The 60,948-nt window shown below is 43.1% G+C and overlaps 1 protein-coding gene across 5 annotated transcripts; it reads left to right on the forward strand.

The window, feature by feature from the left end:
- The first annotated feature begins 8,600 nt into the window (after window positions 1–8,600).
- Frrs1 (ferric-chelate reductase 1) lies at window positions 8,601–56,748 on the forward strand. 5 transcript variants are annotated; one of them, NM_001113478.1, is made up of 17 exons: window positions 8,601–8,668; window positions 15,223–15,311; window positions 27,268–27,484; window positions 29,801–29,937; window positions 30,792–30,886; window positions 32,083–32,230; window positions 34,141–34,323; window positions 39,939–40,037; window positions 40,874–41,021; window positions 44,522–44,635; window positions 45,712–45,827; window positions 48,197–48,283; window positions 49,638–49,735; window positions 49,987–50,045; window positions 51,348–51,491; window positions 51,964–52,025; window positions 52,103–52,784. In NM_001113478.1, the coding sequence occupies exons 3-17, from the start codon at window positions 27,289–27,291 to the stop codon at window positions 52,193–52,195; spliced, it is 1,779 nt and encodes a 592-aa protein (NP_001106950.1). In that variant the 5' UTR covers window positions 8,601–8,668; window positions 15,223–15,311; window positions 27,268–27,288; the 3' UTR covers window positions 52,196–52,784. The 5 variants fall into 5 exon arrangements, 4 of the variants coding, with proteins under 4 accessions (NP_001106950.1, XP_017175000.1, NP_033172.2 ...); XR_001783669.2 differs by lacking the exon at window positions 8,601–8,668 and adding an exon at window positions 10,167–10,743 and having other exon boundaries at window positions 48,197–48,254; window positions 49,695–49,735; window positions 52,103–52,827; NM_009146.3 differs by lacking the exon at window positions 8,601–8,668 and adding an exon at window positions 10,714–10,743.
- Window positions 56,749–60,948: the final 4,200 nt, after the last annotated feature.

Here is a 60,948-nt window from a genome sequence, read left to right on the forward strand (position 1 = left end):
ATGTGGTTGTCAGGAACTGAACTCAGGACCTCTGAGCCATGTCTCCAGCCCTGAAACTCTGAACTTGTAAAGAGTCTTTGGATATTTTTTTTTTTTTTTTTTGGTTTTTCGAGATAGGGTTTCTCTGTATAGCCCTGGCTGTCCTGGAACTCACTCTGTAGACCAGGCTGGCCTCAAACTCAGAAATCCGCCTGCCTCTGCCTCCCGAGTGCTGGGATTAAAGGCGTGCGCCACCACGCCCGGCGTCTTTGGATATTTTAAAGGGACCAAATTTTCAGAGTATTTAAATTTTAAAGACTGTGGAACTTAAAAGTTAGACTTTTTTTTTTTAATTAGTATTGATATTAATATGAGATCCTGGGGATAAACAAGAAAGTATATGTTCTTGCTTAATGTATTGTAATAGTGTGTCACATTTTTGTCCACTTAACACATGCCAGAGTCATCTAGGAAGAGGGAACTTGAGTTGAGAAAATGCCTCCATCAGACTCACCCATGGGCAAGACTGTGGGGGCATTTCTTGATTAATGATGGATATGGAAGGGTCTATCCCACTGTGTGCAGTGCATCACCTGGGCTGGTGGTCCTGGGTTGTACAAGAAAGCAGGCTGAGAGCCATGGAGAGCAAGCCAGTAAGCAGCATCCCTCCATGGCTTCTGCTTCAGTTCCCACTTCTGGGTTAGTGCCTCGAATTCTTGTTCTGTTCCCCAGTTTAGTCAGCTCACCACTTCTACCCCATCATTATGCCTCACCAGTGCTGTTCTTGGATGTCCTTATTCGGTTTCTCGTTTTAACCTGTGTTTCCTGGCTGGCTGTTTCGACTAAGTGCAGAATGGATTTGCTGCCCTTAGTTGGATACTATTGTCCTGTCAGGATCCTACACAGGTATCTGCCATTGGAAAGCACTTAGATACTTTTGGGGGAGAAGCTTTTTGCTGTTATAAGGACACAACATGGGAGAAGAACCTTTCTCTTGTGGTGTTAAAGAGTAGGTCTGTTCCAGGACCATTCCCACTCAAGTCGGGGAGACACATGGTCCCCCCACCCCCATGTTTTCCATCTCAGATGCCCATCTTCCTAACCACTGGGAAATTCCCTCTCAGAAAAACACACCAAACACTAGGATTTTCTTGGCTTCCACACCTTTATGTAGAAGTCCCTGTAACCAAGAAGCCATCATTTACACTGGTTAGTCCATTTTGGTCTGTTCGCTGAACTGGGGCTCCTGGGAGCCAGCAGCTTGTCTTACCTCTATGCTTTCCATCAGTCAAACATAAATTCTGTAACTTTGAAGGGTTACTTAATTGAGGAAAGAAAAAGATTACTAGGGAGGTGGCTAAATGAGCTGCCAGAGCTTTGGTTATAGATGTTGTCTTGGTTAGGTAATGTTTTGTGCTTTAAACAAATCTGTTACCTCCTGTTCTTATTCTAACAATGTGTAGTCTCTTTCCAGTACTGGAGACTACTTTACTCTTTAGCTACTAAAGACCCTCAAAGTGAGATGAGTCATCTCATAAGTAAATGACCCTTCTTGTGTTGTTGAACCCCAAAGACTATCAAGGAGCCGTTTCTGATGTGATAGCCTGGAATCCTCAGCGGGACAAGGTTTTATAGGGAATGGGAGTAAATGAGAGGGGTCCAGTCTGACAAGCATCTAACTGAATGTCCAGTGTAAGCCGGCTGGTGGGTGTTCTGAAGGAAGAGCTTATACAATCACAAAGGGTCTGAAGGTACAACTGAAACAACCAGACTAATCTTTGATTAACTGTTGCTAGGGAGTAGCTAGGGAGTAATTCTTGTCAAGGACAAGCCATGGGGTCCTCCCTGGTAAGTGGGTGCAGCTTGGGTTCTGCAGTCGGTCCAGTTCTCAGGCATTATTTTTCTCTTTAAAAATGGAGACCAGAAGCCAGGCGTGGTGGTGCACGCCTTTAATCCCAGCACTTGGGAGGCAGAGGCAGGCTGATTTCTGAGTCCGAGGCCAGCCTGTCTACAAAGTGAGTTCCAGAACAGCCAGGGCTATACAGAGAAACCCTGTCTCGAAAAACCAAAAAAAAAAAAAAAAAAAGTGGAAACCAGTTCCAAGATGGAGTAGGTTTGGCCTCTCACTCACATAGTTCAAGAACCATAAAGCAAAGTTCTGTAGTAAATCATACTATTTTTTGCATTGTTATAATTGGGCAAGTTAAAAAATGTGATTAATGCCAGATTAGATTTAATTCCAATTTCTTTTATGGCTTTTTTTTTTTTTAACATTTGCTTTAGCAGACTTAATAATAACAGGACAGACATTTTGATGTAGTGTAACCCGAGTGCACTGAAAATAGAAGAGAAAACTGACTACTATTACCAAGGTTCTACTTTGTGCCTATAGAGAATCAACAGGGACTTTATTATCTTCTTGGCTAAGCTGAATCAACGCTCCCATATCTCACTTTGATCAGCAGTGACATGCCTGCAGTGCTTCATTACAAAACGTTAATATTGTCTGCCACTAAATTAAAGCGCCAAAAGAGAAAATTACAGAATTCAAAGGGCTTGGGAAATATCTACCGTGCTTTCATTATAGTCAATAATACTCTTTGGATGAACTGAAAGTCAAAATGAGTTTGAGCAGGGGCAAAGCAAAACAAGGGGCTTCCTATCTTCCTCCTACTTAATTAAAGTAAGACCCTATATTTAACATCTGCTTTTCGTTTTTGTTCCTAGAAATGAGAATTTAAAGTAATGATATAGTACCCGATGCAGGGATTGCTTTTGGTAAGCGTCAATTTTCATCCACCGGTGTTGACTCCCAGTGACGTGTACTGAGGAGCGCTCCGAGGCTATGTTTGGTTTCAGGAGTTGAATGCAGAGTATTAGTGACTGCTTGGCGTGGGGGTGGCAGTTTACACGTGGGCATTTGCTTACTCTACTATAGTTATTAAAGACAGTGTCAGAAACCTGTTTCCAAGACCACTAGAGTTCTAATGTGATAGAATATTACATCCTGAAATAATATCCATAACCACCCTACTTATGAATTACAATTTTTCTTCCAAAAATGAAGAAAGGGAGATTAGGAGGTTAAATGGCTTGACTATCAGCCAGTTAATTATCGGCAACGCTGGGATTTCATCCCAAATGGAATGACTTCAGAAAGCATCGTTTTTTGCTCGGCAGAGAAGTCAGTTTTGTCTCTGTGTTACAGGGTCTTGCTGAATAGCCCAGGATGGCCTCATATTCACTCTTCCTTCCTTAGTGTCTTGGGATTTCTTGGATCCATGAAGGAACTACTTTTAGTTCCAGTTACCAGGAAAATTCCAGAGGGCTTTTCCCGACTTGGGTGACTATGTTATTTTACTTAGCATCATGTCCTTAGCTTAGGCTCCATCGCTGGGTAGCACATGCCATACTTTCTTCCTTTGTCAGGCTTAATAAACTAGATGTGGTGGTACCTGCATCCCCATCACTAATGTGGTAGAGGAAGGAGGACTGACACAAGCTTTAGGCTATCCTTGTCTACATAGCAAGCTCCAGACCAGAGAGGAGCAAATAACAACAATCACAAACAAATAAGAAGAAGAAATTGAGAAAGAAAAAAGGAAAACAAATGGCTAGTATTCTTCAATAGAGCACACAACATTTTATATATCTACCTGTTGATGGACATTTGAGCTGCTTCCTTGTTTATTTAGCTATTGTGAGTTATGTGGCAACAGACATGGGTGTTCAACCATTTCTTTAAGCCAGTTCTTTCAATTATTCATTGAAAACTTTTATCATCCATCAATTAATTGTGACTTGGAGGTGAAAAAAAGACCCTTAGTTATTGTCTTAGTCAGGGTTTCTATTCCTGCACAAACATCATGACCAAGAAGCAAGTTGGGGAGGAAAAGGTTTGTTCAGCTTACACTTCCATGCTGCTGTTCATCACCAAAGGAAGTCAGGACTGGAACTCAAGCAGGTCAGGAAGCAGGAGCTGATGCAGAGGCCATGGAGGGATGTTCTTTACTGGCTTGCCTCTCCTGGCCTGATCAGCCTGTTCTCTTATAGAACCAAGACTACCAGCCCAGAGATGGTCCCACCCACAAGGAGCCTTCCCCCTTGATCACTAATTGAGAAAATGCCTTACAGTTGGATCTCATGGAGGCATTTCCTCAACTGAAGCTCCTTTCTCTGTGATAACTCCAGCTGTGTCAAGTTGACACAAAACTAGCCAGTACAGCTATATTACAAGAAAGAGATAAAGAGTGGGCATCCACACTACCACTGAGTGTGAGTGTTTGTAGGGAATGGGCACAGCCAGTTGATAAACAAGGAGAAGAGCTTTCCTCAGCAAATAACTGAGACTATACTGGTGACCCAATAGAAATTAAGTTCTCACATTTTGGAGACCAGACGTCTGTCATCAGGATCATTGAGTGAATGCCAAGTTTTAGTGAGCCACATCTCTTCTTTTCTGTTCCAGTTTCTCATAGCTGCTGACAAGTCCTGGTTTGTGGTTCTTTCTCTTCCTCTGCCTGTTTCTTTTACACACTTGTATTAAAAGAAAAATACTAAATATTGTAACAGTTTGACTATAGCTCCTGTAGTGGCATTGTTTTGAGAAGTGGTAGGAACTTTAGGAGGTGGGGCCGAGCTGGAGAAGGACATGCTGGGGTGTGCCTTTGAAGGTTACAGGTTGTCCTTCCCTTTCTCCCTTTTCTATGTGCTGTTTGGATATCATAGGTATATTAATCAATGTCTTCTAAAGGAGCAGAACTGATAAAATGACTCTCTGTCTCTGTCTCTTATCACACCCCACACACACACCCACACGCCACCCCCCCCCCCACACGCACACACTCACACATAGATGGTTTATTAGAGTGGTTTACAGGCTGCGGTCTGGGCAGTCCAACAATGCTTGTCTGCCATCAGAAAGGCCAAGAATCTGGTAGTTCAGTCTACTACAAGGGACATCTCAACAGTTCCACTCTGGTGCTGGAGTCATGGAGAATTCCTAGAAAGCTGCTGGTCTTCAGTCTTTGTTGGAATCCTGACAAGGTAGCTCTAAGGCCACTGAAGGAAGGCATCAAACGAAAGACGTTGCCAGTGAGTATAAAGGCAAGCAAACAAAAAGCAAAAGCTTCCGTCTTCCACTGCTGGTTTTGTGGGCTGCCACCAGAAGGTGTGACCTAGATTTTGGGTGGGTCTTCCTACCTCAAATCATCCAACCAAGAAAATCCCTCATAGGCTTTTGCCCAGATTTTTTGGGTTTTCATTGGTTCCAGATGTAGTCAAGTTGACAACCAAGATTAGCCATCTTAGCCAGGTTTCACTGAAAGTGGCATCAAGTGTACTGGAATTTTTGCCTCTCAGCTGATGAGATACTTCAACTGGACTCCAGGCTGGGGAGCCTCTTTTTTTCCCCATCTCTGTAAATTTCTATCTTGCATCAGTTTGTCTGTTTTTCTGACTTGTTATACATTTTTTTCCACCAGAAATCTGAATTCAGAATTTGGTATTTAAAAGAAAAAAAAATCATCAACAATAACACTTAAACCATACTCGCCTGCAAGTAACCACACAACGACAACAACAACAAAAACAAGACAAAGGGAAAGGAACAAGAAACCTAAACAAATGCACAACAGCAACAGCACAGCCTCCAGAATAGTGCTGGAGGACTTCCAAGATGTGGAGTTCTGTTTGCAGGCCCCATCTTTACCCTTGAGTAAGAAAAGCACAGAGAGCAGCCAGGTGGAGCAGGGCTGGTGTTTATTTATCCCTATCCTGGACACTAGAGAGGCAGAGGCAGGCTAATCTCTAAGAGTTCAAGGCCAGCCAGCACTACATAGAGAGTTCCAGGACAGCCAGATACCACTACAAAGCAAAGAAAAGCAAAAACAAACAAAGAAAAAAAAACCCACAAACAATCAACTAAACAACAACAACAACAAGAGAAACATGGAGGATGAGAAATCTGCCAAAGATCTCATGCCCTTTTCAACTTTACTCTTTTTTGGTTTTTTTTGAGACAGGGTTTCTCTGTATAGCCCTGGCTGTCCTGGAACTCACTTTGCAGACCAGTCTGGCCTTGAACTCAGAAATCCGCCTGCCTCTGCCTCCCAAGTGTTGGGATTAAAGGCGTGCGCTACCACTGCCTGGTTTAACTTTATTCTTTTGCCTTTTTAATTGTTTTGGTGCTGGTCATGGATCCCAGCTCACTCCAAACACGCGTTCTATTGCTCAGCCACACACCCAGCTCCCCTCGGCCTTTTGCATTCATTGATGATGATGGTGGTGGTGGCGGTGGTGGTGGTGATGATGATAATGGGTTTTTTGTTTGTTTGTTTTTGAGAAGAGGTCTTTGTAGCTCTGGATATCCTGGAGCTCACCATGTAGACCAGGCTAGCCTAGAACTCACAGAGATCCACTTGCTTCTGCTGGGATTAATAAACAAAGCTTGCCTGACTCTGAAATTGAGAGTCAGTGTTAGTTCTGTGAACTAGAATGTTGCAATTTTTGTTCCTTGCCAATATTCCTTTCACTACATTTTTATTTTTGAAAAAGCCATACAAGCAACAATAAAATATTTTTAACATGTTAAACAAACAACCCCCCCCCAAACAACTAACCAGCCAAACAAAGGAATGTTGTTAGCTTGTGATATGAAACATTTCGAAGTGCATTTAACTTTGACAGAGCCTTTTTCAGCTCTTAAGTTTTAATTTTCATTTGTTTTAAGTTTTAATTACTGTGCCTAAGAGATCCATAAAACAAAAATGCCTCTAACCTAGAAACCCCTCTTGCCCAAGGACAGATAGTTCCTAAAATGCTGGAGGCACAGGAGATAACAAGGCAATGGTTTTCACTTCTCTAAGCAAGTGTGGTTAATCCAACTGCGACGGAAGTGTTTGATCACGCGAAGGAGGGAGGAATGTAGGCAGGAAGTACGTCAAGACATACTCGTCCACATTGGGTAAAGGTGGGAAGCACATTGCCTTTTTAAGCTCCTGGCCAGTGTAGCTTTGTAGCCATGATCTGGTAGGGGCTTGACCAGTGTCTTCCTGGTCAGTATTTAATTAAAACTTACTTTATATCTGACTCTAAATTGTGGTAGGGATCTTATTCTTGCCTGGTGGGTCTCCCTCTCTGTCTCTTTCTCTCTCTGTCTCTGTATTACAAGCCAAGTTCTTGAATTACATTAAACTCAGGTCAGCAGGTTAGGTGGCAGCTACCTTTTACCAACCAAGCCAGTTTGCTGGCCTGTTTCCACTTCCTATACAAAAATACTGACAGATGTTGCCCAATGAGCAGTTGTCTCTCGGAGGTTGTTACCAGATTTAGGGTCACAGGTTCTGCCTCCCCCAAGGCCAGATTTGCCTACTTATCCTCAATATGCCAATTAAAAGAGCCAAATTAATAGTGAAGAGCAGAAAGATTCCCTATGTGGCAACTTTGAGAAAAGGAGAAATGAAATCCAGCGAGTTCTCCAACGGCATCTTCAGGGTCCTGGCATGACGAATTTATAAATAATTCAGGGTTGCAAAGAAACAGACCACCGTTCCAACCGAAATGTCTTAGAGTGTGTTTGATCTTAAGAAGGAACATACTTAGACAAAAAGTACATTTGGTTTTTATTCCAAATCTTCTGGTGGCTGTGTATTTTCCTCATTGGCTGGGGCCTGACCTCACAATCTCATTCAGTTGACTAGTCTGGAAAAAAAAAATGGCACACAGGAAATGAAGGCAAAAGGGGAAGGGGGTTCACTGTTCCAAAGAGGAAAAGGTCACTTCTCCTAGGGGCTACACAGATCAGGGGACAGTTGTGCAAGCCAAGATTTTCCTGGCTGAGGGGGATTAAAATATTCGCATAAAACTCTTACAAAGTGGGAGAAATAAAAAGATTCTATCATTGTCCTAAACAAAATTTTATAGTATTTGATTAAAAAAGATATTATATATATGTATATATATATATATATATATATATATATATATATTTTTTTTCGAAACAGGATTTCTCTGTTTAGCCTTGGCTCTCCTGGAGCTCACTCTGTAGACCAAGCTGGTCTTGAACTCAGAAATCTGCCTGCCTCTGCCTCCCAAGTGCTGGGATTAAAGGCGAGCGCCACCACTGCCCGGTAATATTTGATATTTCTTATGCATGTACACACATGCATAACTAAGTAGCTCAGCCAAGGCGTGGTCCTGTTTGTCACAGTCGGGTTTCCACCCTGTCTTGCAAGGTCAGGACAAGTTGTAAATCTCTCCTGGGGACAAGTTCCTCCTCTGGCTGTCCCTACCTCTCCAGCCTTTTCTTCTCCGTGGAGGAGTTTCCTGGGAGAACTCTAATTTCTTGGATTCCTCTCTCTCCGTAGTCTGATAGCCAAAGGAAGGGACTCAAGACAAGTCAAGTGTTGTGAAGGGTCCTGAAGGTGGATTAGGAAGTGTTGATTTAGAGGGTTGTGAGTGGCTTCAATTGAGTAGCCTCCAGCATCTTAGATTTCAGGCTCCAATGGGCGTTTTAAATGAACTTGGCCTCTTTTGTGGCAACTGATAACAGGGTGTAGAGATGAGCCTGCCAGTGGGTGATAGGAAGGGATAAAGCTGTGGACTTGGAGGAAGTGATAGGTCTGGCAAGGGTGTCTTCTGAAAGGGTTAGCCTCACTTTCACCCAACAGCTTCCTAAGAGTGCTCTGAGGTAAGTTATGCAAAGTATTATTCCTTTCATAGACTTTTTAGCTTACTGTTGGTGGGCAAAGTCAGCAAGGCAGAGTCTAATTACAGTCAAAGAAAGCGAAACCACTATCTTGGAGTAACTGTCTCTCAGGCTGGGATGAATGAATATATTCTAAGGAGATATTAATACCTCTTTTTTCGGCGATCATGATATTGAAATTCTCTCCAGGAATATCCTGCAAGGAGCTGAAACGGCTGTAAGCTCTGGGGACCTCCAGAGGAGGAATTTGTCAGAACTTTTCAGATGACCTTGCAAGAGATACCTGGAGCTGAGACAGTGGTGTGTCACACCACACCCTAGCTGACTGCTTGCTTAGTTATGTTTATGTGTATTTTCTTCTATTTGAACAATAACCTTAAACTGAGAAGACAGACACGTGTGTGTGTGTGTGTGTGTGTGTGTGTGTGTGTAGTGTATGTGTGTGCGTGTGTGTAGTATGTGTGTGTCCAGACTTCATTTTTCTTCCTTCCTCATGGTAGTCAACCACATGAAATAAATCTCTCCTTTTATTTTTCTTTTTTTAGTTAGGCTTTTAAAATTGGATTATGGAGGATAGGTGGCCAACCATGGCTTATAGGGGTCCTAGTTGAACCCCAAGTCTGTGGTTTTGAGCTGAAAAAATCAGTTGACTTAGTTGAAAAGTTTTAATGCCCCAAGCTGCTTTAGGTTGGAAACAAGATTTGGGCTCTCATTACTTAAAGCCCCCCTTTTAATTTTCTGGGGCGGTGGCTGCTGCGGGGGTGGGGCGGGTGGGGTTGAGGGTGGGGCGTTTGTTAAATGTTAACAGTTCTTCCTAGGCCGTTCAGAGGTGGGTGTTCTTTCCTATCTCTTCTTTTCAAATGGATCTAAAGAATTTACTGGTGTTGCGCAATGGGTAACCACAGGTCAAAGCCTGCCTCACGATCCTTCCCCCAACCCACACGTCCTCCCAAGTTAGGACGACGTGGTTAACATTTTTCAGATATAGATTTTTTTCCCTAGCACTGAACATGTTCTTTTGCAAAATAATGCAAGGCACAGACTAAAAAGAGACAATGGGAAGCCACAGCCACACGCATTTCAAGTTGTACTTTACAAAAAGAAATCTCGAAAGAGTCCTTTCAACTTTTATAATTTGTGCACTTTGGGTGGTGGTAGTGCAGACCTTTAATCCTGGCAATGTGGAGGCAGAGGCAGGAGGATCCCTGTGAGTTTGAGACCCGACTGGTCTACACAGCTAGTTCTAGAACAGCCAAGGCTACACAGAGAAACAGTGTCTCACACCCCCCCCACCAAAAACAAAACAAAACAAAACTGTGCGCTACGATTTCTTTACAAAATTTTGTAGGTAACTAAATAGTATGTGGAGTGCTGCTAGATTTAAGAAAAAAAAAAAAAAAAAAAAAAAAAGGGTGGGGTGGGGAGAAGGACTAAAGCTGGGAGTGGTGGTCCACCCATTTAACCCAGAAGGCGGCAGAGGCACAGCTAAGGCTGCTGCACAGAGAAACCCGGTCTCAAAACAAAAACAAAGGGGGCGGAGGTGGTCCTGTAAATTCTCACGGTGAACTTCAATTCTATATTTAGCCAGTCATTAAAAAGCAAACCAAACCAAGCCATCAGCATGCCTGTGGTACTGCGTACTTCAGTACTCACACTGCTAACTGAAATTGCAGTGGAACTGGGTATCCTACTTATTTGCTGAATATGGCTACCTCGCTCAGGCAGGAGGAGCAGGTGCCTTTGTCTTTGAGTCACAGGCAACAGGTATGCATTCAAATAGGCTGGTAGAGAAAACCAAGGAAAGTGTAATTTGCTCAGTGCAACAGTAGCTAGTGAGTTAAAAACACGCAGAGCGTTTTTATTTTTTAGAAACAGAACCCTTCTAGTTTCACATGTGCAGTCCTAAAGCCCATCCCGGGCTCGGAAACCAGGTAGGGCAGCTTGGGTCGCCAGCCTTCCCTGCCGGTTTCCCAGTAAGCTGGCTCCGCCTAGTTGCAGCTCCGCGGTACCCGCCGGAGCCAAGCCGGAAGTTGCTCAGGCTGCCTCTGCTGCTCAAGGTAAGAGCCCGTTCTGTTTAGTTTTCTGTGTCAAGACTCTTGGTAAAGCTTATAAAAATCAGAGCTAGCTGGGCGACGGCGGCGAGAGCAGGCACCTTGCGTGGTCTGGCAGTCAGGAGGCTGGAGGAGGGCTGCGCTCGCCGGCAGGGTTGTCTTGATCTGTCTAGCGATTTAGTTTCCCAATATGCCTCGTGACTTTGACTAAAGAGCCCTAATCCCCAAAATGGGGTAGTTGTAAGGACAGACGAGCATGAGGGCCCGAAAAGTATTGACTTTAATTTGTGCTCCATAAGAAAAATTGAACAACGGAAACTTGACTTTTGCATTGAAACCTAATGTCATAGTTTGCCCATGTGCGAGTTACTCGTGTGTGTGTGTGTGTGTGTGTGTGTGTGTGTGTGTGTGTGTTCTTATGTCTGTGCATGTCCAGCAGCCTCTTCTCTTCTCCTTTCTTTTCTTTCCTTTCCTTTTTTTCTCTTCTCTTCTCTTCTCTTCTCTTCTCTTCTCTTCTCTTCTCTTCTCTTCTCTTCTCTTCTCTTTTCTCTTCTCTTCCTCCTCTTCTCGTCTCGTCTCGTCTCGCTCTTCTCTTCTCTTCTCTTCTCTTCTCTCCCTCTCCCTCTCCCTCTCCCTCTCCCTCTCCCTCTCCCTCTCCCTCGCTTTTCTTTCCTTTCCTTTTTTCTTTCCATAATGTCTAAGGTCAAAGGGAAAATTTCAACTAACAAATGTGCTTTCTGGAATTTCTCCTAACATAGCTAAACTTTAAACTTTCAGTTCAGCTACAGGTATGTAAGTCTGCAATGGTGGAGGAAAATGTGATACAAGTTTCTATTAGCTAATAGTACATTTCTAAGAAAAGAACACTTACTTCAGGTTGGTACAACTAGGCAAGATTCCAAGGAAAGAAGGCTATTTTATCCGGAGCCCTGGCTTAGGATCTCATTAAGTAGCCTTAGCTGTCCTGGAACTTTCTCTATAGAACAGGTTGGTCTCAAACTTACAGAGATCTGCTTGCCTCTGCCTTCTGACTACTATGATTAATAGTGTGTGCCTGGTTAGGTGTTTTATTTAATTCTTACAAAGTAGTTTTTTTTTTTTTTTTTTTTTTTTTTTTTAAACTGGTACTGCCTCCAAAAATAAGAAGCCTAAGTGAGAGTGAGAATAAATAATTTGCTCTGGGTCACAACAGTGGTCCCTGACAGGTGATAATGGGTAAATGGATCAAGGTAGGGGAGATGTTCAGAGAACCTGATGACCAGAGTGCAACCCTTAGGTTGTACATGATGGAAGGAGAGAACTGACTTCTGCTAGCTGTCCTCTGACCTCTACGGCATGCCGAGGCAAGTGCAATTTAAAAACAGAGGACCAATTCAAACACAGAAATACCGTACAGTTTAATGTCGTGGTCATAGAGGATAGTGGTTGAGGACATTTACACGGACATTGCAAATTGTAGGTGTTTTAAAACAAAAGTAAAAAAAGGGAAACATGACAGTGCTTGAAAAGAGGAGCCAAATCTAATTCTTGTGTGAGCAATTTAATGCACTTCTTTTTTTCTTTTCTTCTTTCTTTCTTTCTTTCTTTCTTTCTTTCTTTCTTTCTTTCTTTCCCTCTCTCTTTCTTCTTCCCCTCCCCTCCTCCCCTCCCTCCTTCTCTTTCTCTCTCTTTCTTTCTTTCTTTCTTTCTTTCTTTCTTTCTTTCTTTCTTTCTTTCTTTCTTTGATTAATTTATTGAGAGGTGTTGCTATGTAGCCCTGGGTGTCCTGAGCTTGCAGAGACCCATCTGTTTCTGCCTCCCAAGTGACAGGACTAAAGGTGTGCCATCAACTTAATGTATGTCTCAATCGTTATATAATTTTATAATGTATACTTGTAGTATTTTTTTTTTCTAAATTATAAATTGTCAAACCTGTGAAGAATTTAGTAAGGAATAGAGTTATCATAAATGCTGGGTGGGTCCTGAATGTAGGGCGAGACAGAGAATCTCCTTTATAGAGCCTGGACACATAATGTGTGTGGCCCTTTTAGAGGAGCAGAGGCCCTCTGCCTGGCCCAGGAGGGCACCTCTTCAGCACTGGCCATGTGGGAATATAGGCTTAGTGTTACCTGATGGCTGGATTATTTAGAAGAAGTCAGAGGTACAGATTTCTTATGAGTTTTTCTGATCTCCAGATATTCACAGCTAATTTGTTTAAAAACAAATGTTTGTCCCGTGCATGCAGTCACAAACCCTGTGAGCTTATGTGTGCAGTAGCTCTGTTATGTCTGGCAGATACTATTTTCACGAGGACTGTCCACTACCTGTGGCTCTTACAGTCTTTGTTATATTCCAGATCTTGGGGGAAAGGGGTTATGATATAGATGTCCCATTTAGTGCTGAGAATGCCACCATCTTTTACTCTCTGTAGACTAGGCAGTTGTGGGTCCTTATTAATCACCACCTACTGCAAATAGAAGCTTCTTTGATAAGGACTGAGAGATGCACTATTTTATGGGTAAAAAGGTAAGAACTTCAGAGGCAGTTTAGTACTATATCCATTTAACAGAATAATAGTATTTAAGATGGAGCTAGCCTAAATCCTAGCATGGCTCGGGAAGGATTTATGGAGTCCCATCCCATTTCTTCAGGAATGTGGTCCCTTTATATCTACTCAGGCTTCTGTAGATGGTCCTATACCCATGCCCTTATAGGCAGCTCTAAGTGGACTCAGTGGGTTTAAAAACAGCACATGACACCGGAAGGGAAAAGTTAGGTGAGACAGAGGAGGAATCGGAAGGGAGGAAATAGGGGATACATTTGATCAAAGCATTATATGCATGTATGAGATTCTCAGTAGAGAACTGTGGCTTTGGGCTATTGTTGGCTTGTTTCCTGCCAGTTTACAACCTTGGCTGAGTTTACAATCTTGACTTCTGGCAATTGGACCCAGACTGACCTACCTTCTGCACTCTCAAAGATCATTGACGCTGTCAGAGAGCTTTTGATTATGTGCGTTGTGTCTGTTCGGGTATTTGTCATGCTAGAAATTCAAACAAACTGGGTATGGTGAGTGTAATCCTAATACTTAGAAGGTGGAGGCAGGAGGATTTGAGTTCAGTTTGAGGCCAGTCTGGGCTAAATAGTAAGTTCTAGGCCAGAGTAGCTTACAGAGTGAGACTGGTTTTTTTTTTTTTTTTTTTTGTTTTTTTTTTTTTTGTTTTTTGAGACAGGGTTTTTTTTTTTTTTTTTTGAGACTCTGTTTAAAAACAAAACAAAATAAAAAACCCAAAACAAACTGAAGTTTAAAAAGTTAAGTAAGATGTTAGCATAAGTAACATTTTAATGATAAATACGAACCATACTTACCTAAAACAATAAAATAGCAGTGCTTTAGATTTTGTGTGTATGTGTGTGTGTATTCACATAGATGTGTGTGTATGCATGCTAATATGGCTGTCTTAGTTAGGGTTTCTACTGCTTCGACAGTACACCATGACCAAAATGGGGAGGAAAGGGTTTATTTGGCTTATACTTCCACAGCCCTGTTTATCTGTGAAGGAAGTCAGGACAGGAACTCTAGCAGGGCAGGAACCTGGAGATAGGAGCTGTTGCAGAAGCCATAGAGGAGAGCTACTTAGTGGGCTTGATTTACAAGGCTCGCTCAGCCTGCTTTCTTATAGAACCCAGGACCACCAGTCCAGGCATGGCAACACACAAAATACTACCCCTCCCCCCCAGCCATTGACCACTAATTGAGAAAATGACTCACAGTTAGATCACATGGTGGGATTTCTTCAACTGAGACTCCTTCCTCTCTGATGACTGTAGCTTGTGTCAAGATAACATACAAAAACAGCCAGTACAATGTCTCTAATGTCTGTCTGTCTGTCTGTCTGTCTCTGAGACAGGACATTAAAGAGAGGAAGTGTACTCAACTTCCCACTACTTTGTGTTCTAAGGATGACCCTGTTGAGGACCGTCAGAAGCATGGTGCAAAGGCTTTTTTTCCCCTTATCGTTTTCCTTTTAAGCAATGTACATTTTGTTGCTATGCAACATTTTGTACATTTCTCACTGTGGCATGAATGAATGTGCTTTCCCTCCTCCCTCCCTCCCTCCCTCCCTCCTTTTCTTTCTTTCTTTCTTTCTTTCTTTCTTTCTTTCTTTCTTTCTTTCTTTCTTTCTTTCTTTCTTTCTTTCTTTCTTTCTTTCTTTCTCTCTTTTTTTTTCCTTTGTTTTTTGAGACAGGATTTCTCTCCATAGCTCTGGCTGTCCTGAAACCCACTTTGTAGCTCAGGCTGGCCTTGAAGTCAGAGACCTGCGTGCCTCTGCCTCTTGAGTTTGCGGATTAAGGGTGTGCACCACCACCAGCTGGCTCATGCTTTTATTTGAATGTGTTTTAGGATTTCTGTGGGTTGAGTTAATCCTTGCAAAACACTTAATAATGAGTTATTGTCTTTGTCTTTGGGAATGGTTTCATCCTTTGCTTTTGCTCCTGAGACAGATCTCATGGATCACGTAGTCTAGGCTGGCTTCAGATTTGCTGTGTGGCTGAGGATGACCCTGGACCTCTGACCTTGCCACCTTCATCTGGTAAGTGTCGTCTCACAGGCCTGTGCTGTCACGACTGCCCTGTGGTCTTCCTAGGTAGATAGTATTCTATAGTTTGGTTATAGCATAGTTTACTCTTGTAAGCGGTCGAATTACCTTTAAGTTTTGCTACGATATTCCTTGAATATCTATATTTTTTTCTATAGGATGAATTTGTATAAGTGGGTGTCTTGTCAGAGGGTTAAGCATATGTTTTAGCTTAATAGGTCGAATTACCTTTAAGTTTTGCTACGATATTCCTTGAATATCTATATTTTTTTTCTATAGGATGAATTTGTATAAGTGGGTGTCTTGTCAGAGGGTTAAGCATATGTTTTAGCTTAATAGTGTACTGTGAAATTTCCTTTGAAAATGTGACAGTTTGCTTTCTACTATGCATTTAGTGCTCAGTTCTTTTGGCTGTTTGGAGATTTATCAGTCATTTGCATTTTATTACGTATTTCTTTTTGCATTTTTGTTTTCTTGAAACAGGGTTTCTCTGTGAAACCCTGGCTGTTCCAGAACTCATCTGGCCTTGAACTGAGAGATCTGCCTGCCTCTGCCTCCCTAGTTCTGGGATTAAAGGCCAGGATTTATTTTAAATGAAACAATAGTGTATGTGTATGTGTGTGTATTATATGTATATATACACATTTCAAGAACTTTTTTCTTTCTCCCACATGGGCCTCTAGTATTGAGCTTAGGTCACCAGGGTTAGTGACATGATCCTTTATCAGCTGAGTCATCTCACAGGCCTTATGTACACGTATATGCATGTTTTTATGTAGGTAGGAAAGTGAGAGGTGAGAAAATAAGAGGTCCTAGTTAGAAGGTAGAAAATTAATAGAGAAAAAAGAAAAAGAGAATGACCCTTATTTCAGATCTAGTGAATGTTCCATCCTTAGTGTAGTAGAGAGAAAAATATCCTTGAAAGTTGAGTTAGGCTAAAAGGTATGCAACATGATATGGCTAAACCTGTCACCCTTCATTGGTCATTCCTGAGTAGGTAGTGAGTGGAGGGGAGGGGGATGAAAGTTGTTCTCTAGAAAACCTTGTGGTTGGGTCAAGCAAGCTTAGGATGGAGAGTATAGAAATGGAGAGCTTCACTAACCAGGGACAAGAGGGAAGCGATTCCGAGGGAAACGGGATAGATGGATGGCAGGAGAAGATGGAAAGGTAGAAGTCTGAGTGCAAATGAATGTTACCACATTCTGAGAGTTTGAGGTTTCAAGTCTTTCTAGTTGGAACTACCTTGATAGACCAGAAGCAGGCTGGGTCAACCAGGCACGAGAATCAGACCAGAGGGAAAGATAAGCGTTTCATTTAGCAGAGAGAGCTTTACTGTCATTCAAAGAGACATTTGGTAGATGTTAGATGTGGGCTCGGAGCAGTGCGAAGATGATGAGACATACCAAGGAGCAGGGGGTGATGAGCTGGTGAGAAGACAGGAAGACAGGACCATGGTAGAAAGTCGCAGGGATGGCGGGGTGGGGGGTTGGGGTGGGATGGGGAGATGGCTCACTGGGTAAAGTACGAGCTGTTACAGTATGAGCGCCCAGATTTGGGTTCTGGACTTTCACATACATGCTGGGTGGGCTTCGTGGCCTGTCTGTAATCCCAGGGTTTAAGAGGCAGAGACGAGATCCCTCAAACAAGTTAGCTGGCCAGGCTAGCCAAATCTGTGAGCTCTGGCTCAAGTCAGAGACTCTGCCTCAAGAGATAAGGAGGATATCAATCAGGGAGACACACACATACACTGCACATACACACAGGCCTACAAACATTTAAACATACATACACCATAGCCACACACATGCACACACTCAAGAGAGGAGGAAGGTAGGGGTCATGGAAGGAGAGGGCAAGAGAAACAGAAACTCATAGGAATATCTTGGGGTAAAAGGCAGATTTCATTTGGGGGTGTTTTTTGGAAGCAAAAGCCATGTAGCAGACAGAACCTGGCTTTACAATGTAGCTGAAGATAGCCTAGAACTTCTGGTCCACCTGCCTCTATTGCTTGGATTACAGATGTACACCACCATACCTGGTTTTATGCAGTGATGTGGATGGAGCCCCAGGGCTTCCTACTTAGTAAGGAAGTACTAAGCTATCAACCAAGCTATACATGTGCCTCCCCCGCCCTGCCCATATGTTTATAATGACTATTTGTGACTTTTGAGCTTCGTTCTAGTTGGATTGTTCTTCACTTGTCCCCTGAAGTTCATTTTCACTATTTTCTTTCTTGCTGTGATTCTTTTGCGATTCTTACTCAGCCCACACTCATTTGAATCTTCTTCTTCATAAGCCTCATCTACCTAAGGGTCTGACCTCAAAGAGTAGGCCAGACCGCTTTCTCACTCTGGTGTCTTGATCAGTGCCTTACTGTATGATATCCAGTATAGCCATGTCCCCACAACCTCCTGGGATAGAGTGAAGAATGAGCACTAAGACCAGGCTGGCTTTAAACTCATGGATATCCACCTGTTTCTGCTTCCAAAGTGCTGGGATTCAAGCCATGCACCACCATGCTCTGACCCCATTGAAATTCTTACTATTTCTATGATTCTCTCCCACACTAAGTTACTATAATGAATCCAGTTTGTTCCTTTATCATCCTAGGCAGTGATTTTGAGATAGTTTCTCTCTACATGGACCTGGCTGTCCTGGATGTCACTACTTTCTTTCTTTCTTTCTTTCTTTCTTTCTTTCTTTCTTTCTTTCTTTCTTTCTTTCTTTCTTTCTTTCTTTCTTCTTTCTTTCTCTCTCTCTCTTCCTCCCTCCCTTCCTTCCTTCCTTTCTCTCTCTCTCTTTTTCTCTCTTTTCCTTCCTTCCTTCCTTCCTTCCTTCCTTCCTTCCTTCCTTCCTTCCTCCCTCCCTCCCTCCCTCCCTCCCTCCCTCCCTCCCTCCCTCCGTCTTTCTTTCTTTCTTTCTTTCTTTCTTTCTTTCTTTCTTTCTTTCTTTCTTTCTATCTTTCTTTCTCTCTCTCTTTCTTTCCTTCCTTCCTTCCTTCCTTCCTCCCTCTTTCTTTCTTTCTTTCTTTCTTTCTTTCTTTCTTTCTTTCTTTCTTTCTTTCTTTCTTTCTTCTTTCTTTCTCTCTCTCTCTTCCTCCCTCCCTTCCTTCCTTTCTTTCTCTCTCTTTTTCTCTCTTTTCCTTCCTTCCTTCCTTCCTTCCTTCCTTCCTTCCTTCCTTCCTTCCTTCCTTCCTTCCTTCCTCCCTCCCTCCGTCTTTCTTTCTTTCTATCTTTCTTTCTTTCTCTCTTTCTTTCTTTCTTTCTTTCCTTCCTTCCTTCCTTCCTTCCTTCCTTCCTTCCTCCCTCCCTCCCTCCCTCCCTCCCTCTTTCTTTCTTTCTTTCTTTCTTTCTTTCTTTCTTTCTTTCTTTCTTTCTTTCTTTTTTGGTTTTTCGAGACAGGGTTTCTCTGTGTAGCCCTGGCTGTCTTGGAACTCACTTTGTAGACCAGGCTGGCCTCGAACTCAGAAATCCCCCTGCCTCTGCCTCCCAAATGCTGGGATTAAAGGCGTGTGCCACCACTGCCCGGCTACTACTTTCTATATAGACCAAGCTAGCCTTGGAGTCATAGAAATTCACCTGCCTCTGCCTACGCACCTGCATGGGCCACCATGTCCACCAGTGTTTTATTCTAAAAGCTCTCTGAACTTCCTGTTGTGTATCGGTCAAAAGCCTTTGTATATTTCCTGTAAAGATTAGAGTCCATGCATGCACAGTGCTGAGCATGATGGGTAGGGTAGAACAGATTCTGGATACAGAGTTGCACAAGGGGATTATAGATGAGTGAGTTTTGCTTTTATTTCATCTGCTAGTTTCATGCTACTCCACTAACACCCAACTTTGCTTTGGGAAGAGGATGCTGTGTGATAGCCATTTAGAATGTTCCAGACAAAAGTCCTAAAGATATAATGAGGTATTTGGTTCCAGTCATTACTCCAGATCAGGAAGGGATCTGGGAAAACCACTTGCTGATGACTGAGCAGGGGAAAAGCAGGATTAGACCGTGGCATGCAAGCTGTGACACCCTCCCTCACTCCCACCTCCCCATGATTTTCTCAGCCTTCGTCCTCATTTTTTGTTTCTGCATGCTCTGTCATGTCTTTTCAACTGTCTTAAGTGGTTAGAGTTCACGGGTCTCAGGTTGGTATTCACTGGGCCATTTACACCTTTGGGTTTCAGAACCTTCTCTGAAAATGCCCTAATTACAGTTGTTAATTTTAAAAGGTCATTTTTTTCCTTCCTGTTTCCTCCTGTGAAAATGAACTCTGGAACTCTTTTTAAAAGCTGGGCAAGTGGAAACACGTGACCTGGTTTTTGATTTCTGTATGACTTGAGATTCAGCTATCAAAGGCAATTTAGTCCTTGGTGTGGAAGTTTTCTGGGAAAGTGCAGTTACTGGGATGAAAACGGAGTTTCTGAAATATTTTAGAAGGTTTAAGCAGATTAGTGAGCTTCCAGCTGTTAGCCACTGCAGCCTGGGAGGAATAATTAGTGTTCATTTCTGATGGGGAAGTTAAGGCTGGTGGCACACAGTGACCATGATTATCCATGCTAAAAAAAAAAAAAGAGAGAGAGAGAGACTCATTTGTTTTTTTCCAAATATGTGCGTGTTTCTGTGTCTGTGCACTTGAGTGCAGGAACTGGCAGAAGCCACACGCATCAAATCCCCCTGAACTGGAGGTACCGGCCGTTGTGAGCTGCTTCACTTGGGTTCTGGGAGTTGAACTGCTCATTTCTTAGTTTCCTCCTTAAAGATAACTGCGTGTTTATTTATTTAGTCACTTATTTATTTGTTAATTTATTGTGCGCACTTGGATGTGCTACTGCACGTTTTTGGTGGCCAGAAGACATACTGTGGAGTCGGTTCCTAACTGCCAGATTCTCACCAAGTGTTCGTTGTTCCCTTTCCTCTTCCTCTGTCTTCCGTTTCGTTCCTTTGTAGGCGAGACTGTCACCTTTCCTCTGTCCTCCTCACAGACACTTTCTGGATTGACTATGCGCTTTGTGACTAGCCTTAGCTTTTACCAGTCTTCCTGTCCTTCTACCTCCGCCTTCAAAGCTTTTCTTACCTAACTCTGCACCAGCTATTTCTGTCGTGTGTGAACTTAGTCCCTCTGGGTTTTCAGAGTTCACAGTCTACCAGGTTTGTCCCAGATCTTAGGTGAAGAAAAAAATGTTGAGTTCAGCATGGAATGGGAACTCCATTTTGTCATAGAAGTCATGTTATCAATGGTGGTTCTGTTCTTAGACTGAAAACCTAGAAGCAGAAGCTCATTCACCTAAAAACCTTAATGATGTTTTCATTCCAAAAAAGTGTCCTTTTAATTCCTGTGGTAACATCAGAGGATGAATGGGAGGCTCAGAGAGGGCTGGAGAGATGGCTCAGCTCAATGGTTAAGAGCATTGGTGGCTCTTACAGAGGATCCCGTTTTAGTCCCAGCTCCTACATGGTAGCTCACAAGTGTTTATAATTCCAGTCCCAGAGGGCTGGCACTGCATGAATATGGTGCCAAAATGAAGAAGTAGCTATTTCCATGGGAGAATATAGTTGATTGAAATCATGGAGGTTTTATCCAGGCAATGGTGACATACACCTTTAATCCCAGCACTTGGGAGGCAGAGGCCAGGATATCTCTGTGAGTGAGTTTGAGACTACCCTGGTCAGTTCCAGGACAGCCCTGAAACTGTAGCTACAGAGAAACTCTTGTCTTGAAAAACCAAACCAGGGCTGGTGAGATGGCTCAGTGGTTAAGAGCGTTGACTGCTCTTCTGAAGGTCCTGAGTTCAAATCCCAGCAACCACATGGTGGCTCACAACCATTCATAATGAAATCTGATGCCCTCTTCTGGATTGTCTGAAGACAGCTACAGTGTACTTACATACAACAAATAAATAAATCTTTAAAAAAGTTCAAAAAAATAAAAAGAAAGAAAAACCAAACCAAGCCATACAAACAAAGAAATAAACAAAAAGACGGAAGGCTTTCAAGTGCTTTAAGGATAGTAGTGGTTAAATATTATGCGTAATTCAAAGATATTTCATTGTGAGAGATAGTTATTTATTAGCATCTTTATAGTTTTTTAGGTTCATAAATGGAACACAGAGAAAATGAGCACTTTCTATTAGTTACATCCATCTTTTGTTTTTTAAAAAATCTCTTTGCATAACTTGTTTGCTTTTTCCTTTCTTATGAGAACTTTCCTTTTCCCCCAAAATACTTGATCTCAACCTTGATTCAAAACTAATTGTTTCTGTATATTGTAAAGTAGTCATTGTTCAATGGTAAGTTAAGATCCATTGCTACATTGTGAGATTGTGAAATGTAAACAGCCCCGATTTAAAAAAAAAAAAGAAGCAATAAAAAACAAAAAACAAAATACAAAAAAAAACCCAAGGTCTTTCCCAAATCATTTAAATGATTGGTTTAGGCTGTTTTTGCTTTTTTTTTTTTTAATTAAAGAGTTATCTATCTATCTATCTATCTATCTATCTATCTATCTATCTATCTTTTAATGTGGGACAGATTTTCTCTGTGCAACAGCCTTGGCTATCCTGGATCTTGCTTTGTAGACCAAGCTGACCTCAAACACTGAGGTTCACCTGCCTCTGCCTCATGAGTGCTGAAATTAAAGGTATGTACCATCATGCCTGGCCAGATTTATTTCTTTTTATTATTTTAGATTACATATAGGTTTGTGTGTGATGTGTGCACTTGAGTGCAGGTGTCCAAGGAGACCAGAGGACTCAGAGCCAGTCGGCTCCTCTGGTGCTGGAGTTACAGATAGATAGCTGTGAGTTGCGATGGCTATTCCTGGTTGTTAATTTGACTATATCTGAAATGAACTACAATCCAGAAATGGAGGGCATACCTGTGAGAGATTTTTATGCTTGGTTTGAAGTGGGTGAATCTGCTTCTAGTTCAGACCTGTGAGGTAGGAAGAGTCACGCCTTTGATCCGGTTTTTGAGGTGGGAAGGCACAGTTTTAATCAGGGCCACAGCTTCTGCTGGAAGCCTATATAAAGACATAAAAGAAGGAAGCTAGCGCTCTTTGCCTGCTTGCCCTTGCCTTAGCACATCCATTTCCCATGGTGTGGGAACTATATTACAAACTTAAAGATAAGTGCCTTTGATATCTTTATTCACCAACTGTGGGTGGCAGTAGATTTGGTGACCCCCCGTATATGAAACTTTTGACAGTTTTGGGGGGAAATACACAAAGTGCTACTGCTGATTGGTTGCTTTTAACATCTCTGGATAACCTGATAAAGGATAGGGACGATCTCTGTGAAGGACAGCCAGGAACTCAGTGATAAAACTGACCAGTTTCAGATGCAAGTGTGCCCTGGAAGAGAATTTGTCTTCAGCAGCAACAGGACTTGTGGAAAATCAAAGCCCTCATTAGAAGATTGGTTGAATTACAGTGAAAATTCAAGTCCTAGCTTCAGAGGGCGTCAGAAGTTAAAGTAAGGGCATTAATTAGTAAAGAATTAACTTGGGATAGGGATGTGTGGGAAGACCCTACTGAAGCTGAGAGCTTTGAATCCTCAGATTCTCAAGGGTTTACCTCACCCGAGGAAGTGGTTCCTTCAGCTCTGTTACCCTTTTCATCTGAGGAAATTTATCCTTCAGTGTCTGATAAACCAGTAGTGACTTTCTCTGAAGAAAATGCCAGGCAAGACAATACTGATGTCCTTCAAGGCCAAGAGTAGACAAAACAATGTTTATAATGACCTAGCCTTTAAGTTCGGCACAGGCAAGGTGAATGATATAGTAGTATGACTCTTATGGGCCTTTGGTACGGGCTGATCAATTTGGTGTTCTCAGGCATGAAATCGATAAGAAGCCTACTGAATTTTTTCTTTCTATTTTTTGTTTTTAAAGATTTATTTTATATATGTGTACACCATTGCTCTCTTCAAACACACCAGAAGAGGGCATCAGATCCCATTACAGATGGTTGTGAGCCATCATGTGGTTGCTGGGAATTGAACTTGACCTCTGGAAGAGCAGTCGGTGCTCTTAACCTCTGAGCCATCTCTCCAGCCCTGCCTAATGGGTTTTTGTTTGATCTGTATAAGTGGAAAAGTTCTTAACCAAATGAAAGAAAGGCTATTGGATCACGATAAGAGGCAATCTTGGCCAATGAATCAATTTCTAGATTTGAACCAGTTTTTAGACTCAGAACCCCTTGAATGAAGGGGTGGCCAGGTTTCCCTGAGGAAACACTTGATAAAAACATCTTGATAAAACACTAAAAGTTTTACTGTCAACCTTTCTCCACTTCTTCCCCAGAGGTACCTATGGCCTTTTACATAGATAACTGTACACTAGGGGAAAGGAGACTAGTTCTTAATTGACATTGATTCTGAGAGAACTCAAGACACAGTTAAAGTAGGAGTTTATGGAAGCCAGGTGATTAATGGAATTTTGGCTGAAGTCTGATTCACAGTAGGTCCAGTAGGTCCCCACACTCATTCTGAGGTTATTCCCCCAGTTCCAGAATGTATAATTGGGATAGATATTCTTAGACATTGGAAGAATTCTTTCATTGGTTCCCTGACCTGTGAAGTGAGGGCTATTATGGTTGGAAAGACTAAATGGAAGTCTTTGGAGTTGCCTCTGCCAAAGAACATAGTCAGTCTAAATCAGTATTACATCCCTGGAGGAACTGCAGAAATTAGTGTCACCATCATGGACTTGAAAGATGCAGAGATGGTGGTTCCACCACATCTCCATATCTCCTTTAACTCTTCTATCTGGTCAGTGCAGAAGACAGTTGACTACTGAAAACTCAATCAGGCAGTAACTCTGATTGCACCTGCTGTAATGTAGTGTCCTTACTTGAGCAAATTAACACATCTGTTGGTACATGATGTGCAGCTATTGATCTTAGCAAATGCCTTCTTCTCAGTACCTGTCTGCAAGGACCACCAGAAGCAATTTTCTTTCAGTTGGCAAGGCCAGCAGAATCCACAAAGTATCACTTTGGAGTACTATATTGGCGATATTATGCTAATTGGACCAAGTGAGCAGGAGGTAGCAACTCATTGAATTCCTTAGTCACTCATGCATATCAGGATGGAAAATAAATCCAACCAAAATTCATGGACCTTCTACATTAGTGAAATTCTTAGGAGCCCAGTGGTGTAGGGCATTCAGGGTAAGTTATGGTACCTGGACCTCTGATACCAAGAAGGAAGCACAACATAGAGTGGACCTGCTTGGGTTTTAGAGACAGCACATTCTTCACTTAGGTGTATTATGTGACATGGAAAGCTGCTAGCTTTGTGTAGGGCCTGGATTAGGAGGAGGTTGTTCTGCAGGTCCAAACTGCTGTGCCACTTGGACCATATGATCCAGCAGACCTGATGGTACCTGAGGTGCTAGTGACAGATCAGGATGCTATTTGGAGCCTTTGGTAGGCCTCATAGATAACTAGAAAGAGAGCTCTTGGCCTGCTATTGAGAAACTGAAGATTTGACAATAGGCCACCAAGTTACTGTTTGACCTGAGCTGCCCATCATGATCTGGGTGTTATTGGACCCACCAAGTTAAAAAGCAGCAGCAATCTGTTATCAAATGGAGGTGGTATACATGTGACTGGGCCTGACCAGGTCCTGAAGGCACAAGCAAGTTACATAAAGTTGCCCAAATGCCTATGGTTCCTACTCCTGTTACAATGCTGTCTCCTGACACACACACACACACACACACACACACACACACTCACTTACAATTGTTCACTGACTCATGGTCAGGGACTTGGAAAGTGCGTGATTGGAAAATGATGAGAAAGATATCTGGGGAAGAAGTATGTGGCCAAATCTCTCCAAATGGGCGAAGTATGTGAAGATTCTTCTGTCTCATGTAAATGCTTATCAAAAGGTGACTTCAGTAATCAAGTAGATAGGATGACCTGTTCTGTGGACAGTCAGCCTCTTTCCTCAGACTTTTCTGTCATTGCCCAATGGGCTCATGAGCAAAGAGGCCACGGTGACAGAGTTGGGGATTATGCATGGGCTTCACAACGTGGACTTCCACTCACCAAGGCTGACCTGGCTACAGCTGCTCCTTGAGTGCCAGAGCTGTCAACAGCAGAGACCAACACTAAGTAAGCCCCAGATATGGCACCATTCCTTGAGGTGACCAGCCATCAACCTGGTGGTAGGTTGACTATCTTGGACTACTTCTTCCAGGGAAAAGACAACACTTTGTTCTTACTGGAGTAAATACTTATTCCTTTTAAGAATTTCTCTTTTCGCCGGGCGTGGTGGCGCACGCCTTTAATCCCAGCACTTGGGAGGCAGAGGCAGGAGGATTTCTGAGTTGGAGGCCAGCCTGGTGTACAAAGTGAGTTCCAGGACAGCCAGGGTTATACAGAGAAACCCTGTCTCGAAAAACCAAAAAAAGAAAAGAAAAAAAAAAAAAAAAAAAAAAAAAGGAATTTGTCTTTTCTTTATGTAACGCTTCTGCCCAAGCCACCATCCGTGGGCTTACAGAATGCCTTACCCACCATCATGGTATTCTTTCTATACAGTATTGCTTCTGACTAAGAAACTAATTTTACAGCCAGAGAAGTGAGACAGTGGGCCCACAGTTGTGGAATCAACTGGTCTACCATCTTCCTTACCATTCTGAACTAGCTGGCCTGATGGAAAGATGGAGTGGCCCTTTGAAGACGCAGTTACAGCACCAATTAGGTGGCAGCAGCCTGGAGGGCTGGGGCAGGGCTCTCGAGAAGACTTTGAATCATGCTTTGAATCAGCAATGAATGGGATGGTTTCTCCCATAGCCAGGATCCATGGGTACAGGAATCAAGGGGTGGAAAAGGGAATAGTTCCACTTACCATTATCCCTAGTGACCCACTAGGAAAATTTTTGCTTCCTGTTTCTGTAACCCTAAGTTCTGCTAGCCTAGAAGTCTTGGTTCCAGAGGAAGGAGTGCTACTCCTAGGAGCCACAACAAACATTCTATTGAACAGGATGCTCAGACTTCCCCCTGGCCGACACCCAACAGGCTAAGCTGGGTGTGGTGGTACACACCTTTAATCAAAGTGCCCAGGAGGCAGAGGCAGGGGCAGGGGCAGGGGCAGGGGCAGGGACTACAGGTGATAATACTGTTTCTGACTGGATGGTGGTGGCACATGCCTTTGATCACAGCACTCTGGAGGCAGAGGCTGGTGGATCTCTTGAGTTTGGGGCGGGCATAGTCTAAAGAGTGAGTTCTAGGACAGCCAAGGCTACACAGTGAAATCCTGACTAAACCAACCAACCAACCAACCAACCAACCAACCAACCAACCAACCAACCAATACAAACCAAAACAGAAAATACTGTTTCTGGATATTGTTTGTCTGTTTTCCATATTACAAATAAAATGTTACACCTACCACTATTATTAGTTTAGTGAGAAGTTAGAAGAAGCCATAGTAGAAGTCTATTAAGGTAGTGGTAAATCCAGAAAAATCTATTCTTTAAGCCTTGGGGTGAGGTGGGAAGCCTTTGTTGTTATTGGACCAGCTTACTCTTCTTTTACCATACCCCCTCCCCAACCCGCCCACTCTCTCTTTAGGGACAGGATCTCACTGTGTAGCTCTGGCTGGTCTGAAATTCCCTAGGTAGACCAGGCTGGTGTCAGTCCTATAGAGATCCCGCCTGGTGTCACACCTGGCGCCATCATATTGATAAAAACACTCACTATCTACCCTTTTTGACTTTGGGTTCTATTTTCATTTTGTTAAAATAAAATGACTCATTTTTAAGGTCAGGAAATAGAACCTTGCTGAAGTCTCACAGTTGGTGTTTGGTAAACCAGCTTTAGATCAGGTACCATACCCTTTCCAGTATGTATCTTGAGACTGGTGAGCCAAGCCTTGAAAGAAAGTATTTGCATAGGATCCCTGCCTTGTGTTATGAAAACTGTCATGTTGTATTGTAATTATATCTGCAGGTGACGTGTCCTCACTTGGGAATGGCGGCTCCCCAGATCACCCTCAGTGTCCTTGTGATTGCCTTGCTCACTTGCTCTGTGACTGCTTATCCCAATGGCAAAGTACCAATGTCCTGTGGTGGGATGATCCCCCAACATAACCACAGCCCACAGTCTGAGCCTATTCACCAAATCACAGTGAGTCAGACGACGTTCAAACCTGGAGACCAGATCAAAGGTATGAGTGCTGGAGATAATGATCTGCATTTTTTTTTTTAGTTTTTTTTAAAATTAATTTGTTTTTTACTTTTTTACTTATTCACTGTTTATCCCGCTCACTGCCCCCTTCTTGATCACCTCCTCCTACAATCCTTTTTTTTCGAGACAGTGTTTCTCTGTATAGCCTTGGCTGTCCTGGAACTCACTTTGTACACCAGGCTGGCCTCGAACTCAGAAATCCGCCTGCCTCTGCCTCCCGAGTGCTGGGATTAAAGGCATGCGCCACCACACCTGGCTCCCCTACAATCCTTCTTGATCCCCTCCCCTCCTCTGAGTGTGTGGGGGCCCCCTGGGTATTCCCCCCTACCCTGGCTCTTCAAGTCTCGTCGAGGCTGGGTGCTTCCTCTCCCACTGAGGCCAGTCAAGGCAGCCCAGCTAGAAGAACATATCCCATATTCAGGAAACAGCTTTTGGGATAGATCCCATCCCAGTTGTCCGGGATCCACACGAAGACCAAGGTGCACATTTGCTACATATGTGAGGAGAGGCCTAGGTTGGTTTCTCTATGTAGTTTTGGCTGTCCTGGAACTCACTCTGTAGACTGAGCTGACCACAATCTCAGAGTGCTGGGACTAAAGGTGTGCGTCATCCCTGCTGGCATGATTTGCATTTTTGGCTAGATTCTCTCAGTATTTGTTGAGTTTTTACCATGACTGGAATTAGGCCATTTCATTTTAACCTATTCATTTGTGTTGTTACCCAGTCATCATCTATTTGCATTTTTTGTTTACTACACATGTCTGTATTATGTAAATGGCATATGTTCCTTATTAAGGGCAAGATCAAAAGTAAGGTTTTTAGAATACCAAGGTATGTATTTGTTAGTTTTATTGTATTAACATTGCATTTATTATGTATTGTATCTTGAACATTATTAAGGCAGTGGAACAGAAAACTAAATTTATTTTATGTTGTTTTGCCCTGCCCCTCTTTTAAAACTAGTACAATCTCTTCAGTTTCCCTGATTCTTCTGGCAAAATGGTGTGGTAGTGTGTGCCTTAATCCCAGCACTGTGGAGACTGAGGAAGGATCAGGGTTTCGGGCAGCTTGGACTGTATGTATAGCAAGACCCTGTCTCAGAGAAAACAAAAATACACCTGTGATAGCATTTGGAACTTTTAGAAATGCATCATGTCAATAGGAATTACTTTTTTTTAAAATAAAGATTTATTTACTATTATATGCAAGTACACTGTAGCTATCTTCAGACACACCATAAGAGGGCATCAGATCTCATTACAAATGGTTGTGAGCCACCGTGTGGTTGCTGGGATTTGAACTCAGGACCTTCAGAAGAGCAGTCAGTGCTCTTACCCTCTGAGCCATTTCATCAGCCTGTCAATAGGAATTCTTAACAAAAAGAATACCTGAAGAAATAAACCCGGAATACCATGTGTGATTTAGATGTCTCTTACTCTGTAAAATAGAGTATTAAAGATGGTCAGACTTGTGGTAGAGAAACAAGTTCTTACTTTCATCTAGAATTTTCTAAATGAATAAATTTTCCCCTATAGATTGTTGCCTAGCTGACACTCACGCTTTGGCAATGGTCATTCCACCCCTTGTGGAATGGCCATTACTATCTCATGATGGCACAGGTCTGTAATTCCAGCCACACAGTAGCCTGAGACAAGATGGCCCTAAGTTCAAGGCTAGCCTGTGTTCCACAGAATGAGTTCAAGGCTAACCTGGGTAACTTATAGAAACCATATCTCAAAATACAAAGTACAAGAGGGTGGAAGATATAGTTCCTTGGTGGAGTCGTTGACTAGCATGTGCAAGGTCCTAGGCTCAGTTCTTAGTGCTGCAGAATAAACAACTAGCCAACCACTGGCAAACAAACAAATGACCCTCTTCCCTCCCAAATGTGGCATGCATGCTCTATGGAACAGAATTCAGATATTTTTCTATAGGATAGCTTTTAATCTATGTGGTTTTATATCTATCTATCTATCTATCTATCTATCTATCTATCTATCTATCTATCTATCTATCTATCATGTATAATGTTCTGCCCGAATGTATGACTGCATGATAGAAGAGGGCACCAGATCACATTATAGATGGCTATGAGCCACCATGTGGTTGCTGGGATTTGAATTCAGGACTCCTGGAAGAGCAATCAGTGCTCTTAACCCCTGAGCCATGACTCCAGCCCAACCTATGTGGTTTTGAAGAGATAGTTTTTAACTAAGTGAGCTTTTTCTAAATGCTTTCATGGACTATTTCTAAATCTTTTATGCTAACCAACCTCTCTCTTTTATCTGTTGCTCAGTTACTTTATCAGGACCACCATTTAGAGGCTTTCTTTTGGAAGCTCGTGATGCTGAGAATTTGAGCGGCCCTCCTATTGGCTCCTTCACTCTGATTGACAGCGAAGAGTCACAACTTCTGACCTGTACCGATGTACAGGTTTGTGTGGAGTTTGAAGTTGATTTCTGTTCGTTTCTCTGGGCTGCTTTTACTCTAGAGGGGTACTAACATGTGCATCAGGCATTTGAACAGGTTACAGTCCCCAAACATTACTACTGGGTTCACTTAGGAGGGTCTAGAAAGGTAGGCTAATAGCTTGAAGAGTTTGTGCTTGGTGATGTTTACGTTATGTTGGAAAATATTGGTTTAAATTTAACACAATTACTTGAGACATGTTAGTATGCACTTTTTTAATTTTTTTTTTTTTTTTTTTTTTGGTTTTTCGAGACAGGGTTTCTCTGTATAGCCCTGGCTATCCTGGAACTCACTTTGTAGACCAGGCTGGTCTCAAACTCAGAAATCCACCTGCCTCTGCCTTCTGAGTGCTGGGATTAAAGGCGTGCACTACCACGCCTGGCTAGTATGCACTTTTAATCCCAGCACTTGGAAGGCAGAGACAGGTGGATTTCGGAGTTTGAGGCCAGCCTGGTCTACAGAGCTAGTCTCAGACCAGCCAGGGATACACAGGAACCTGTCTCAAAAAAACAAAAAAAACCAAAAAAAAACCAAATGAACAATTTAAGACAATTTTTAGTGTGCTGTGTGCTAGTGTGTGTGTGTGTGTGTGTGTGTGTGTGTGTGTGTGTGTGTGTGTGTATAGGAAGAGGAGGAGGAGAGGAAGGAGGAAGAGAAGGAGAAGGAGCAGGAACTGGAGGCATGCTATCACACATTCGGAGGTCAGAAGAGATCAGAAGATAACTTTGTGGAGTCAATTCTCTCCTTCCATCCTTATGTGTGGTCTGACCGTGCTGAGCTGTTGAGTGATGGGATGGATACTCTTTTCTTTATTTCAGGGATTAGCTGTGAGTCATACAAGGTCATCCAAGAAGACAGAAATTAAAGTCTACTGGGATGCTCCAAGCCCTGCCCCAGATCACATACGATTTCTGTGAGTACAAGAGCTCACATCTGTGTAACCACTGCCGCTGAGATTTGAGTATTGACCTGTGTAGGAAGCTTTTGTAGTAAGGACTTACTGATCGAAGACTTAACTTGCTTCTTTGTTGATATTTCAGATAGCATCTTGCTATGTAGCATTGACTGGCTAGGAACTCCTTTGTAGATGACGCTGGCTTTGAACTTGTAGCAGTCCTCCTGCTTCTGACTCCCAAATGGACCTGGCTCCACCCTCCCGCCCCCCTTTTCTCCAACAGCAAACTTCTAGCACATAGCCCAGGACTTCATGCTATACTTCCCCCCCCCCCCCCCCCCCCCCGTTTTACCTTCCCAAGTGCTTAGATGACAGGTACGTACCACCAACCACCAAGCCTGGCAGAACTTGATGCTTAAGGGGCACTTTCTAGACATTGTTGAGTGAGTGAGGTTTTACACTACTTTACGACTCGTAAGAGCCATCAATTAGTACTTGAGTGTGGGGTGTGCAGAGTAATACTTCCCATCTTAGTATGGCAGTATGAGCAAGACAGGGCTAAAAGTAGAGTGACGACTTTGGCAGCGCTACAACTTGTAGATAGCTTATCGGAAAGTAAACCGCTGCTTGCCTCTTGGAATTGTGGAACCAGAATTACCGTATTGCCCTTTCCCTGTTCATCTACTTAAGGCAGAACGGAGTCTCTTAAGGCCATGTGATGACTCCTGAGTGGAATTCCAGACACATGTGTATCTTACAGGAGAGACTCTTCTCTGGATACACCTCTGTCTTCTGCTTAACCTGGTCCACAGGCCCCCAGCACTCAGGCGCTCTCTGCTTAGCACAAGGTGCTAAGGTGAACGTCAGTGAGCCCTTGCTTAGGCTGCCTCTATGGAGCTTCGTGGAGTTCAAGAGGCTGTGAAATGACTGGGAGTGTGCTCTTATGTCAGGGAGCGGAAACCTACATAGTTTAGTTGTGCAATCCAGCATTTGTGACTGCTGTTAAGGAAAAGAACAGACATCAAACAAAAGGAAGAGAGAGAGAGAGGGTCATTAAGTTCCCATAGTGATGGATCACAACAGTCGTTAGAGACTTGCTCCACGCATGAGTGTCTTCATCCACCTCTCCCCGCACATTTTCCACTTGAAGTTTTGATTGGCTTGTGGTGGGCCGCTGTGGGGTTTTGCCTAATCCCACTGGTACTCTCTTTCAGAGCTACAGTTGTTCAGAAATTTAAAATCTACTGGGTGAAGATTCCGAGTCCCGTAATTTCCCAACCAAATGCTCCTCCCTTTACGACACCTAAAGCTACAACCCAACCTTTGACAACGCCACCTTCTGTCTCACACTTAACCAAACCAGTAAGTGATGTTTTTGTATCTTCACCAAATGTGGTCTTGAGTAGCTTTCCTGACAACTGATTCTGTGGTCTGCCTTAGCTGTGGTGGGCCATGGGAGGGAGTTTTTGGGTTCTATGTAGGAATCTGAAGGACATCTTCATTGCAATATTATGATGCTCTTTTTTTGTCTGATGCCCTCTTCGGTCATGCAGACCTACCTGCAAATAGAGCACTTGTATACCTAAAATACATTTATATATAAAAATCTAAAAAAAAAAAAAGTAGATTAGAGTGTTGGGGAACTCAGTTAGGTACGGCAGCACTTGCTTATAGTCCCTGCAGTTAGGAAGCAGAGGCACCAGGATCCTTGCAAATTTGAGGCCAGGCTGGTTTACATGGTAAGTTCTAGGCATAAATGTCTTTGTTTTCTGATGGTCTTCTGTGATCCTTGTGAAAAAGGTCATTCAACCTTCCAAAGGGGTTACGACCCACAAGTTGAGAGCCACTCCTCTGCGTCCCTTTCTCTTTGCTTGTTGTCTGTGTATATCTCCTCTTCCACCCAACGAAGGGCTGGAGAGGTGGCTCAGCAGTCAAGAGACTTGCTGCTCTTCTAGAGGGCCTGAGTTTAGTCCCATGTCCCACAACTTGCAGATAACTCCAGCTGCAGAGAATGGATGCCTTCCTCTGGCTTCCTTGGACCTCCAGCATACACTCACAGACACAAATAAAACTAAACAGGACTAAATAAACTGTTTACCCTACGCAGTAACAGTCTCACTTGGATTCCTTCTCTTCTGCAGTTTCCCATTATAATGCATGTTGCACTTTTGTTTGGCTGTACAGTTATTTAAGAGCTTATTATCTGCGTTAGTCCTCACTTCACTTAATACTCATTTAAAAGCTGCTTTAAGTGAAATAGTTTTATTTGTACACCAGCTTCCTAACAGAAAATATTGTCCTTTCACGTGGTTAATTTAACGGGCCCGTTCTTCTTGGAAGTTTTACCACCATGCCTCTGTGCCCATTATAGGGAGCTTCATTCAGAGTTGTGGTATTTTTAGGGTTAGAAGAGATCTCAGAGTCTCTTTCGGATTGCCAGAGGTAAAGACACCCTTAGAGAACAGGTTCTTTGACAGGTGGAGTTGACCAAGGTGGAGCTCAGAGACCAATGTCACATTTCCAAGGTCTTAATGGCTTCTGTTTTCACCCTACTGTGTTTAGTGATGTCCTCATTAAGTCTGGTTATGGACTCTTTAGCCATCTCTTCTCACACACCACCCTGACAAGCTCTGCTTGTTTTCTCTGCAGGATTGTAGAGCTTTGTTTTTAGGGTGGAGTTGGGCTGGGGGGGGGGCTCCTTATGTGCCATACTGGGAGGCTTTGGTTTCAATCAGTGTAGAACGTTGACTGTGCCTCCGGACACAATGGAGTTATTCTTACTGTTGTTTGGAATGGTGGCATTCACAAGTGTTCCATCTTTTCCTGTATCACTTACCTCTGAATCTGAATGTGACTTTTAAATGCTGTTGCCTAGATCTACCCATAGTGACTTTGCTTTTTAAAATACTGTCTCTTGAAAATTAGTGGGTATCCAGTTAGACAAGATTGACAGTGTGGACTTACCTCTTAGAAAAATTTCAATTTATGGGGAACCTTACTCCTGTTCTGGATGGTATGAAGTGTTTTGTATATTAAATAACCATAAGCACTCATGTACCACTCAGGCCTACTAGTATAGTTTTCTGAATTATAATCAACAATAATTAGGTATAAAAGTCCACAGTCAAAGAGTGCTCCTATCGCTTCTAAATTGTGATGCGTCTTCTGTCCCCTGTTTTGAATGCTTATGAAAAGCTTTTCTCAGCTGTCCAGTCCTTGGCAGTAAACTACTTGCTTCATAGTTAAGACCTTCATCCCTTTTATTTTTCTAGTTCAGTGCCTTCGAGTGTGGGAACAAGAAGTTCTGTGTCAGGAGTCCTTTGAACTGTGATCCAGAGAAGGAGCCTGCATGCGTCTTCCTGTCCTTCACCAGAGACAACCAGTCAGTGATGGTTGAAATGAGCGGACCCAGTGACGGCTATGTGTCGTTTGCATTTTCTCACGACCAGTGGATGGTTTGTATCTATTGCTTATGTCTGGGATGATAGCAGGAGAGCCACCAGAGTGAGCTCTCATCAGCAATAGATTAGCTGTACCTTCCAGAATTCAGGGGTCAGACCTAAGGGAAGAATGGGAAATGAAACCCTAAGAACAGAGTCATTTTAATGGCTGTTTCATGATGTCGGTAATAGGGCAGTTATTTCTAAGAGCAGGCTGCCCCAAGATCAGCTGCGAAGATCACTTTATGTGAAGTATATTTGCCACCTTATGTCCCTGTCTCTTTTTGAAATAGCAGGAATCACAGGTAAAAGAAATGACTGCATAAAATGTCATGTCTGTATTGCCCTTCAGACCAATCAGGCCTGTGCCCAGACTGCTGGTGCCCCTGACTTACGTTCCTGTGTGCCAAGTGCAGTGGACATCTAGGTGATGCGTTCTGACTGCTCCTTTGTCTGATGTGCAGAAGGCCTCATGTGTCTCCTGATTCTTGCTCTTCCTGGGCAGGGGGCGCTGGATGGGTTTAGGGGCTCTGTTGGTGGCAGCCTTGTGCTGTTGGGGAAAAGCAGAATGCTGCAGAAGAGGACCCTTGTGCAAATAAATGTAAATTCTCCTCATGGAGGATTGGCAGTGAGCAGAGAGGATGGCCCTTAATGTAGCTTCCTTATTAGGAAAGACAAGTCTTTGGAGACTTTTGTTCATGTTAGGTTTCAAACTTGACACCCACTTTTTTTTTATTTAAAAAAAAGGGAGTCATGGTTCAATAAAGCAAAACAAAACAAAACAAGACAAAACAGAACTCTCACATGACCGTGAAAGAAGAACCAAGATTTATCCCAAAACGCACTCCATGTAAGATGGTGGCACATGCTTTAATCCCAGCGTTCAGGAGATTAAAGGAAGAGACTAGGGATTTCAAGGTTGTGGAAAATTTGAGGGCATCAGCAGGTCTCAAAAACAAAACAAAACAAAACAAAACAAAACACAAAAAGACAAAACAAACAAACAAACAAACAAACAAACAACAACAACAAACCAAACCAGAACAATAGTAGCAAAGCCACAGGTTACCTCACAAACATCTACCAGTAAGACAACTTTAACCTTTTCTCTTCAGCGCGACTTTTATGGGAAGCTTTCTACATTTTTATGGAACATAATGCTGTAATCGTGCAAAATATTTCCCTTGCTTTCTCCCTGTAATTACCATCAGAGCTGCGGCTTGTTCTTTTGGGTGTTCTCAGCACTAGCAAAATGAATCAAATTTGGTGCCTGAGAAGAATAATGAGGTTGAGTTAAGAGCCAACTGTGACTCTAAAGCAGTAGCAAGAAGACAGCGACCACTTGTTACCGTGACCGTGCTTGTTATGCGCATGGGATGGGATTGGCCATGAAACAAAGTCTGGAGATGCGTGCAGGTAGGATTGGAAGGCCTTATTGGATAAACACGCAATTTCCTTAAGATGCATCTCTGTGGCACGGCATTCATTTGTCAGTCATGTATTATTTTATTATATATGACATAGCATGTCCTATTTGTCACCCAAATAGAAAAACAACTTATTTTCCTAAGTGTAGCTTAAATTCATGCTGTAATGTAATAGCACATTTCCTCCTACTGGCCACAGTCAAGGGGAGAGGGGAGGATTTTTGTTGTGTTGATTGTGATGGTGGATACCCCACAGGTACATGAGTTCTTGTACATTGTAGGCAGGATGGCACAAGTGCATTTATCTCTAATTTGAGATATGTGTAATCTCACTTAGAAATCTTACCTATTTCTCTTAGAGTGCTCATCAAAAAGTGTTTATAAAAAGATTTAATTATGCAGGTGCAGTTAGTTGGTTTACAGAGAGAGCCTGCTTAATGATTAAAATCAGCCGTACACCTGGTTGCCTAAATAGATAGAAATGGATCATCTTCAGAATATATATTTAAAGTAGTTATTTCTATTTAAGGTTGTTATTTTTAAAACTTTAGTGTACTTTTGAGACAAGGTCACTCTGTAGCCCTGGCTAACCTGGAACTCTATAAACCAGGCTGGCTTCAAATACCCATAGATCCGTCTGCCTCTGGCTCGAGAGCTGGACTGGGATTAAAGGCATGGACACCATGTTCAGGGTCCTGATATTTGTGACTATATAATATAAATTTAGATATTGAAGATGTTCGATATTCTAAATCCTGATTGGATAACCTAAATTCTGCCTTGAAAGTTGGCTTGTAAATTGACAGCAATTGTTTTCATCCCTAAAATGGATGAAGAGTATAATTTTCTGAGTTAGGTAACAGTGGCTTGCTTATTTTTGCCTTTTGGTATTCCCCATGTGTGATTTATATTACATGATATAAAGTCTATCAGGGAAACACATCACTAGTTTCTCTCCCCCTTTTCCTCTTAAGTAAAAACCAGAGTCAGTTTCTCCAACACAGGTTACTTCTGCGGGCCTCCAAAGTGTGGGGATATATACTCACACACCAAACAAAATATTGGTTTTGCATTAGACCTTCAACTTGGAGAGAGTGTCAGATGCCCTCAGTTGAGGGCTCAGTCTCCAGGACTGCTGAACCTCAGACTTCAGATACTAACTGCACCTCCAGTTTGTTTTACCTGCGGTTCTTCACTCTAGGAATAACAAATCAGGGTTTCCAATACCTCCTTCTGGGGCTGGGCTATTCAACATAATTCAGGGAGGCATGCTCTTCTGTTCATTACAATGATAATTCCAGAGGCTACCAAAAGAGAGGTGCACACAGGAAGGTGAAGGAAGGGGCAGGAGCTTCCATGTTATCTTGGGGACACCATTTTTTTTTTTTTTTTTTTTGCTTTTTCAAGACAGGGTTTCTCTATGTAGCCCTGGCTGTCCTGGAACTCACTTTGTAGACCAGGGTGGCCTCAAACTCAGAAATCTGCCTGCCTCTGCCTCCCAAGTGCTGGGATTAAAGGCGTGAGTCATGCGGTTTTCTTTTTTTATTAGATATTTCCTTCATTTACATTTCAAATGCTATCCAAAAAATCCCTAATACCCTCCCCCCCCCCACCCCACCCCTGCCCTGCTCCCCTACCCACTCACTTCCACTTCTTGGCCCTGGCTTTCCCCTGTAATGGGGCATATAAAGTATGCTAGACCAAGGGGCCTCTCTTTTGGGGACACCATCTTTCAAACCCAGTTCCAACCAAAGAACAACTGGTGCTCTTAACTGCAGAGACACCTCGCTTCTGTGGCATATAGCGACAGTTTTCCCTACTCAACTCTCAAGAATAAGTAGAGCTGGCAGCATTTCATCCTAAAGATTTTGGCACATCTGTACTGAGAACAAGACGCACTCTTACCATTACCACAATCTTACCCAGTTGGGAAAATTTGATAAAGACACAATAGTTTTCTGCACTTCATCATGTATATCCCATCTTTCCCAAGTGTCCAAGACTTAAGTGATCATCTTCCAGTGCATGTGTGTGTCTTGACCCGCTTTACTCAACGGTTAATTGTGGGAATGGAAAGATTGTAAGAGCCAGAAGAACAGGGAGTTTATCGTGAGATCGTGTCTCTGAGAAATGTTAGAAGCTGTACCCACAAAGTCTCACCAGCCTACCTGCCTCAACCTAACCTGAACAAGGGAGGCACCAATGAACATGCTAACGTGGGAGGGGCAAAGCTCACTGAAGCCTCAGCCCAGAGAGCAGAGCAGACCAAGGTTATCCATATTCAATGGTCGTCCCTGAGAACATACAAGTAACATACTGAGCAGGTTGTATGTATGTATACACACACATACACATATGTAAATGTACATATGTAAAAACAATAAAGAATACAAAAGAAATTAGTAGTTAAAGGGCCTCGTTGACTTAATGGGCTCTAGACAGTGATTTCAGATCAACATCAGATCATTCATTTGTGCCATTGCTCCAACGTACTTTGAAGTTGTAGCTGTCTTCATAGCCAATCTAAAGAGTAATAACCGAAATTACACATGTCCTACATATATTAGTGAGTGTGTATATTAGTGAGTGTGAATATGCAGTATTGTAATATATATATATTTTGCTAAGCTATCAAATATTGCTGCTGCATATCGTACATGTTCACCAGATTTAATGTGTCACAGTTGAGATAAAAACACCAGAGTATTTATTTATGAACCAGTCTCTCATATGGTGCTCACAGTTAAGTGAAAAAAAAGGTAACAAAATGTATTTTCCTCTCTGAAAAGGAAGGACATGTCTGACTGCATATGCATGGACGTGCTAACGGCGGCATCCACGTGTGGGTGTGGGAACATGAAAGCAGGCTGCGTCTTTTTACAGAAAGGAATCTAGCACCTTTCACATGCCAGGCAAGGGCTCCGCAGCTGAGCTGTGCACCACCTCCAGCCTGTCCGTTTTGATCTATTATTTTAGACAGAAATTTTAGTCCCCTTTTATTCTTTTTTTAAAAAAAATTTTTATTAGGTATTTTCCTTGTTTACAATTCCAATGCTATCCCAAAAGTCCCTCATACTCACCCCCCCCCCCACTCCCCTACCCACCCACTCCCCCTTTTTGACCCTGGCGTTCCCCTGTACTGGGGCATATAAAGTTTGCAAGACCAATGGGCCTCTCTTTCCAGTGATGGCCGACTAGGCCATCTTTTGAAACATATGCAGCTAGAGACAAGAGCTCCGGGGTACTGGTTAGTTCATATTGTTCCACCTATAGGGTTGCAGTTCCCTTTAGCTCCTTGGGTACTTTCCTCTAGCTCTTCCATTGGGGGCCCTGTGATCCATCCAATAGCTGACTGTGAGCATCCACTTCTTTGTTTGCTAGGCCCCGGCATAGTCTCACAAGAGACAGCTATATCTGGGTCCTTTCAGCAAAATCTTGCTAGTATATGCAATGGTGTCAGCGTTTGGAGGCTGATTATGGGATGGAACCCTAGATATGGCAGTCTCTAGATGGTCCATCCTTTCATCTCAGCTCCAAACTTTGTCTCTGTAACTCCTTCCATGGGTGTTTTGTTCCCAAATCTTAGAAGGGGCAAAGTGTCCACACTTTGGTCTTCATTCTTCTTGAGTTTCATGCATTTAGCAAATTGTATCTTATATCTTGGGTATCCTAAGTTTCTGGGCTAATATCCACTTATCAGTGAGTACATATTGTGTGAGTTCCTTTGTGATTGGGTTACCTCACTCAGGATGATACCCTCCAGCCCCTTTTATTCTTAATTAATTAATTATCCTTTGAGACAGGGTCTCCTGCATAGCCCTGACTGGCCTGGAGCTGAGATGTAGAGTAGGCTCGCATAGATCTCAGAAATCTGCTTCTCATTCCCTGCTGTTTTTTGTTTGTTTGTTTGTTTGTTTTTTTTTTTTTTTTTTTTTTTTGTGATAGTGTCTTCCTATGTAGCTGTGTCAGCAGTCCTCAAACTCACAGAGGCCTCAAGCTTGCTCTCTTGCCTCTGCCTCCTGGGTGCTGGGGTTAAAGTTCCGTACCACCACAGCTAGCTAAGATGTTATATTTTTTTAGCCAACAAATAAGCAAATGATTCTCTAGACTTCATAGATCATTTACCGGTGAGTCAATTATGTTTTAAAAGTAGCAAATGCTATTTGGACAGGGACTCCTTAAACTAATGCACCTGGTTTTCAGGGTGACGATGATGCTTACTTGTGCATCCGTGAGGACCAGACAGTAGATATACAGTCTTCCTACTTGACAGGGAGAAGTTATCCTGTGATGGACTCCAGGGTAAGTGGGGACATCCTGAGAACCTATCTGGTTGGTCCACCTTCCTGCTCTGTGGCCACCATTGATGGGCTTGTGTGTGGGAGCCTGTGCAGCCTTGCAGTTAGCCCAGCGCAGGCAAGGGCCCGGAAGCAGCTCAGAATGATTGCCAAGAAACATTCTGGACTTAGAACGCACAAGACAAAGCTCTCTGCTAGGAACCGATCCATTCCTGCTTGCATCACTTAAATCCCTTTTGTTACATCTTACGAAGAAGTGTTTTATGGCTTATTGACGTGCTCAGAGCATTCGCCCTCTTCCAAAAGTATATAGGATAGGTTTTTAAGAAGAGACTTTGGACAGCCATGTCCTTTGTCAGCATCAGCTGTGCCAGTGGGAAGCATTTTTTTTCATAGCATAATTAATTGGCAAGCAAATGTGCTACGAAGGAGCCAAGCCTCTACCTTAATGTCACAGTGAATGAAGTTTGACAGAGCAGTGGCTTCCCTTTATGACGCCACCATAAGCCTAGTTTTCCTGGGATCCCTCCCCAGATGTGCACTTCGCACTGGCATTCCTCCCCAGATGTGCACTTTGCACTGGCATTCCTCCCCAGATATGCACTTTGCACTGGCATTCCTCCCCAGATGTGCACTTCGCACTGGCATTCCTCCCCAGATGTGCACTTTGCACTGGCATTCCTCCCCAGATGTGCACTTCGCACTGGCCTCCGGTGTGTTGCTTGCATGCTCCTCCAACCTTAGAGAAAGGCAGGAAGTGGAACAGGCCAGGGCTTTGAGCATGTTTGATTTTTAGCAAATCTTTGGGAAGGGTTGTGAAGCCCCTTTGTATGTTCGTAGGGGACTCTGGAGGACATGGCCTGGAGGCTGGCGGACAGCGTCATACAGTGTTCATTCAGAAGAAACATCACCCTTCCTGAGGCTAAGAACAGATTTGTGCTGAATGAGAGCTACTACATATTCTTCGCAGAAGGCCCGTCTCACGACGGTGAGCGCTTGGGTTAATTCTTCCTTTGTGCGCTGTTGTGCCCTGCCCCCTTCCTTTCACTTCACTCTTGCAGATACCACGACAATTGCTCATTTTAAGGGGTGCAAGGGGTTTCTCTTTGATTTCATGTCACGTTCCTGCCTTTGGCTCTCTGAACACTACACAGAACGTCAGCCAGTCACAAAGCATTGCTTGTCATTTCAATGGCCCCTGCTTTGTACAATGAATTTGGACCAGAACCGTAAGTGCCTTGTAAGAAGTACATGTCTTTGGGCTTTGCTGAGTTCCTAGGTACAGTGCCTTTGGATTGTTGCAAGAAATAGCAGCTCTAGGGGGACAACCCATCCCATCCAATGTGGATCCGGGCTCCTTAGACATGAGCTTCTGCAGGAAGCAGGGAGGACATGGCGGAGTAATAGCCCTAGCAGCAGATTCACACTAGAAGGCAGTTGTGTCTGGCTGTTCCGTGGCTGTGTCATTTCCTATCTTGCATCTTCTTAAGAAAGATGGAAGGCATGTGATCCCAGTATACTATAGGAATCGGAATGAGTAGTCTTCGCTTTTTCTTTTGTTATGTTTTGAGACAGCGTCTCACTATATAGCCCTGACTGTCCTGAAACTCTTCTCTAGTCCAGGTTGGCCTTGAACTAATAGAGATTCCCCCCCATCTCTGCCTATGGAGGGAGTGGATTAAAGGCATGCACCACCATGTTCAGCCTCATTTTCATTTTCTTAGACAGTATCTTCGCTATTAGCATCTTTGCCACCTTGTTTATTTTTTAACACTCACTGTGACACTACTTTTATGTCCGAGCACTTAATTGATTCTAGTGACATTTCCTTTCTGATTTCTAGATAACTGATTAAGTTTGTTTCTCTGTTGCTCCAGGCCACAGCACCCCGTGGGAAGGCAAGGGTAAAAGGTTGAGTTTTAACAAGTTACTGTGCATCATGGAGAGGAGCCCAGGTGGGAGCGGGAGGCAGGAACTGAAGCAAAGATTGTGGAGGAACACGGCTAGTACTGGCTTGCTTCCTCTGCCTTGCTCAGCTTGCTCCAGAGGTGGCACCGCCCACAGTGGGCTGGGCCCTACCACATCAATCATTAATCAAGAAAAAGACCCACAGACATGTCCAAAGGCCAATCACGTGGTGGCAGTTCCTCAGCTGAGGTTCCTTCTTTACCCACCACGTCAGTTCGAGTTAAGCTGATGAGAACTAACCAGCACAGTTACATTTTGTTGTCTTATCTAACGCACACATTAGATGATCACTTCGATACTTTGTCTTTACGTTGATTGGTTGTATCCAGATGTTTTGAACTGTCTTCTTTGTTAACCATCTCTAGGAAGACTTGTGCTTTTAGTTTTGGTTTCCAATTGAAACCAACAGCTTTAAAAAAAATAGTGTTGTATCTGTCTTGGCTACTTTCCCTATTTTTTTTTTCATTTTGTTAGACAGTATAACCTGTGTCCTTCATGAATTTTTAAAAATTATATTGGACTATGTTAGACATATAGTTATTTCAGTTATTGTTATTTTTGTGCGTGCGTGCGTGTGTGCGTGTGTGTGTGTGTGTGTGTGTGTGTGTATGTGTGTGCAGATGTACACATTCCATGGTGCCCTTGTGGAGGTCAGAGGACAACTTCACTGAGTCAGTTCTCTCCTCCAGTGTATCAGGTTTGCACTGTAAGTACCTTTACCTGCTGAGACATCTCACAAGCCCTGTCCTGTTGACATTACTGTGATATAGTCCATTGCTTGATATCTATCATTTGTTTACAACAAAAGTTTATATATTAAGGTCTTTTTTTGTTGTTTGTTTGTTTTTGTTTTTCGAGACAGGGTTTCTCTGTGTAGCCCTGGCTGTCCTGGAACTCATTCTGTACACCAGGCTGGCCTCAAACTCAGAAATCTTCCTGCTTCTGCCTCCTGAGTGCTGGGATTAAGGGCATGTGCCACCACTGCCTGGCTATATTAAGTTTCTTAACTATTTTTGTACTTGCATAGTTTTCTAAAAACATGTTTGTATGTTCTGTAGTTTATGCTCTCCTAGTAATGGGCATTAGTTTATATTTTTATTTTAAACAACATAGAAATGTAGCTATAAATATTCTTGTGCATATATTTTTGGAAGAGGCAGAAAGATTGTAAGATCCAGAGGAGGTAGATGGTGCCAAAGGACCAGTGTCCTTTTAGATACGACAGGGCTGATACGGACATGAACTCACAGAGACTGTGGCAGCATGCACAGGACCTGCACAGGTTCAAGCCAGACAAAGTCTCAGCAAGGAGACGGGGAGGTGGACACGGAGCCCCTGTTTCTAACCAAGAAGCCATTTGCAACTGACACCTGCTGGGCAAGGGAGAAAAGGCTTTTTCTAGTGCAGTGGCACTTGGTATATTAGTGAGATGCCAGGGTTTAATAGTTATCCTACCTGTAGAGGAATACATACACATATATGCACACACACTTGGAATAATCCTATATTATTCCGATTCAATTTTATGTACAACAAATAGTAATAAGAGACAGAAATAAGGCTAGACATGGTGGCAGATGCCTTTAACCCCAGCACTAACAAAGCAGAGGTCGGTGGATTGCTATGAGTTCAGGGCCAGCCTGGACGACAGGTGGGCTACATAGTCAGATGCTATCTCAAAAAAATCACAAACAACAACAACAACAATAAAAAGAAAAAAGAAAGGAAAAAAGGATAATGTTTTCTCATTTTTTCCTTTTTTTGATTATGGTTTTGAAGATACTGTAGCCTTGGTTCTCCTAGAACTCGATCTGTAGACTAGGCTGTCCTTGATCTGCCTGCGAAGTGCTGGGATTAAAGATTTGCACCACTACCACCACCGCCACCACCTGCCTGTTGGACTTTTTTTTTTTTTTTTTTTTTTTTAATGTATGGGCTTTGCCTGCGTGTGAGCCTGTGCACCACATCTGTGCCTGGTACCCTGAGAGGTTTAGAAGAGGATGTCAGATTCCCAGATCCTCTCTTCACCACCGAGCCAACTCTACAGGCCTGTCCTTATGTCACTGTTATTCGACATTCTGATTTGTCACTCAAACCCAGCCTGATCCCAAACCCCGTATCATCACCATGCCTTTTGTAGTTGCCTGTTATTTCCTTCCCAGGCCCAGGATGTGCTAGCATATCCTAGCATTTTAGAATGCAGGCACGGTTAAAGGCTTGTAGCTTTAAAATACACCTGTCCGTGTCTGAGAACCACACCAGGTATTTTCAGTGACTCACCATCGGATATTGTTTTGATACTGTTTAGCCTGCTCATAGCCCACACTGTGTCTTGGCACTGTAACTCTTCCACTCCCAGCCCTTGTTTTGATTCATCTTGCTGTCGGCTAAATTATCTCTTCAATTTTCAGGAAGGCGGCGTGCTCTCATGTATATCACTACGTTGCGTTTACATGTGAGTGCCGGCTATTCTGATTTGTTTGTTTTCATTACCGTGAGACGTTTTCTTTCCTCTCTCAGGCCGAATATTTAGGCACTCTCAGCAACCTTTGATAACATATGAAAAATACAACGTAACAGACACTCCAAAGAGTGTAGGAGGGTCCCGCTCCTCACCCCTTTTGAAGGCTCATGGTAAGTTAACGGAGCATCGTTACTGTATTTTGTAGAATACTCTAACCAATGAGCAGGCAGTGGCTGGATAAGGAGCTGTGGCAGGCATCGCTTAGCAAAATTTCATGACTCTTACAGTTACAGATGAACATTTTCAGGTAGATCGTCTGTCTGAATGTTCGCAAGTTTTTATTAAAAGGGGAAAGGAAATTTAGTTCAGTGGTATTAAAAGGGGAAAGGAAATTTAGTTCAGTGGTATTAAACCAACAGTGGAAAATTTAAATTCATCCATCTCTAGTTATTCCTAGCACCGGCTAGGGTTGTGTGTTAGTGGATTAATCTGACGTTTATAAATTCTTCATTTTTGATTTTTTTTCATTAATAAACGCCAATTACAAGGTGGCCTGTGGTTTCGGTTGTTCCGTTGTAACGTTAGTTCAGATGACTGATGTGGTCTCACTCTTGGAGCCTGATGACATGTCAGTATTTGGGCTGAGGATTTAGTCATTGCCGTTATTAGGTTATGGGCATTGGGGTGGGGAGTGTCGCCAAGCTGGGAGAGTAGCTGCTTGGACAAAAGGCTCTCATATGCTCTGGGTCTACCCACTTGCAAAACGCCCTGGCTTATTGTTGAAAAGTAGGGAAACAGTGTGAACTATATTAAAAACATTAACCTCTTGGGGATTTTTTTTACTATTTCTCTTTACATTTTCCCTTCATCTCCATGGTGGTGGCTTCCCATGGTTTCGTCACAGCTCACCTTGAAAGCCACTTCCCTGTCTTCTGCTCCTGCTGTTCCTCCTTCCCTTCCAAATGGGAATAGGGATAAAGACCCCTAAGACTGTGGCAAAGAGTTTGACTAATACGTGTAAAGCACTCGGGGTGCCTGGTACCTGCTAGGGGCTGTGCCCTGGCTGGTTGGTAGTAGAATAAGACCTATGCTATATAGTGGATTTTTAAAATGGGGGCAGGGGATTATATGTCTATCACTTTACTGTCCTTTGCTGGCTGTTCATATTTTCGGATCGCTGCCTTGACCACGGATGCTGCAGCTTTCCACTGTGTCACGGGTGCCACTGCATCTCTCCCTCCTGCAGGTGCCTTAATGTTTGTGGCATGGATGACCACGGTCAGCATTGGAGTCCTGGTTGCCCGGTTCTTCAGATCTGTTTGGTCGAAAGCTTTCTTCCTCAGGGAAGCAGCTTGGTTTCAGGTAGGTGGCCGAAAGGCTGGAAGCAATCTCCATCTTATTCAGTCATCGCAACGTGAAGTTTTGGAGCTTTTGATTTTTACATTATGTATCTGCTGTGTGTGTGTATGCATGTGTGCCTGTGTGCCTTGCGTGTGCACATAGCATTTCTGTGTGTGTGTGTGCCTGCATGTCGTGCGTGTGCACATAGTGTTTGTGTGGAAGTCAGAGGACAACTTTTGGGAGTTTTCCTCTACCACATGGTTTTTAGGGTCAAACTGGTCACCGTGCTTCCCAGCAAACCCGTTTAGCCACTAAGCCATATTGCTGGCCCACGTGCGTTTGTCTTTTTCTTTTCCCAATTACAGCTATTGTAGGTCTTAGACCCTCTCTCCCCTTAGCCTCCTAACCAACTGAGAGCTGATGCAGGATTCCTTACGAGAGTGTGGCTTCCGAGGAGTGGGCTGAATCGGGGAACGTGTCAGGGCCAAATGATCAATCCTTCCTTATTCCGAGGTTTGTAGTGTGAGATGCTGGGAAAGATGCAGCCGGTGCACTAAGTGATTGTGTGTCAAGGGGGGCTGGAAAACAGAAGAAAAACATGGTGGTGCTCTCTGCATGTCTGTCCTCTGCTCGGTGTGCCCGTGAGAACTGGACTCTCCCCATTTAACAGTCAAGATCAGCTGATCATGTGTGGGGGTGGAAACTGGAAGAACTCTTTTCCACTGAGCCTTCCTGTGGATGGGAGGACGGGGTCCAATGGAACACAGTGAGGCTCAACAAGAACCTTTCACAAGGTTCAGTCTTATCTTCATGGGCTGCAGATTGTGGGTATTTGCATATGTCCTGAGCCATCATTGAGTATGTGCCATGAGAGTGCAGATGCCTGGGTCTAGGGAAACTGGAGGACTTGTAGCTTTTGAGGTTCCTCTTATCTTACTTCATTTCTCTTCTTGGTTATCAGAATAAATACACATAATTTTATTATTTTTCATATGGATGTTTTGCTTGCATATAAGTCTGCATCACGTGTGTGTGTGTGTGTGTGTGTGTGTGTGTGTGTGTGTGTGTAGAGGCCAGAAGGGGGCATCAGATCCCTTAGAACTGGGTTTTAGACAGTTGTGAGCCATCATGTGGGTGCTGGGAATTGAACCTGGGTCTTCTGCAAGAACGGCCAGTACTTATAAGCATGAAGTTATCGCTCTGCCCCCTTATTCTCTTTTTTGCTATGTGTCCTGCATCCGTCTGTCCCTGTCTGTGAGCTCTCTCATGGCTCCTTCTCACTTGTTCCTTCTCCCTCCTCTTCTGGTCTGCTCCAAAGATTTTGCAGCTGGAAGACCACGCCACTCCAGCTTTACTTTTAAAATTATTTATTTGCGTGTGTTATGTGTGTATGTGGGTGCAAGTGTGAACACATGGTCGTGATGTGTGTGTGTGTGTGTGTGGCGTGCCGTAGTGAGCTTGGGGAGGTCTGAGGACACTTTTGTGGAATTGATGCTCTCATTAAAAAGCAAGTGGGCTTTGCATGTGAGATAGCCTTTCTGCTGCTGCGAGGATACAGACCCTACTAGGAATGGAATCTACATCATCAGGCGTGCAAAGCCATCTTTTCCTTCTTATGTTCTTGTTATTGTTCTTCTTCTTCTTCTTCTTATATTTTAAAAAGCTTTATTTATTTATTTATTTTTATGTATATGAGTGCACTGTAGCTGTACTGACGGTTATGAGCCATCATGTGGTTGCTGGGATTTGAACTCAGGACCTTCAGAAGAGCAGTCAGTGCTCTTAACTGCTGAGCCATATCTCCATGAAAGATATAGTGACATTCACACATTCACAGAAACTTAAAGAGTTACTCTCTACTATCCTATATACCATTTGGGTAACTTTTTCCTAGAATGATTTTTGACTCACACCAGTTGTCCAATACATAATGGTGCCCATTTCCACTCTTAATACTCTCCTGATTTTCCACAAAGAATTATATGTTCCAATATAGTTTTCATTTATTTTCTTTGACTATACCACAAACCTTGCAGGATACATTGTCTTTGGTTTCTGTCCCTCTGCACACGGCACAGCACAGCACAGCACTCTGCATGGTGACAGAGTTAAATACTTGCCTTTGGAAGGAAGAGACAGTCTCGGCACGTAAGCGTGCTTTGTATGTGAGATATGCGTTCCTGCCTCTGTGAGTAGGCAAAGCCTTAGTGAGTGCTTTTGAACAATGAGGTGGCAGCTTGGAGTTTTCTTTGGCTTAATGGCTTATGACATTTTATCTTGACTCTTGCGATGTAAGTTGAATGTGTCCTGTCAGTGACTCTCCTACGGTTGTCACGCTGTGACAGCGGCCGTCTTTGCACCATTTTCTCACCTGCCGGCTCCTCCTGCAGGTGCATCGGATGCTCATGGTAGCTACCTCCCTGCTCACCTGCGTTGCTTTTGTTTTGCCCTTTGTGTACCGCGGAGGCTGGAGTTGGGTAAGTATGCCTTCAATGGATATTTCCCTGTCAATCTGCTTTGATGTCAAAGCAATTGCTGTTTTACCCTCAGAGGTGGATAATGAGACATTTCTGTTTGTATCCTTCCTTTTCTCCCTGTTTTTGAGTTATGTGATGACTTCACCTGGTTGGGGATCGGGAATGAGGGAGGCTATGAATAACAGGTTACTTGGTACTGAAATGTAGTTTTAGGCTGCATCACATTTTACACATTTCTTTAGTATATTTTCCTTATAGAATGTTGAATATATGTTGAAAAGTATAATGTCTAAGATGTTGTTGTTGTTGTTTTAGTGGTGTGTGTCTGTATGTGTGTGGATCTGTGTAACTCATGCACCAGGGCAAGCATATGGTGTGAGCTGCCTGATGTGGGTGCTGGGAACTGAACTGGGGACCTCTGGGAGAGCAGTAAACACTTTTAACTGCTGTGCCATCTCTCCATCCCAAGTGTGATGCCTAAGAAACATGATCAGTTAAAGCTCTTAGGATGATGATTAAGCTAATAGACATTGCATCTCTACTATATGATCAGCTGTGCTAAGTGCCTTATATATGCTATTATTAATAAACTCGTTATACTCCACTTCCCCCTCCTTCCCGTTCTTTTCTTTGTCTCTTCCCATGTCTCCTCCCTCTAATGCTACATGTTTTCTTTCACCGCGCAAATTCATAGTCTCTTTTTTTATGATTATTATTCTCTCCTCCTTCTCTCCCCCCAACACCACACCATACACACCACGCACACATACACAAACACACCACACACACATACACACGTATACCACACATACACACACACCACTACACATCACACATACACATACACACACACATACATACACACACACACACACACACACACACACACACACCCCACATGCACCACACACACACATACACACTATACACCACAGACAAAAATAAGCATCTCCTGTTGTATCCTTTAGTATTGCTTGTGCGTGTGTGACTTTAGGGCTGACACTTTATATGGGATACCCAGTTGGGACTCATCCCTAGGAGATGCTAATTCCCCCTCTCTCTGCAGTCATATTTGTCTGTAGTTTTTGCCTAGGGATGGGACTTCATGACATTTTCTGTGTTAGCATGCCTATTGATGGTGGTGGTCAAGTCTTTGGGAGGCAGCCGTATTACCGAGGCATTCTGTGGCACAGTTTCTGTGCCATTTCTAGAACACATGATCTCACAGCAGACTTCCTGTCCCTTTGGCTCTTACTAACATCCCATACCCTTATCTGCAATGTATATATGGTTTTACATTTGATTTAAATTGACAGGGAAGATTGTGACTATTTTAGTGATGCCCTTTGTTTAGCGCGCAGGCTACCACCCGTACCTCGGTTGTACAGTGATGACCTTAGCTGTCCTTCAGCCTCTGCTGGCAACCTTCAGACCACCTTTACACGACCCAAGGTATGGCCGGCTCATGCATAAAACACCCTCACTGTGGGTCATTAGATAGGCACTGCTTCTTTTGGCAACGTAGAGATACTTGGCATCTTGTAGGATGTAGTGATTGACTGTATTTACATTTATGGACTTTAAAATGGGTTTCAGATATCCAGTCCCCCGACAATAGGAGACTTGCATGTTTCTTACTCTCTTGGGGATCAGTTATTATTCCATCACATTAAAGGCTACTGCCCGGCTCTCTATTTTGGTAGGAGGCAAGTGTTTAACTGGACTCACTGGAGTGTGGGGACAGCCGCTAGAATAATAGCAGGTAAGACAGTGCTACTTACTCATATATAATTGCTGGCTGTTTACACGGCAAGTTGTAATTTGGCTTAAATGATTTTAGATGCATTAGTAATTGGGGTAATTGGCTGTTGAGGAGAAAATCAGCCTGAAACATTGAAATCCAGAAAGTAATTTCTACAAGTAACTATTTAAGTCATTATTTAAGCTTAAAGTTTAAAAAAAAAATGACTTTCTAACTGCTCCAGCCCCCCTCCCCCTCCTTCCCATTTTCTCACATTTGCCTTTGCAAACAAATTAGGTTCTGATAAGGACCAAACGCTCACACAGGGCAAGTGCAGGTCCCTTGGGCTGAGACCAATGAAACGAGCTGCGTACAAGCTCTCAACCCCAGGCCGTTCCCTACTGTTTGTTCTTGCAGGATTGGTGGTTCCAGAGACTACATCCCCACGCCTCTTTATAGTTTTTATTTTGAGACAGGGTCTCACCGGTTTGTCAGGTCTAGCCTTGACCTTACTCTGTAGCTCACACAGTCCTTGAACTTGTGGTCCTCCTGCTTCAGCTTCCCAAACAGCTGGGTATAGAAGCCCCCACCAGGCACACATCTTGTACTCGATCCCTGGGGAAACACCCATCACCTGTACATTTCTGTGGCTTGTGGGACGACCCATGGGGCCAGTGGTGAGGTCAGCAGCCAGTTTTTTTTCATTGCTCCCTTTTCGTTATTGCAGACTCACATTTCTGGAAAGGCTAGTTAGGTACCGTTGTTGTTATTGGTGCTGGGTATCGAACCCAGTGCTTTGCGCCAGCTGGCTAGTGCTCGACCCCTGAGCTACAATCCTTAGCTTGTGCGAGCTTTCTTAGCAACTGATAGAACACAATGTTCTCTTTTGTCTTCTGAAGTCTTACAATAAAGACCAAATAATCTTAGCCCTAAAGATTATTTTTTCATAAATGTTTAATGTATATCATAAATTAAACATTAAATATATTAAACATTATAGATTAAAGACATATATTAAACATAATATATACATGTATATGTATATACACATTTATATACATGAATATATACATATATACTTATATATACCTATATATTATACACATATAGTCCATATTAAACATATATATTAAACATTAAATATTTTTATTTGTAAATTTACACATAAGTATATATATGTATATATATACATATGCATCCCTAGAGCTGGGATTAAAGGCACGTGCCACCACTGCCTGGCTATTTAATGTATTTTAATTGATGTAATTACACAATTATTACTTTTACTGGGCACTAAGTTTGAGCATTTCTCTTTCTACACAGTGGCAGCAATGTTCCTAGGAATGGATTTGCCAGGACTGAATCTTCCCAGTCCACAGAAGACCTACGCAATGATGGGCTTTGTGGTCTGGCACATCGGGACTGAGGTCATTCTGGAGATACATGCTTACCGTCTCTCTAGAAAAGGTAGCCTGCTTGGGAAGCACTGCTGCGAGGCTGGAGAGGTGGGGTGGGTGGTACAAGCACAAAGATCTGAGTTTGAGTCTCCAGCATCCACATAACGAGGCAGGCATGGCCATACGTGTCAGTAACCTGTGCTGTGTGGGAAGGGATTCAGGGAGGTTGCTGGGATCGTCTGGCTGCCAGCCCAGCTTGAAGTTCAGTGAGAGTCCATGACTGAAGGAAATAAGACAGAGTCCCCATGTGTGCCTGTGAGCTCGCACATGGCACAAGTGCAAATACACGCATTACACACCCACATGTGCATATGCACACACATGCCCCCAAGGTTCAGAAAGTTTGCAACATTTAGTAGCTTGAAATGGCCAAATCTATATCCTACAAGACTGGGGAGTGACAGGCCTCAGGTTTAATCTTGTTTTTGTGACAAGTTTATTTGCATGTCACCTTTCTTATAACCACACATTGTTCTTGACAGTTGAAATACTGGACAACGATAGGATTCAAATCCTTCAGTCACTGACTGTCGCAGAAGCAGAGGTGAGATTCTCTTCTCTTGCTTATCGACACAGACATTAGTGACGGTGCTTTTGGCTAAATCTCAGTTTTTATTTCAGGGTCATGTTTTTAAGAAGGTGGTGTTGGCCGTTTACATATGTGGGAATGTGATTTTTCTCTCGATATTCTTATCTGCAATCAACCACATATGAGCACAAAAAGACTTTTATTTTTTATTTTTTGTGGGCCTGGGTCATGATGATCATTAAAATGAGGAGAGACCTGAAGCTTGTGCCGACCACCTGCAGCACCTACTAAGTCCGAAGACCCATGGGCATCGCTATCGAGGAACGCTGAAGTCTGGGTTTCCCAGCTCACATTCAAGTGGGCTAAATAACCTGGGCCTTTATGTGTAATTCTGCATCCCTAAGGGAACATTGTACCTGAGATGACATGACTCTCAGCATCTCATGCCAGATTTAAAACTGTAAACTGGAATGGATAGCAGATGAAGACAATTATCTCAGGCAAAAAAAAAAAAAAAAAAAAAAAAGAAAGAAAGAAAGAAAGAAAGAAAGAAAAAAGAGAAAAGAAAGAATAAATGGAGATTGTGTCTTTGGGAATGAGACAGGTTTGGTGTAGCCCAGGCTGGCCTTTAACCAGTTGTATAACCAAAGATAACCCTGAACCTCTGATCTGCCTGCCTCTGTTTCCTGGGTGGTTTACAGGTGTGCACCACTATATCTGGTTTTAAGGGAACTGTAATTTTCATGACGATGCTGCTATGGTACTTTAAAGACTACATTTATGTTTGACTAGTTTATTTAAAAGATTTTGTCTTAGAGTTTAAAAAAAAATTACTACATTTTGATTTTATGCGCACACACACACAGACACACAGACACACACACACACAGACACACACACACACACACACACACACCAAACAAGTAAAACCTACAAGAAAAAAAACTAAACACGTTTTCCGACCAGCAGTTAGGAGATTTTCTCCTTTGTGTTCAGTATTTCTGTCTAAAGGTAGCTGTTGATTTATTCAGTGGGCATTTCCTTAACATGTAGTTATATTACGGATACTATATTTCCTTTAGCAGTTAAATGCAGGTAGGTGCCCCTGATTAGAGATCTCATTTATTTTTCCTTTGTGGAGCTGAAACGACATCTTATGTCCTGTTTCAGCCGTGAGATCAGTCCTTATAGGAGCTAGAACAAAGCTGCGAATCTCTCAGTTGCTAAACCTCACCCTTGTGAACGGATCCAGCAAGTGTTCTTGTCTCTTGAAGATACACTAACATGGATGGGTTCCTTTGGAAGACATCCCTGGTGCTCTAGTGACAGCACAGGCCGTGTGTTTCCTCCTACTCCGTATTTTCTATCTCTGCTGTGAGGACTTACAGCCAGTGGGTGGCGCTGTAATACCGGAGGACTCATTTGTTCTGTTGCCACTAAGTGTTTTTATTATGGGACTATTTCCTTACATCATATGCTCTGAATTCTCTCTCTCTCTCTCTCTCTCTCTCTCTCTCTCTCTCTCCCTCCCTCCCTCCCTCCCTCTCCCTCTCCCTCTCCCTCTCCCTCTCCCTCTCCCTCTCTCTCTCTCTCTCTCTCTCTCTCTCTCTCTCTCTGTAATAGGTGCTAGAAACTTAATGACTGGTGTTAATACTTTCTGACTTAACTTTTATTTGTTTTCTTTGATTATTTATAATGACTGTTTGATATTTTCTTTTGTATCCTTCTGACCCTGCTGCAAATGAAGATAATTTTCTTAGGCAAAGGAAACAAGCAAAATAATTGGTAGAATATATTTTATTTTTCAGATACTTTTTCAGCTGATGATATCATTTCTGCTTGGCCCCAGAACCCCATCTTCATCTCTGAGTAATGACCCCAGCTCCATGCTTTTATTTCTAACCAATAAAGTGAAAACGTTCTGATTTTCTCTACATAGATTTTAGCTAAAAATAGCACAGGGTTCAGGTAGGAATTTCCTGTGCTCATGGTCAATGAATGGCACATTACGGTTTATACTATCCCTTGAGAATGAATTTATTTCAAAAGAAAAAGGTCTGGAGATGTGGCTCAGTGGCACCGTGCTTGAGCAGAGTGTGTGAAGCCATGCCTCCATCCTCACACTGGAGAAATGACACAGCAACAATTTAAATCTATATGAAAAAAATTTCTTTCAGTTTTCCATTGTAAGCCACTAAAGGCTAAAACATATGTCTTAACCAGTCCTGTTCAATAACAGACAAGGAAAAGTTCTTTTCAGGAAAGGGTTTCCACCTTTTTTGTTAAGGTTTGCTTAGGTACAGTTTGCAGATAGGTGAACTTGCTGGACTTCTGATGCCAAGGGCAATATAATGCATTTTTCAAAAGAAAAATTTTTTTTATTAGTCCTTTAAGATGGAGGTGTACCCTCTCAGAGGTGAAGGGGAGATGGGATGAGAGGAGGAACCCTGTGAGGAGAGGCTTGGGGGGGGGGAGCAGCATTTGGGATGTAAATACATAAATTAAATTGAAGAAAAAGGATTTTACATAACGGACAGCTGGGTGTGGATCCCAGATCTTGGGAGGCAGAGGCAGGAGGATCTCTGTGTGTTCAAGGCCAATCTGGTCTATAAGAGAGTTTCAGGACAGCCAGGGCTGTTACACACAGAAGCCCTGTCTTGGAAAAAGACAACCATAAAGAGAAAAAAGAGTTTCATATAATGTATTTTGATCATATTCACCTCAGTTCCACCCACACCTCCCCTAACTTCCCTAATTCCAAACTGTATGCCATATTATCATTATTTTTTAAAAACAATTTATGCTGTCTACACTCTCTGGGTTTCCGGCTGTCCTCCAAGGAGCAAGGTCAATTTTTTCCAAGCCACACCCTCCCAAAGAAAATGGACTCACTCCCATGAGAAGCCATCAACTGTCCTTAGGTCCTCAGGTAGGGGTGGGGTTAGAGACCCCTTCCCACTCCACGCTAGAATGTGGATTAGCTTGGCCTTGCCCAGGCGTTACGCAGGCAGCCACAGTGGCTGTGAGCTCACAGTGAAGAGATCCTGCCAGCTCCCGAAACAGTTTCCACCCTGTGCCTTTCTTTCCAGCCTCTGGCGCTCTTACAGGCTCTGCGTCTCCTCTGACGCGGTCCCCGGGCTTTGGGAAAGGGTGTGATATAGATGCCGGACTCGTGACTCATCACTGCACAGATGCTTTGACCGGCTGTGAGTTCCTGCACAGCATCTTTTTTACGGAGTGGTATTTGCTCGGGTTTACTCCTCCATCAAAGTGTGCAAGGAAACCCGTGCCACTTAATCTTAGCATGCCCGTTTCCCTTAGGAACGAACACGTCACGGCTCGTCTGCTCCGTGTGTTTCTCATTTTTGTAATAAACAACCTAGGTTTTTTTTTTTTTTTGAAAAAAGTATTCATATACTTTTTTAAAAACAGCAATTGTTAAACTAAATGATTTTTTTCTGTGTCTAGGCATATTGTCAAAAACAGTGAAATCATGTTCTCTTAAAGAAGGGATACTCTGCAGAATAGAGATTAATATATTTTTCACAGGATAAAAGAAATAGTCTGGAAAATCATGGTTAAGTTAGCATGCAGAAACTGAGTCTGTTTTGGTTTTGTTAGCTTCTGGTCTGCGGAGGTCAAGCCAGGGCACAGATGGCCTATACCTTTATTGACTACGTGAATCACACTCTTGTTAGTACTACTCAATTTGTGTGAGGATCTGGGGCTGTAGGTTAGATGATAACTCATCCTTCCCGGATCCGGCACCAGCCCAGGAGGCTGTGGGAAGGACAGCGCAGCAGATGCCAACTGGGAAGCCGTGGGGGCCGTGTGGCTCTTGGCTCTAACTCTGTTTATCTATGTATTCTACTGAAGCAGGGGGAAATGGGGAACAAAGGGCCTTGTTCAAGATAATCCATTATTAATGCAACTGGAGAAACGGTTCTTTTATGTTCTTTATGAACTGGATCAGCCTTCTCAAAGCTCCCATGTCCTTCCTTCCTTGTCTAACCCCGGCCATACTCATTCCTAGGCCCACAGCGTTGTGGGTGCTAACCTTTCCATTCTCATCCTAGCCAGAACCAGATTCATGCTTTCTTTCCTTTCATCTTCCTGGTTCCTCCTTGTCCTGTTCCCGGCACTGATCCATCTTTGTAAGTGGGTGATGGGAAGGGAGGCAGATACTACTGTAAGTTAGAAAGGCCCAGGAGCTGGGAGGCCCGAGTAGCCACAGTTACTTCTGAATTCCATGTTTGTGGCAATGGCATCTGTCTCCTAAGAGTCCTCTTTGTCATCTTCAACAATCTATCCCACTAAACTTCTGAGTGAAATGATACCAGCCAAAGGTGCTCGCTTTGTACATGTTGCTGGTAAGGTCTTTGCCACTTGATGACGATGTTAAACTATAACAGTTTTGCATGTGAAATGTGTATTTTTTTATTATTATAAGAATATATGATGCTTATCTTAAATATTGTGCTAGATGAAATTGTCCAGACACACAGGACAGTTCTTATATGATTCTCATGTGTGGGATCCAGCAGGATCAACTGTGTGGAGAATTCAGGTCATTGAGTGGAGCCTGGGTAGCTAGGGGGTGGGAGTTGTTTCTTAACGAGAGTAAAGTTTGTGTCGGGGAAGTGACGATCGTACAGCGTTCTGAACGTATTCAACGAACAGTTCTGCACGGAGAGATGATTGACATGGGAATAAACCAATAAAAGCTGAGCAAAACGTTCCTTGTAGCACTGTTCCTATCAAGTGATGGGTGGTGCAGCCCACATGTCTGTTGACAGAGGAATGCCACGTGGAGTGTGTGTGCAGTGGGACATTGCTCAGCCATACAAAGCAACGAGGCACTGATAGCCGCTGTGGATGTAGAATGAACCTTCCAAATACTATGCGAAGTGAAAGAAGCCAGCGATGGAGGTTGTCTGCTCTACGGACCCATGTGTATGGAGTGTTCTGAACAGTGGAATCAGTAGGAACTGAGAGGGTACTGAGGCTTCTTAGGGGCTGGGTGGAGCCAGGGAGTGGGAGGTGACTTCTTAGTGGGTGTGCATTTTTATTTCAACCTGACAAAAATTGAGTCTTGGAACTTGGTAGATGCACAAGATGAGTGACAAGGATGGTCCATTTTAAGATGGTTTTGTCTTTCCATAGGACAGTGTATTCACATAAAAAAAAAAAGTAACTACACCACGTTCTGCTTCCCTGTGTAACATTTTCGATTTTCATCCAGGCCCTGAATGATTTGTTCTGAATGATCAGAGTAGATCTCCTGAAACCATGCATTCTAAGTACACGATGTTCACTGACATTACTTTTTGAACATGGAGTATTTTGATGCTCTGAGTAAGCCCCTGCCGAGCCCCACAAAAAGACAGGCAATTGGGGTAAACACTGGAACTGTTCGTTTCTAGAGTGGGCAGATGCCAGAAGGTTCTGGAAAGGAATCTACACTCAGAGGAGGAAAAAAAAAATCTCTGTTTTGGACCCAGGGCCCTGTTTTGCTTCTATCATGACAAGACAGTGGCAACCGGCACACTGCTGAGTGTCGGGACCCAGCAGAGGTTTTCTTGGTTTAGAAACCTGGAGGACTCAGGGCTTAGAAAGCAGCAGCACCAAGTATAGGCTGAGAAGATCATTTGGAGAAATGTCTGGCGTGCGGGACCCTAATTCCTGCCTGCTTGTGTCTTTGGTTGAGTCCTGATGTGAAAGGAGTTGGTAACTTTATACGTGGTGGTCAGTGACTGAACACTTCTTCCTAGGATGCAGTACAGGAAAAAGAGCATCTGGTCTTTGTACTGTGTAGTCAAGGCTGAAGCAAGAGCCCACGGATGCTGCGACCAGCTATGTAGACAGACCTAAGAGTTCCACTGACCAACTGTCTTATTAGGGTTTTCCTGCTGTGAACAGACACCATGACCAAGGCAACTTGTTTTTTTTTTTTTTTTTTTTTTGTCCATAATATTTTAATACTTCTCCACTTTTAAGTATTGGTATTAATTTTGTGATTGTAACATGGAAGATCCATCTTTTATGTTAAAAAAACATCATCAGGATCATAAAGCTATGATAGTTACACTCTACACACTCCCAAGGTGCTTTAAAATGATTATGTTTTGAGTCTGTAGACGAACGACGATCCAAATACATCACCTGTACAGGCTGCACTACATACTGGTCACGTGGCTGATCGGACAAACAACTGAGACGTTTAAAGATAACCGGCACAATTTCACAAGTGAACCAGCTCAGCCCAGCTAAAATTCTGTAGCAATCGACACTGATATTGCATAGGCATATAAGGTAGTCATGGAAACGAACAGATGAAGGTCATGTTTCCTTTAACTTACTTTGCCTCCACACATTTCTCTTAGTCAGGTTCCTCCCTCTTTCCTTTTGCTGCTCCTCTGGTAGCAACACCAAATCAAGTTTCTCTACCTCAAACATGGAGTCCTCAGTCCCCAGAGGAGCACTGTGCTCCCTCATCACGTTCACTCACATGCAAGGACAAATCCCCACATCACCAGTGTTTTTCAGGTGTCTAACATCACAAAATAATCCAGTAGAATTGAGTAGAGGGGCTTGGGTTTTTTTTTTTTTTTTGGCGGAGTGGGGAGGGAAGTGTGGGCAGTTCTTACAAGGACAACATTTAATTGGGGCTGGCTTACAGGTTCAGAGGTTCAGTCCATTATTATCAAGGTGGGAGCATGGCAGCATCTAGGCAGGCATGGTTCAGGAGGAGCTGAGAGTTCTACATCTTCATCTGAAGGCTGCTGGCAGAATACTGGCTTCTAGGCAGCTAGAATGAGGGTCTTCAAGCTCACATCCACAGTGACACACCTACTCCAACAGGGCCACACCTTCTAATAGTGCCATTTCCTGGGCTGAGCATATACAAACCATCCCACCAACCAACTGGTGGCATCCAGAAAGCTGGTAGGGCACCCAGTGCAGCACAGAAACCAACAGCATCTCCAGATGTTAAGTCATGATCATGAAATCTGAAAAAAATTCAGTTCCCTTCACAGTACTGTACAAAAAAACCTAAGATTACGTTTAAGAAAAGAAATCTAAGTCTGTACAGAAAACTAGAGAGCACTACTGGAAGCAATCAAAGAGGATCTCATGGAATGGGGGAAAAATACTGTGTTTTTGAATCAGAAAAACATAGTAATGTAACATTGTTTTGCAAATTGCTCTATAGCGTCAACGCAGCCACAGCCAGGCTGCCAGCTCTCCTTTTTTGTAGAACTTGGTAAAACTGACCCTAAACTGTCTTTTAAAAACATTTGCACCATGTAGGTAAGTATGTTGTTACGTGAACGTGCATGTGGATGTCTACCCATTGAATACCCCTGGGAACTGGAGTGACAGGCTGGGAACTGTCTGGTGTGGGAACTGAGAATCAAACTCAGGACCTCTGGAAGAACAACAGGTACTCTTATGCACTGAGCCATCTTGCCAGCCCCTTACCCCACAGTTACAATGCACATATAAAGGGTGTAGATGAACCAACATGAAATGGTAAAAGGATGGTGATGGTGAACACGCATCTTCCACGGTAAAAACCTATGAAACCATAGTAACAGAGACAGCATTGATCTTGACACAAGGATAGATCTTGCTTACCTGACCACAATCTGAGCTCACAAGCAAATCTTCACATTGGTGATCATTTAAAAACTATCTTATACGTGGGCGTTTTTCCTGCATGTACGTCCGTACCACGTGCATACCTGGTACCTGGGCAGAAGAGGGTATTGATTGGATTCCCTGGAATTGGAGTTACAGACAGTTGTTAACCTCTCTGTGGATGCTGGGAATTGAATCTAGGTCTTTTGCAATAGCAGCCAGGACTCTTAACTGCTCCTGTCTCTTAAGCTCATGAAAATTTTTAATAAGTTACCAAGGCACTCTCAAGGAACATTGACATGTGACATTTTCAGCAACACTGCTTGGAAAGCCATCTATCTGCATACAGCATGACTTTACACCTTTGCCTCACACTACAAAGATACATTCAAATTTGATCATAGACCTTAGGTGAAAACATAAAACTCATTTTCCTGGCTTTGGATTAAATATTAATTTCATAGCTGTAACATCAATAGCATAAAAGATGAAAGAGGGGAAAACGGAAAACTTCTTTGCTTCTAGTGGCCATATCAAGACTTAGAAAGACCAGGTAGGCATGGTGGATCATGCTTGTAATTCTAGCATTTGGGAGGCTTATGTCAAAGTTTGAATTCCAGGCCAGCTTGGTTACGTGATCCTATTGCTGTGCTGGAACACAATGACCAAAAGCAAGTTGGGGAGGAAAGGGTTTCCATAGCTTACACTTCCACATTGTCCGTCACTGAAAGAAGTCCGGGCAGATCTAGCTGGGCTGGAGCTTAGAGGTAGAGCCTGATGCAGAGGCCATGGAGGGGCCTTGCTCCTTGTGGTTTGTTCAGTTGGCTTTCTTATAGAACATAGGACCATCAGCCCAGGGACAGCACGACTGTGGGCTGTGCTCTCCCTCACTGACCCCCCATTGAAGAAATGCCCTACAGGCTTGCCTATGGCCGGATCTTATGGAGGCATTTTCTTTTTTTTTTTTTAATTTATTTTTTTAATTAGGTATTTTCTTCATTTATATTTCAAATTCTATCCCAAAAGTTCCCCAGACCCACCCCCCTACCCACCCACTCCCACTTCTTGGCCCTGGCATTCCCCCGTACTGAGGCATATAAAGTTTGCTAGACCAAGGGGCCTCTCTTCCCAATGACGGCCGACTAGGGCGTCAATGACACGAGCTCAGGGGGTACTGGTTAGTTCATATTGTTTTTTCCCCTATAGGGTTGCCAACCCCTTTAGTTCTTTGGGTACTTTCTCTAGCTCCTCCATTGGAGGCCCTGTGTTCCATCCAATAGCTGATTGTGAGCATCCA

The sequence above is a fragment of the Mus musculus genome, chromosome 3, assembly GCF_000001635.26.
Source record: "Mus musculus strain C57BL/6J chromosome 3, GRCm38.p6 C57BL/6J".
In the NCBI taxonomy this organism is placed as follows: domain Eukaryota; kingdom Metazoa; phylum Chordata; class Mammalia; order Rodentia; family Muridae; genus Mus; species Mus musculus.

Coding starts and splice junctions, on each gene's coding strand:
- Frrs1 (NM_001113478.1), top strand. CDS start 27,289: ATGGCGGCTCCCCAGATCACCCTCAGTGTCCTTGTGATTGCCTTGCTC. Junction 30,887..32,082: donor CCAGATCACATACGATTTCT/GTGAGTACAAGA, acceptor ACTCTCTTTCAG/AGCTACAGTTGTTCAGAAAT. Junction 52,026..52,102: donor TGACTGTCGCAGAAGCAGAG/GTGAGATTCTCT, acceptor TTTTTATTTCAG/GGTCATGTTTTTAAGAAGGT.